Source organism: Camellia sinensis, chromosome 8, assembly GCF_055761805.1.
Source record: "Camellia sinensis isolate YWXY chromosome 8, ASM5576180v1, whole genome shotgun sequence".
Classification (NCBI taxonomy): domain Eukaryota; kingdom Viridiplantae; phylum Streptophyta; class Magnoliopsida; order Ericales; family Theaceae; genus Camellia; species Camellia sinensis.
In genome coordinates, this window is record NC_138968.1 from 131,911,315 (window position 1) to 131,983,403 (window position 72,089).

General features: G+C 37.4%; 3 protein-coding genes and 2 long non-coding RNA genes across 5 annotated transcripts; 2 read left to right on the top strand and 3 right to left on the bottom strand.

Annotated features, from left to right (window-relative positions):
• Positions 1 to 33,906: 33,906 nt before the first annotated feature.
• Positions 33,907 to 35,048, top strand: LOC145798055 (uncharacterized). The gene is made up of 5 exons (XM_082885511.1): positions 33,907 to 34,225; positions 34,325 to 34,420; positions 34,495 to 34,596; positions 34,714 to 34,851; positions 34,935 to 35,048. The coding sequence occupies exons 1-5, from the start codon at positions 34,142 to 34,144 to the stop codon at positions 35,046 to 35,048; spliced, it is 534 nt and encodes a 177-aa protein (XP_082741637.1). The 5' UTR covers positions 33,907 to 34,141.
• A 24-nt stretch (positions 35,049 to 35,072) lies between these two features.
• LOC145796675 (uncharacterized) lies at positions 35,073 to 35,845 on the top strand. Its single transcript, XR_014337166.1, has 3 exons — positions 35,073 to 35,211; positions 35,319 to 35,415; positions 35,554 to 35,845. It is a non-coding gene; the product is annotated as an uncharacterized LOC145796675 (long non-coding RNA).
• A 1,670-nt stretch (positions 35,846 to 37,515) lies between these two features.
• LOC145798056 (protein FAR1-RELATED SEQUENCE 5-like) lies at positions 37,516 to 39,820 on the bottom strand. The gene is made up of 4 exons (XM_082885512.1): positions 39,561 to 39,820; positions 38,243 to 39,460; positions 37,844 to 38,142; positions 37,516 to 37,538 (listed from the first exon to the last, which is right to left on the bottom strand). The coding sequence occupies exons 1-4, from the start codon at positions 39,818 to 39,820 to the stop codon at positions 37,516 to 37,518; spliced, it is 1,800 nt and encodes a 599-aa protein (XP_082741638.1).
• Positions 39,821 to 39,877: 57 nt separating this feature from the next.
• On the bottom strand, positions 39,878 to 58,016 carry LOC145796676 (uncharacterized). Its single transcript, XR_014337167.1, has 4 exons — positions 57,754 to 58,016; positions 53,447 to 53,546; positions 52,738 to 52,816; positions 39,878 to 40,359 (listed from the first exon to the last, which is right to left on the bottom strand). It is a non-coding gene; the product is annotated as an uncharacterized LOC145796676 (long non-coding RNA).
• A 9,837-nt stretch (positions 58,017 to 67,853) lies between these two features.
• On the bottom strand, positions 67,854 to 68,963 carry LOC114314230 (uncharacterized). The gene has a single exon (XM_082885513.1). It carries the CDS (start codon positions 68,961 to 68,963, stop codon positions 67,854 to 67,856), a length of 1,110 nt encoding a protein of 369 aa, XP_082741639.1.
• Positions 68,964 to 72,089: the final 3,126 nt, after the last annotated feature.

Sequence of the window (72,089 nt, forward strand, 5' to 3'; positions counted from 1 at the left end):
TCACGACCGTCACCCGCCCCCATGGGTTAAGGCCTTAACCGGCCAGTAATCACGAGATTACCTACGACCTCAAACCAAATAAGACAAAACTCATTAGAGTAAAGGGGCCAAATCGGAAGCAAATTTAAAACTTTGTCCATAGAGCTGTGCTTACATGCACATCATAACATTCCATACATACATATGTTAATAACTCACAACAGAAAGTATAGTAACATAAAGTTCTATACAGACAGGATCATTCAAATCTAAGTCAGCTAAAACAAAGCTATATACAGACGTACACCAAAAGTCCTCGCCAACATGACAAAATAACATAGAATGGCAGAAGGGCGAAGACGTGTCTCGTGCGTGAGACGCAAGGGCTGACTCTTCAAAACCTTAGTTGTTCAATACAGACTTCACTGGGGCTGGGTTTGGACTTCTCTTGGCTCATCTACAAACACATGAATGAGCGTGAGCGAAAGCCCAGTGAATAATATCAAATAAAGAATACATATTGGAACAATATACACCAAACGGCCTTGGGCTCAATTTATATTTCTACTAATACATATATACATAGACATATGTAAGTTAAGTAACTGCGGTTCCAAACACATCATACGGCCTTGGGCCCAATTCATTAGTGTCAAACTGTTATTTGTGTCAAGCTGGCCTTTGGCCTTTTCAAACTTCCATATCAAACTGGCCTTTAGGCCTTTCAAATTTTCACTTCAAACTGGCCTTTAGCCCTTTCAAACTTTCATATCAAACTGGCCTTTAAGCGTTTCAAACTTTCATTTCAAACTGGCCTTTAGGCCTTTCAAACTTTCATTCATGTCAATCTGGCCTTTGGCCCATTCATGCATGTCAAACTGGCCTCTGGCCCATCCATGCATGTCAAACTTTCATTTGTGTCAGAACGGCCTTTGGCCCAACCATTTATGTCAATCGGCCTTCGGCCCAATCATTTATGTCAATCGGCCTTCGGCCCAATCATTTATTCTTGTCAAAACGGCCTTTAGCCCATTCATTCATGTCAAAACGGCCTTCGGCCCATTCATCCATGTCAAAATAGCCTTTGGCCCATTCATTAATGTTAAAACGGCCTTTGGCCCATTCATCCATGTCAAAACGGCCTTTGGCCCATTCATTAATGTCAAAACGGCCTTCGGCCCATTTATCCATGTCAAAACGGCCTTTGGCCCAATCATTAATGTCAATCGGTTGTACATAATTCAAACTAGCAAACTTGTAAAGAAATAAGCAATTGGACAATTGACAAACTTCAAAATATCAATATTACTCACAGTGATCGGCTTGTGGATTTGCTTTGGAGTTTGACCCTACACATCATATAACACATATGGGTCACAAACAATTCAATCCGTTCTTTAATTCACATATTCCTCTTTAGGCTTCATTCTTATCTCTTTAACTCAATTACAATACTTAATGCATGCCTAAGAGTGCTTGCAAGTGAAAGAGAACGGAAAACGAAACACAGAACGATCACACAAAATTTTCAAAAATAGGGTCCCCGCTCGAGCGTGAACTTACCCGCTCGAGCGGACCCATGAGGTCTACAAAAGTACTGGTTATGTCATTTTTACGCTCGAGCGTGGAACTTGGACACTCGAGTGGAAGTCCATCGTACATAGCTCCCCGCTCGAGCATGGACTTCCCCGCTCGAGCGGACATCAAGGTCTGCAGAAAATACTGGGAGCACGAAATTCACGCTCAAGCGGCGGTTTCCCCGCTCGAGCGGACATCAAATTTCTAGATTTTCCAGAATGTGTTCTTGAGCTCAAATCCGACCTCCAGAGGTTCCAAACTCATAATCTCAGCTCAAACTTCACATATTTGTGTACTAACATGGTACAAACACTAAATTACAATATAATGGAGCTCAATTTCAAAAAATAATCACATGCATGGCTCACATTACACCAAACTCATTTTCATCATAATACATTCATGTATTCAAAGCTCCTATCCTCATAAATTGTACATGCATGTGATGTATTACTCTCATCTTCAACTTAGATGATACAAATGGTGATCATAACATGAGCTTTAACCAAAACTCTACATGAATCATGTATTTCAAGCTCAAACATGCAAGTTCAAAACAATTTCTTACATGCATGCACATATTGGCTCTCAATTCAACAAAACCATTTCAATTACACTTCAATCCTTACTCTTGATCATTAATTAACTTTGAATACACAAAATTACACATTAAACTCATGGATTTACTCACCTAGGAGCTTCAAACACCCAAGTTCTAGCTAATTCTTGAGTTCAATCTTCAAATTCCCAAGCTTGAGCCAAAAATTGCACAAGTCTCTCCCTCTCTCTCTATGGTCGGCCCTCTCTCTCTCACAATTGTGTAACTCAGATTATTTTTGAGTTCAATGGAACTAAGAGAGAGTGTATTAAGGCCCCCACTCAACACAATATAATAATAATAAATAATTGGGCACTAATTCACCAATTTAATCAATTTAATCTAGTCCGAATCAATTTTCGATTAAATTTCACCGTAGGCTCTAAAAATTATGCCAATCACAATGGCCCAATCAATTTTGGTTTCGGTGGCCGATAAGGCCTTCAATTTAAATTCTGAAACAGATAATCAAACAGATATTCCTACGGTGAACAGATAGAAATTCAAAACCACATATATTCATATAAATGGCACTCAAAATCATAACAAACACATAATCATATGCATAAGGAGGATAGATTAGCATAATACGGAACAGGGGTATCACAATTGAGGTGCCGGATTGAGAAAGCCTCGACGATGTTGGACGACTCCCAAGTGAAAAGGCCATGGAAGCCCTGGATTGAGTTGAAATTGATGGGAATCCTGACAAGTTCTTTATGGTCGGCACATCTTTGAATAAAATCAACAGGTAATAACTAATTACCTTCTTACTCGGCAACCTTGATGTATTTGTATAGACACTGTATGAGATGTCGGGGGTAGATCCGTCTGTTTCTCAGCACCGTTTAAATGTTGACCCCAAATGTAAACCGATTATACAGAAAAGTCGACGGTCAACAGCAGAACACACTGCTGCCATTGTCAAAGAAGTTGACCGACTGCTTGGTGCCGGGGCAATCCGGGAAGTGACCTATCTTACATGGCTGTCGAATACTGTGGTTGTAAAGAAAAAAAATGGGACTTGGCGTGTCTGTGTGGACTTCACGGACTTAAATAAAGCTTTCCCCAATGATTGTTTTCCTCTCCCCAAAATTGACCAACTCATAGACGCCATGGCTTGTCATCAATGCATGAGCTTCCTCGATGCCTACAGAGGCTACCATCAAATTGCCATGCATCCGGAGGACCAAGACAAAACTGCATTCCTCACCCCAAGAGGAACCTATTGCTATAAGGTTATGTCTTTTGGGTTGAAGAATGCAGGGGCAACTTACCAAAGACTAGTCACTGCCCTGTTCAAAGAGCAACTCGGCCGTACTATGGAAGTGTACATTGACGATATGGTGGTCAAATCCAAAGAAGAGAAAACTCATCTAGCCGATCTGGAAGAGACATTTGGCATTTTACGCAAGTACAAAATGAAGCTGAATGCTTCTAAATGTGCATTTTGGATCGGATCCGGCAAATTCCTTGGCTACATTGTTAACCACCGAGAAATCGAAGCCAACCCTAGAAAAATCATAGCAATCCTGGAACTTGGCTTCCTTCGATCGGTAAAGGAGGTTCAAAAGTTGATGGGGATGGCCGCCACACTTAACAGGTTCATCAGTCGTTCCACAGATTGCTGCTGACAATTCTTTCATACCCTACGATAGGGTAAAGCTTTTGAATGGACCTCTGAGTGCGAAGCCACTTTCAACGGTTTGAAGACTTACCTCCGATCAGTTCCACTCTTGACAACACCTTCGGCAGCTGACCCACTGATTTTATATCTAGCAGATTCTGACCGGGCCGTCAGTGCCGTACTGTTAAAGGAAAAGCTTGGGGAGCAACGGCCAGTGTATTATGTGAGCAAGGCAATGGTTGACGCCGAAACACGTTACTTTCCATTGGAAAAACTCATCCTAGCCCTCGTCATGGCATTAAGAAAACTGAAGCATTACTTTCAGGGGCATACCATCGGGGTACTAACGAACTACCCCCTCTGGTCAGTACTCCGTAGTGCAAAAGCATCAGGGCGCGTTTCAAAGTGGGCTCTTGAACTCGGCCAATACGATATTCAGTTTCTTCCTAGAACCTCAATCAAGGGGCAAGTTTTTGCCGACTTCGTGGCCGAATTCACTGGGGGTCTTGCCGACTTCAAGTCTGATCTAACTCGACTTAAGCCGAACTGGAGAATTTATGTTGGGGACATTTGGCAGTTGTACTGTAATGGATCGTCCAACCAACGGGGCAGTGGGGCGGAGTAGTAATCATGGCTCCCGACGGAGCAATAATCGAGCAGGCTGTCAAACTCGGCTTCGAAGCATCGAACAGTGAGGCCGAATACGAAGCCCTGTTATCTAGCTTACAGAATGCACATCTCCTGGGTGCTCGGAGTTTGCTTATATTTTGCGATTCAAAACTAGTGATCAATCAGCTAAAAGGGGAGTACGCGGCCAAAAACGACCGTATGGCAGCTTACATGAAAACGACAAATTCCTTGCTAGCAAAATTTGACCATCATGAATTGAACCAAATAACCCGTGATCAGAACACACATGCAGACGCCCTGGCTTGCCTAGCCTTCGCCATTAACTCAGAGATTAAACGGACAATTGAAGTGGGTTTCATCCTTATGCCGAGCATTGGCCCTTCAGAAGAAGTCTAGATCAATGTCATAGAGCCAGGTCCGAGTTGGATGGACTCCATTGCTGCATTTCTATCTTCCGAACAGCTCCCGTCAGATAAGAAAGAAGCGCACAAGTTGTGAAACAAAGCCCTGCAATACTACTTGGATCCGCAAGGAAAGCTTTATAAAAAATCCCTTTTTGTTCCATACCTAGAATGCATTCATCCGAATAAAGTTGAGGAACTCCTGACTGAAATACATGAAGGTAGCTGTAGTGCCCACTCTGGCGGGCGCTCTTTGGCTCATCGAGCTGTGACACAGGGGTATTATTGGCCGACAATGAGAGTTGATGCCGAGTGTTACGTGAAGAAATATGAATAGTGCCAGAAGTTTTCTCCTTTAACCTATCTGCTTGCTGAAGAGTTAAGCTCTATAACCAGTCCTTGGCCGTTCGCCCAATGGGGACTTGACATCATCGGACCATTGCCTCGCGCCCTGGGCAACAAGCGATTTTTGTTTGTCGCGACAGATTATTTCTCAAAATGGGTAGAAGCGGAGGCACTAACGCACATTCGAGATACTGATGTGAAGCGTTTTGTATGGAGAAATATCACAACGCGATTCGGCATTCCAAGAGCACTTATTTCAGACAATGGAACCCAGTTTGATTGTGGTGTTTACCGAGAATTGTGCATCAAGTATGGTATTCGGCCCTATTTTTCCACCCCGGCTTATCCACAGAGTAATGGCCAAGCTGAAGCTTCTAACAAAGCCATTTTGGATGGCATCAAGAAGTGGTTGGAGAAAGCTAAAGGCAGATGGGTCGAAGAATTACCGAGTGTGTTGTGGGCTCATCGTACTACTCCGAGGCGGTCCACTAGGGAAACACCTTTTACTTTATGCTTCGGAATGCAGGCAATCATCCCCTTGGAGATCGGCCTCCCAACCTTGAAATCAAAAGTTTTTGATATGGGCCGAAACGACATGATGCTGGCCTTGGATTTGACTTTGATTGAAGAACGAAGAGACCGTGCCTTTGCATCCATGGCACAGTACCAGCAGCAGCTGACTAAGTCATAAAATCAACGTGTTCAGTCACGCCGCTATGTACCAAGCGAATTGGTCCTGAAGAAAGTGCTCCTAGTTGATAGGAATCCGGTTGATAGAGAATTAGGTCCTAACTGGGACAGCCTCTACCAGATCGATTCAATCACGAGAACAGGGGCATATCGGCTCAAAGACATGTCTGGGAGGAGTCTGCCACACCCTTCGAATTCCACACATCTGCATAAATTCTATCATTAAACCCGACCTGTGGGGCATGATACTTGTTTTGAATGATTCACCATGTACAGATTTCACTTTTGTAATGCAAAGTCTCCTATTTTCTTATTATGCAATTTAGTTCAAAGGCCTTCTGTTTAAGCCTCCGGATTCAGAGCGCCCTTTGTGGATATCACGATTGGCCAAGATAAAAAAGCCTTCGAATTCGGAGCCCCATCTGTGTAGATCACGTTTGGGCCGAATAAGACTCCGAATTTGGAATGCCCTTTGTGGATATCACGATTGTCCAAGATAAAAAAAGCCTCTGAATTCGGAGCCCCATCCGTGTAGGTCATGTTTGGGCCGAATACGACTCCGGATTTGGAACGCCCTTCGTGGATATCACGATTGGCCAAGATAAAAAAAGCCTCCGAATTCGGAGCCCTATCCGTGCAGGTCACGTTTGGGCTGAATAAGACTCCGGATTCGGAGCGTCCTTCGTGGATATCACGATTGGCAAGATAAAAAAGCCTTTGAATTTGGAGCCCCATTCGTACAGATCACATTTGGACAGAATAAGACTCCGGATTCGGAGCGCCCTTAGTGGATATCACGTTTGGACCGAATAAGACTCTGGATTCGGAGCGCCTTTCGTGGATATCACGATTGGCCAAGATAAAAAAAGCCTCCAAATTCGGAGCCCCATCCGCTCAAGACGCGTTTGGGCCGAATAATAATCTGGATTCGACGTGCTTCTTATGAATGTTACGATTAAAAAGCACACGTTGTTGACAAAAATTGAAACATGCAAACATTTAGAACCGGGTGTTTTATTAAATTAACCAATAAATACATAATTTGAGCCCAATCTATGTTGAAGCGTTTACAATAAGTTCAATTTTATTCGGCATCACCCTCGTCGTCGCTCTTCTCGATTTCGAAAGCGCCAAAGGAAAAGTGATGACGTTGGTATAACAGCAACGCCGATTCAACGCCTGCTTCTCGGAGAGCCTCTGTGGCTTGGAGAGCCTTAATCCACCCGTGCCTGAAACCCCGATTCTCGTATCGACATACCTTCTCGGTGAGTTTCTCCTTGGTCTTGTCTATCCTGACTTTTCGGTCGTCGTGGAAGCCTTTCTCATAAGCCCTGGACCTTGCCGTCTCTACTGCAAACATGCTTGCTGTATCTTGATCGGCAATCGCGTGACTTATCAGTCGTTGGGTCACCCTTCCCTTCACGATCGGGTTAGATTGGCCGGCCGCACGTGGCTCGACAGTTTTGGCCTTTCTTAGCTCATGCTCGGCCTTCTTCGCGCGAGCTTCCAAGTTTCGAATTCGTTCGTTCTTCTGCTCTATCTCTTGCCGCGCGGCACGTAGATGCATGTCGATTTCATAAGTAGTATACAACCCTTTCACTACTCTGTGGATACCCTCTCGAAACACTTCGAAATCCTGTCGACTGACCATCGACTACTAGACTTCTGGTGGAAAACTTTATCGAGAGAACTCGACTGCCACACCTGGGTCGTGAACAATTGAATCCGCTTCCGTCATCGGTTTATTCCCCACAAAAATCGCAAAACTCAACGGTCGCGGTGTCGCATCAGATTCACTTCTCGGTTGCGGTAGAGGGGAACTGCCTCGTTACTATTTTTCCTTTCTGAGTGATCTACTTCAACGACGTGGGGACTGACGTTTTTCCCGTTCCCTCGACGTCCTACTTCCTGTGCGCATAGGCTTGCCACTACGATTCATCTCTGTATCCAGCTCAGCCAATGTCCTCCCTTCTCTTCTGCTGCTGAAGAATAGTCTACTCGACATTTGGACTTATCTAACCTGCCTCAACAGACTTGTTTAAATTGAGTCTAAACACACTAATGGCATTTACGGGCGCAAAGAACTCACCCCATTTATTTCTAACGGGTGCAGCGCCCCTAAGGCGATTTCATTAATGCCAAACTTCAAAAGCCCGGTGTCGATCTACGTAAGCCATAGCCACTCTATGAACTAATAGTATTCGGCATTTATAGTTCATACATTGGCTGGGATAGGGGAAAATTTATTAATCTGATCGGCCAAATATCTAAGCCCGGTGCCGATCTACGCGTGCCACAGCCACTCCATGAAATAATAGTATTCGACGTTTATAGTTCATACATTGGCTGGGGCAGAGACAGATTTATTGATCTGATCGGCCAAATATCTAAGCCCGGTGCCAATCTACGCGTGCCACAGTCACTCCATGAACTAATAATATTCGGCGCTTATAGTTCATACATTGGCTGGGGCAGGGACAGATTTATTAAACTGAACGGCCAAATATCTAAGCCCGGTGTCGATCTACGTGTGCCACAGCCACTCCATTAACTAATAGTAATCGGCGTTCCGATTCATTCAGTGGCCACTGTAAGGGCAGGTTCATGAAGCTAATCAGCCATACGACGAGGCTCTGAGCCGTTTCACTTGTTCGGATAAATTGAAAGACAGATAAATTACTAAATTGCCAAGATACAGTTATCTAATCGGCAGATGTTCACAGATGTTTAATTCACTCACCTTATAATCCTACATCCTATTAGATCGATGGCTAGCAAGCACAGTAGACAACCGTTATTTTATCCACAGTAGTAAAAAGCAACCTAATCATCAATAGCAAAAATTAAGCACAAATAATAGCAAAGAGCAAATGAAGTTTTCAAGCAAAGAGAATTTTCATTAGTAAATTGAGTACAACTAGTAGCCATTTTATACATGAAAACTACCTTAAACTAACAGAAATCTGTTAAACAAAAAGCTACAACCTTGCATGGAAGATGCCTAGCAAAAAATTAAGATGTCACCCTAGTCAATCCTCAAGGTCAGACGCTAGCGGTTCAACGTCCACTTGCTCGAATGGAATCGGCTGGGCCAATGCCACATTCGCGGCAGCAAGGGCTTTGAGCTAGCCATGTTTGAAGCCCCGGTTCTCGAATTTGGACACTTCATCCGCATAGCTGTCCAAGGCGGCTTCTTGTCGAGCCTGGAACGCTTTAGAAACCTTGGAGTTAGCTTTTTCCTTCGCCTTTTTCAATTCTTCCAAGTCGGCTTCCAACTTGGCAATCACCTCCTTGGCTAGCTGGAGTGCATCCTCACTCACTTTTGCCTTGTCCTCAGCAGACAGCCTTAACTAGTCGGAGTTCCTCGCGTTCTCGACCTCAGAGTCGGCCCTCGCACGTTCCTTCGCCGCTTTCGCCGCTTTAGAATTGGCTTTCTGAGAGGCTTCCACATCCTTGCTCTTTTCATTTGCAACTTCGATTTTCAGCAAGGCGATATGTTCTATAGCGCCATGTTGACGGCGGCCTATTTCGGTTATCCTGCCCACCGTCTGCCAAAATAAGGAAATAAAGTTAAATAATATTAAAAATATATGTATTTAGGTGGAAGACTGCATATAAAGCACGTACCAATAAAGCCAACTGAGTGGCTAATGCGATCGAAAGCAAATCTGGCTCGGCCCGAAATACGGCTCTGTCAACTGACAGGGAGATCGAAGAGGCCATGCTCAAGGCCACAACCGGGTTTTTTTAAAGCCGACGCGTCAGAGGAAATCGACATGTTCCTTATCTTTGGTTAAACAGTGAACGGAACAACCAAATTTGATTCCTCAATGCGTGGTCGTTTATCGACTTGCTCTTCAGCGGACTCGGCTTCTTTCTTGGTGGGGCATTTCTCCTCCCTTTGCTCAACCTCCTGATTCGCCTGCTCTACCTGCTCCAACTCAGCTGTTTGGGTTTGAGCCGTCTCTTCCTCGACAATAGGCTGGGAGGGCTCAACATCGGCAGCGGGTGGAATTACCGATCGAATGGCCTCGGCTCTCCGCCGGGCGGCCATTCTTTTGGCGTTTTTCTTCTTGGCAAGTTGTGTGAGTGACAACCCAACCATGTCCTTAGGGTACGCGCCGGGAAGGTCTTTTAAACCTGTAAAGATGTCGTCAAAGGAAACGTCCCCTCGGCCTGAGGTGGACGACGGGTTAGATGAATTAAGGCCGGCTTCCTTAAAGGCCAACTTCAAAGCCTCATCTACTTCGACTTCAGACTGGTTTGACTCCTTAGCAACCTCTTCAGCTACCTCTGCCTGCTCTGAATCGGATCCGTCCAAACCAACTTGCCTCAAGTTTTTGAAGTTGGTTAAGATAAGGGCCATAAGAAACTCTTTGTCCCTCGGAACTGGGATGCTTTTTGCAGCCGAAAACGTCGTATACGTCGCTTGTATCGAAGAAGAATGTGGGCCACCCTCCCTTGTTTTTGAAGGCTTGGACGACCAAAGTATTGGAGCACGACTTTAACTTCTGCAAGAACGGCGTCGTCGGTTGAAACCAAAACTTTCTTCAAATCGTTTCCTGCACAAGTAAAACCATAAGACCGCAAAAATAAAGTCGAGTAAATATAAGAAAGATAAACGCAAGGAGCTATATGGCCACCTGGTTTGCCTCTCCGTCTAGGAATAGGATCTAGGCGGTCCTCACCTTTGCCAAATTCCCAGTTACCTCGGACAATGACCATGACATCATCGACTCGCTTGCTAGAGCTGGAAAGTATAGTCACTAATTGATGGTCGGTGTCCTTGGCCCTATGGAAATAGCGCCCATGCCGGCTAGATGACTTGGCCAAGGCATAACAATGCCGAATAACAGGTATGCCGAAATTAATCCTAAGGTGACGGTTTAACTCTATGATTCCCATTATGATTCGAAAAAAATTTACATTAGGTTGGGAAGGGATTAGACCCCAATGGCGAAGGATGGCCCTAAGGAATGGGTGAAGGGGGAAACGGACTCCGCCCTCTACAACTGATAAGAGAGGGAAGACGATTGTGCTTTCATCAGCCCTCTCCATATCAAGGGTGCTGTCTGTCATGAGTGATAGACGAACGTCATCAACGATGGAAAAATAGCGTCGAAAGCCAGAGGCTCGATCTGTAGAAAGGAGGTCTTTCAGATGCTTTGCCATTTTCGTCAGTCTATGGAGTACGCTAAGCTAAAAACAAACCAGGAAAAGGGATTCGAAGTAGAGAGGAAGAGAACTTACAAGAGGCGGAGAAGACAATGAGGGATAAAAGGAGGTTGCAGAGGTGAATCGGAAGGCACACTAAGAGCTTCAAGTATTCAAAAATGTGTATGCATTCGAAAAGACAACAAAATTTTAAATCACAATAAATGGAAGAAGCGTATGAAGGGGTGGGAAGTTGTAATGATGACCGAAAGGCGTGTAAGCTCTGACATTCGCGTTGGAATGAGGTTAGCCGCCAAATTTCGGCTCTGACTTTTCGAGTTCGAAACCAAACACACCAGCTAACTGTTGTTAGTGGAATGTTTGGGGGGCAATTGTGGGGGTCAAGTATTAGGGGATGCAAAGAGGCCGAATAAGTGAACTTAGAGAGTCGAGATATATAGATTGTATTCAGCCCCATCTTATACAAATCCAGAAGTATCCTAATCAGCCACATAACCAGTTGTGCGAGGAGCCGAATGAAGAGCGATTTGCAACAAAAGGAGCCGAGTAAATAGTTACACGGTGGATTAAAGGTGGGCCCAACCCTGAGGCCCAAGAAAAGATATAAACAGAAGAACATCAACTAAAGAGAGGTACGTGAGAACTAGCAAGCTTAACTTAAGATAGAAGTAAACAAGAGAGCACACACTGACTTGTCCGTCGAAGTGCTAATTCTGGCACCCCCGATCGGAGTGTTCATTCCTTTTCAGGTTCTAGCTGAGGATCTCGAGCGTCCCATTGGATCCAAAGAGTATTTCTAAACCACTTCTCCACATCACTATAATTACAATTTATGAGTGGAAATAAAAAAGTAAGATTTTATGTTATTTATATATATAATTATATATATTCAATATGATTTAATAATCTAAATTACTTTAATATCATGTAATGACTAATAATTTATATGTATATTTAATATTTTTATATATCTATATATGTATAAGTCGGACTTCGGATTGCTCGAGTTGTTTGACGTCTTTGCCCAAACTTGTCCAAATTTAATTCGGGTTTCTGAATTTTTGCCCAAGCCCATACCAAATTTAAAAATATCTTGTCTAAGCCTTAAAAAAAATCGGGCTGGGTTCGGGTTGCTCGAGTTGAGCCCGCCCAAGTTGCACCCCTATTCAAAACTAACGACATTCATATATTAAACATATCGATTATACATTAAAAGCTTAATAACCATTCGTTACATGATAACCTTCTAAAAATATTTCTTAACAATAAATACAACCATCTATTACATGATAACCATAAAAAAATCAACAAAACATCCTCCATTACATGATCATCATCAAACTAGTTGATATTTTGTCAAATTGACGACTTTGCCATTGAAATAGAGCAACAATATCTTCAGTTGTCCTTATTTGAAACGAGATTCAAAATTAAGGTAAAATGTATCACAATTGAAAAGTCAGAGACCAAAATGACACAAGTCCCAAACTACGGGACAATTAGTGTAATTCACCCTTATGTTATTTTGATCTCTACAATTTTAATTAGTTTAATTTTAATTCTTAATTTTATATTTTATGTCCATTTAATTTAATTGATAATATGCTAGCAATGATGGACCTAGAGTGGCTGATCGCGCACTATGATTTCAAAAAAATCGTTTGTTATAATAGTATTAATTATAATTATTTTCAAATCATAGAGTCTCATTCCCTCTAAGTATTTGCTTTACAAATTTTAAACGGTCATCTTCTCTAGAATTTTTAAAAATTTTAAGTGGTTGCTCCCTTGTATCTATAAAACATTGGATCAAGGTATAAAATTAGACAAAATATAATAAAGATTTAGTTTTATATAACTACCATTGATTGCAAGTCCTATTTCCATATAATAAAATGAGTCAGTTAGTTATTGATCATATGAATTGACGAAGACATTATGCAAGATTTTAAAATCGATTCTACTATAGATATTTTTAATGATATGAAAAAGTGTCAAGTACAACTCAAGATAGCTCACTTAGTAATTGGATTGTTTTTTTTATAGTTGCCTTTTGTAACTCAATGTGCATAAAAAGAAGGGAAACACTATAAGGGTATGGACCATATATACCTTATAATTATAAAAAATAAAAATAAAAATAAAAATGGCATAATTTTAATTTTTTGAGTCATATCTAAATAATAAAAAAAATTATCATAATTAAACACAATAAAAGGTATAACTAAAGAAGAAACTTAATCATAACTAAAGAAAAAAGTGGCATAACTAAGGATGCATATGGTACATCTTTTTTAAGGAGATGTATATTAGAATTTTTCTAAAAAGAAATGTTTATTTATATATGTTTTCATCTTAGTTTTGTTTTTTATATATCAGTAAAAAATTGTTATTTGTAATTCATATATTTTCTATTTGAAATTTTTGTTAGTATTTATATGTTCCCCCCTGTATGAAAATTCTGGGTCTTTCCCTGTCCATTAGTGTTTTTGATGGAAAATGGTTATTGATTTGGTTAAGAGTAACTTACTAACTTGAACAAGTTTATGCTTTTGTCTCTAAGAGCATGATACTTGTTTTTTATGTGCACAGTTTCTATTAAAAAAATACTAACCGTTGTAATTAATTGAACTAAATTGAGATAAAATCATAAATTTATTGTCAAAATCGAGTTAATTGAACTTATAACGATTAAAATGACACAATAACTAAAATACATATATTTTGCCCATCTTTTTTTGGTAGCAGTAAGGAAAGAAAAATAGGAGCTTTTCGTTTTGGTTTTTTATTTTCACAAATTGTTAGGTGTGTATGGATCGATTTGATTCAAGTACACACTAAACTCATAACCAAACCAATTAGAATCAATTCAAAATTTTTGGATCTATGACTAAGCCAATCTCTCATTAAATTCAAACCAAACTAACAAACAAACTCAATATAACTTGAGTTAATTTGGATTGGAACACGATTCCACTTTACTAAAAATAAGTGAATAATTTAATTTTGAAAAAAGTAGCCTCCATTTCAATCTTCCTTCATTATAAGTCATATATTTTTGTAAGTAAATAAATAATCAACAATAAAAGTTTACAATAACCAAGTCTGGGTCATTTTAACATAATTCAAAAGAAAGCACAGCATTATTTCAAGTTTTAATACAAGCTAAATACCACGAACATTCACTATGATTCCAATACAAATATACGACGGTTATAAAAAAAAAAAAAAAAAGTCTGATTTGTTTTTTTTTTCCCTCTTATTACATGGCATGATTAGATATAGCAATATCTACCTTAGTATTTACTTCATACTAATTATATGAAAATAACTTAGCATAAATATACTCTTATTAATATATGTAAGTTTGGGACTTGGCTTGGGTCAATTTAAACATGTCCTAAATCAAGAACCAAAATCAATCCTATCGAATCCATAATTTTAAGACAGAACCAAACAAAAATATTGGAAAAAAAAAAAAAACCAACCAACAAATAGAGCTTAGTTTTTCGAGTTTTTTCGTATACTTCTAATTACTACTCAAATTCAAAATTCTACTGAATGTTAGTCCAAAACTTAGTTATCTTCAAACAAGATTTTTTACGAAAGAGAGACTTATAAATATTTTCTGTAAAAGGAATACTAGGTGGACAGAAATAAAGCACATAAATAAATGTTTACAGGCAAATTCAATATATGAACCCACCCCAGCAAAAATCCACACAGAGTTTGTGTACATTGTTTTTTTCGGCGGCTTATTTCTGCACATTGCTTTTTTCTGTTTCTATGATTTAACAGGCACCTAAACTGACGTTTAAAGGCCAAAAAATGTAAGGCTGCCAACACATTGTGTCTGGGGATTAGCCTCAAAGATTTTATTTTATTTTTTATCTTTTATATAGAAAGAAATACCTTAAACTATCTCCTCAGTTTTTTTTATTTATTTTTATTTTAAGATTAATGACTTCAGTTTGCTAACATAAACATAATTTGTTTGTCCAAAAAAAAAATGCAGATCCCTTGGAGATGATTCCCTGTAAGCACTCTTTAGTTCACTTCTTTTTTTTTTTTTTTAAACTGCCTTGGTCACTTCACTGAATCTTTGGTACATTTTTTCTTTCAGACTATGTCCTTCCTCCACTAATAATCACAGGTAACATTTCTTCTTTTTACTATCAAGTTCGAAAATCTGAAGTTAAGGTTGTCTTCCTTTCATGAATTTGGAGAGAGATTTTAATAGAGAAAAGAAAAAGGTAAGAAAAATGTAAATAAAATATTATTTTACCTACATTTCTTAATCTTGTTTCTTTCCAAATCTCTCTCAAAATTTATGAATCAAACACAACCTAAAAGACATGGAGAACCAAAATCCAATAACAAAAGATAAAAGAATTCAACATATGATTCTATTGGTATAGAAAAACGATTTCTTCTTCTTCTTATTTGTTCATGTTTTGATCTCCCTGGGCAGGAATTATACTTGGGGCCAGAGCTTCATGTGGGATGCTATGCTTATTTGCATTTTTAATCTATAAGTTTCGGACAAGGCATTTATCAATGTTTGATACCATTGAAGGTTTCTTACAAAGTTAGAATAACCTCATGCCTATTAGGTAATCTTATTGGAACATTAAGATGATGACCAAAGGTTTCAAGGACAAGTTGGGGGAAGGAGGCTATGGTTGTGTATACAAAGGAAAACTTCAAAGTGATCATATTGTGGCAATAAAGATATTAAATAAGCCCAAAGCTAATGGCCAAGATTTCATCAATGAAGTTGCTACCATTGGAAGAATTCATCATGTCAATGTGGTACAACTAATCGAATTTTGTGCTAAAGAATCTAAGCGTGCTACTGGGTCTCTTGAAAAGTACATTTTTTCCTAAGAAGGAAATATATCTTTGAGTTGCAAGCAAATGTATGAGATTTCTCTTGGCGTGGCCCATGGGATTGAATACTTGCATCGGGGTTGTGATATGCAAATTTTACATTTTGACATCAAGCCTCATAACATTCTTTTAGACGAGAATTTCACTCCAAAAGTTTCCGACTTTGGGCTTGCGAAATTGTATCCAACAGATAATAGCAATGTGTATGTATAGCGACCCCGGTCTTTTCCCATTTGATTATTGTATCCGGACTTAGGTTCCGTAGATTCTGTCATTATATAATTGTTGTTGTTGTCCTTTATTTTCTCTTTTGGAATTATAGGATGTGTTGGGCAGGTTTGTTTTAGGTTGGTTGAGCTTAGGAACCAAGTCTAGTTGCCCAGATTTTGGCTTGTCCGCTCGAGCGGGGGTTTGGACGCTCGAGCGGGGAATACACCCATCCAGTATGTCCTGTGTAGTGTTGGCCGCTCGAGCGGGGTATTGGACGCTCGAGCGGAAAGTCGTGAGTGACGCTCGAGCGGGGAGTTGGGCGCTCGAGCGGGGACCTGTCTGCAAAAACTTCTGGGAGTGTGCATTCGCCGCTCGAGCGGGAGTTGGGCCGCTCGAGCGGGAGTCTGTGAGTGGCGCTCGAGCGGGGCGACTGGTATAAAAATCCGAGATCCGACTTTCTGGATCATTTTTCATCTCCTTTTTTATTTTAAAACCCTAGAACCGTCTTCTCCCTCTCCCTACACACCTTCTCTCTTAGGTTTGATCTACTTAGAGTGTATTTCTACCCTAAGTCCTTTGTTAAAAAGATAGAGTGGGTCGAGGGCTTCCGTTTAATCTGAACAATCTTGGGTTTGGAGCACTTTGGTTTTCGTCATCTTCTCCATTCGGGTTATTTTCTTCGAGGTAGGGATTTCCTACTCCATTCTATAAGTTTTGTCCTAAGTTTTGGTATTTTGATATGTTGGGAGTACTTTGGTAATTTTGGGAAAAAACCCTAGTTGTATTAATAAATTAATTTGTATAATTAATTTAAGGAAATTGGGGAAATTGGTTAAATGCATGAAATTGAGGAATTCATTGATTAAATGGTGTAGTTGGATAATTAAAATCACTCGCCTATTGAATTGTTGATATATTTATTTCCAGTCTAGAAATAACTGTTTTGGGCTATCGGTGGAGGATAGTCGTGTTTGTTGTAGACATTGCATGTGGATTAGGAATAACTGAAACTAATCACATTGGTTAAGTCATTAATTTTGACTATTGCATTGATACAGAAAATACGGGTATTGATTGAGCATTGCATTTGCATATATTGTATTTGTGTGGGAGGAGATAGGGGATGTACTCCACGGTTTAGGGGAAGATAGGGGATGGACCTCTAAACCGGATTTTGTTTGGGAGGAGATAGGGGATGGACTCCATTAGCATCACTTTTATGTGTGCTTATTTATATTGAAGTGTTTTATTTGATACAGCACTAAAATGTGTATCAAACTGGAAGTATGAAGTGTTTGATTTGTGCCTGAGTCTCATCTGTTTGTTGACATTGGAAGAATGTGAATATAATATATATAGTTCACTGTTGTAAGTTTGGCCAGGTTCTGAGCCATATTGATAAAGTTGGAAAGTAAAACGTGTCTTAGACAATATTGTTATGAGACTGTAAAATGATGTAATTGATTATCTTGGTTAACCATCTATTGAATGCTAATGCTTTATTCAATGCTTATATTTGGTTTAGTGTTTTTCTACTGGGCTGTGGCTCACCCTTTGTGGGAACATCATTTTCAGGTTCAGGTGATAAGCTACCTCCAAGAACTTAGCTTGGAAGGATTTAGCTTTTGGATTCTGAAGACCATCTTTAGTTATTTGTTTTTATTTGATATATAATCAAGCCTAGGGCTTTATTTGTATTTGAGTTAGAACTCATATTTTGTGTCCAAGTGTTGGCTTGGAAAAATGTAAGCCCGTAGGGCATTTAATTTGGTATTACATGTAATGTTTTTTTTTTATTTAATAATACTCTGATGAATGGGATAATGATTTGTTTTCTTTTAATATTGCATGCCAATGATGCATATATAATGGGTTTATTTTGAGGGCGTGACAGTATGTGATTGCAGCAAGAGGAATAATGGGCTACATGGCTCTAGAATTGTTCTACAAAAACATTGGACATGTTTCCTACAAAGTTGATGTTTATAGTTTTGGAATGTTATTGATGAAAATGGCAGGTAAAAGGAGAAACTTGAATGCATTTGCTGATCATACAAGCCAAATTTACTTCCCTTCTTGGGTTTATGACCAATTTAAAGAAGGGAAGGACGTGGAAATGAGAGAAAGCACAGAGGAAGAAAGGCAGATGACAAGAAAAATGATAATAACAACATTATGGTGCACAAAAATGAAGCCTAATGATCGACCTGCGATGAATAAAGTTGTAGAAATGCTTGAAGGAAATATTGAACTAGTGCAAATGCCTCTGAAGCCTTTCCTAACTCCTCAAGAGATGCCAACTAAAGATAACTGAGTGAACCCCTTTTCTAACACCAATAATTTGGAATGATAAATGTTGTACTATTGCAATAGTATGTATGTACTATATTGTTGGGTATACCTCTGTATTGCAGTATGAGACCCAATTGGTTTATTAAAAGAATTTAATTTGATTTGGTGTTGGTTATAATATATTTTAATATATCATATCTAATTTTTTGGAAGCCCAATGGATTTTTTTATAATCAATTTGGTACAATTAGGGTTTTCATATAATACCCATAAATCAACAATATTGCTTCAGTATTGTTTTGTATTTTTTTAAAGAAGGCAGTGGCTTGTGTGTGTGCTAGGTGATTCATCTCGGTGACCGTGCAGGGTGCTTTTTAGTTTGGTGTTTGATCAATTCTATGGATTTGATTTATTGATGTTGTTGTTATCTTTGATTCAAAGTTGATTTGGGTTATTATTTTGGGTTTTCTACAACTCTATTTTGAAGATAATTTTGTTCATCTATTTGGTGAGATCTTTCCTCTTGTTTGTTTGTGATTATTTGGAATTCACCTAAGGATGGTTTGTGAGACCATTCGTGTCTCGTTTGTAATCGTTTGGAAACTTTTTGGTTGATAGTGAAATCGGATTTCAATCTCGTGGACGTACCTCACATTGAGGGAACCACATAGAAATTCTTGTATTGCTATTGATTTAATTTTTTCGCATTAGTTTTTATTCCCATTGATTGATTTACTTGTGAGAAATCATATATTTTCCCTAACAACTGGTATCAGAGCTTATGGTTTATTTTTGTTTATTTATTTGTATAAATCAATGGAGGGGAATGTGGGTCGTATGTTTAGCTTCAATGAAAGCAATTGGGTAACTTGAAAACTAAAATGGAGGACTTATTATTTTGTAAAGATTTGTATGGGCCTATTGAGGGTGACAATGGCAAGCTCGAGGGTATGCAAGATGATGAATAGAAGAGGCTTAATCGAAAAGTCATTGGTGTTATTCGTCAATGGATTGATGATAGTGTGTTTCATCATGTCGTTACTGAAACTTCAGTATGTGATTTTTGAAAAAAATTAGAAGGCCTTTATGACATAAAATCAGCCACAAATAAAGATTTTATGTTTCGTAAGTTGGTTAATTTAAAATATAAAGCGGGTAGCCCTATTTCCAAACATTTGAATGAAATAAAGAGTATTGTTAACCAACTTGCTTCTATGAAAAAAATTTTTGATGATGAGTTGTAGGCGTTGATGCTACTTAGTTCTTTGCCCAAAAGTTTGGAGACTTTGGTTGTGACGGTTAGTAATTCGGTGCCTGATGGAGTTGTCACAATGAACCAAGTCACTAGTAGTTTGTTGAATGAAGAAACTACAAGAAAATCAGCGGGTTCTTCTCATTCAAAAGCATTTGTTGTGAGAGGCCGAAACAAAACAAGAAGGAGGAGTAAGACTCCTCATGGTCGTGATCAAAGCCATGACAAATCAAGAGATGATTCTTTTTCAAAGAAAGACATTGAGTACTATTATTACCATGAGAAACGACACATGAAATGTGAATGCCGAATACTCAAGAACAAGGAGAAAATGCGTGACAAAAGTGTGGATAAGAAACAAGAAGACACAACGATGGTTACTACCAATGGTGATCTCATGGTCGTTTGTGAAGATGATTGTATCAATTTTGTGGGCCAAGAGAACAATTGAGTGATTGATTCCGATATTTCTTTTCATGTGACTTCTCAAGTTGATTTCTTCAGTACCTACACCAAAGAAAATTATGGTTCTGTTCGAATGGGTAATGAACGTTTGTCCAAGATTATTGGCATGGGTGATGTTTGCTTGTAAATAAATTTGGGTTGCAAGTTGTTGCTCAAAGATTTAAGGCATGTTCCTGAAATTCGCCTTAATTTGATCTCTACCGGGAAACTAGATGATGAAGGCTTCAACAAGAAATTTGGTGATGAAATATGGAAACTTACAAAGGGTTCTTTGATGGTGGCTAAGTGCATGAAGCCTCATACACTTTATTTGATGCAAGATAAAAAATTTTAAGGTGTTGTTAATGCACTTGAAGATGATACTTCTACCGAATTATGGCACAAACGGCTTGGGTACATGAGTGAAAAAGGGCTATAAGTTTTGTTCAAGAAAGAGCTTCTACCCGATTTGAAAGGCACACATCTTAAAACTTGTGTTCATTGTTTAGCGGGTAAACAATATAGAGTTTCTTTTCATAAAAATGTTGTTTCTAGAAAAGAAAATATTTTGAAGTTGATTCACTTAGATGTTTGTGGTCCTTTAACAGTTAGAACACATAGTGATGTACTTTATTTTGTTACTTTCATTGATGATTATTCAAAGAAAGTTTGGGCTTTTATACTAAAAACAAAAGATTAGATTCTAGATGTATTTAAGCATTTCAGGCTATGGTTGAAAGAGAAACAGGGCATAAATTGAAGTGCATCCGATCAAACAATGGTGGTGAATACATTGGACCATTTGATGAGTATTGTCACAACCAAGGTATTCGGTACCAAAAGATAGTTAAGAAGACTCCTCAACAAAATGACATTGCCGAGAGGATGAACTACACCATTGTGAAAAGAATAATGTGTCTACTTTCACATGCTAAATTGCCAAGATCCTTTTTAGGTGAGGCAATGAGGACAGCGGTTGACGTGATCAATTTGTCTCCTTCCTATCCTTTGAATGGTGATATTCCAGAAAGAGTTTGGACCTGCAAAGATATGTTTTATGAGCACTTGAGAGTGTTTGGTTACTGAGCTTTTGTTCACATTCCAAAGGATGAGAGGTCCAAGGTTGATAGTAAGTCAAGACAATATATTTTTCTTAGCTATGGGCGTGATGAATTCAGGTATAGATTGTGGGATCCGATTGACAAGAAAATTATTCGAAGCCGTGATGTTGTGTTTCTTGAAGACCAAACAATTAAAGACTTTGACAAAGGTGATCAACTGGAGCAAAAAACTAGTGATCTCATTAACATGGATTCATATCCTTCATCTTCGGCTGATGATGAAAATGAGGGAGATGTGCAGCCGCCTATTGAAGATGTAGAGGATGATGTTAATCCTAATGAAGTTGAGCCAGAAATTGACGAAGAGCATCCAACTCAAGAACCACATGTTGGACAATCTTCACTATATTACGAATAAATTATGTTTGTGTACTTAACAACAAACAGAAGAAATAAAGAAAATGAGAGAGATTGTTTGATTACAAAAATCAAACCAGTAAATAAAAATAAATAAATAAAAACATATTTTTATTTTGTTACAAAAACAAAATCAAAATTTGATATAAATATATAATAAAACAGAAAATAAATTAACAACTTACTTTATTAATTTCTCAAACAAAGTTTTGATCAAGTCCAATGTTTAACACTGTGTCCTTAAGACAGATTCGTCATCTCCATGGTGCTCTCAGATTGTGGACGTCTATCTCTCAGGATAAAATGATCAACAATGAATAGTAGCAGCATTACAAACTATTCACATAACGAACACACTTAGTGTTTACACTTTTTCTCACAAGAAAAATAATGCAGCAAAATGTAGAGAGCAAAATCAATTTTTTCGGACGAAAATTTAGTATTAAAATCAATTGAGGGACTGCCTATTTATAAATGAAAAAGTGGTTGTTCAGTATGAATTAAATAGGTGCAAAACCTATTTGAATAGATATAATACCTGTTCGGACAGATAAGAAACTGTTTGGTTTGAATCTGTTCGGTTTTTGAATTTTGAGCAGATTCAGATCTGTTTGGACATATATGGAGCCTGTGCAAAAATTCTGAAGATGTGCAAAAATTGAATTTTCTAATTGAAATTTAAATTCAAACGGTTAGAATTTATTTTTCAAAAATAAAAAATAAATTCAAATGTTTTTGCTCCAAAAAGAATTCGTATTGGGTCGAACAAGCCGAACCCAACCTCACACCCGCGCCCAGACCGGACGAACAGACGGCGGCGTGCGCTTGTTTATTTTTGGGTCCAATAGGTCTAGCCTAATTTGCCCATAACCTTTCCTTTCTACAAACTTGGGATGCCCCTTGGGGCCCTCCCAAAGTTACAAACCCATGTCTTATAAACCCACAAAAATTTGTTCACTAAACCAATGTGGGAAAAGCCTCAAACCAAACTTTAAGATATTTCCACCAAAAACTCCATTTTCATAGAGCTCACTTTAGCTTCAATTTCCCATTCACCCGATAATTGTTTTGAGCAACCAAATATACTACGTGAATCATGACGCGGCATAGAACGCGTTACAACTTAGACCTGCCAACTGTGGTGCATAGGTCTCACCTAAAAAATAGCCAAAAGTTGAGGAAAAATCTGTTTTTCCAAAACTTCCAAAACTCATTTCTAGCATTGCCACCACAACTTGAGTTGAGGAAATCTACAAGGGACAGACAACCTTGAAGAAACTACCCTTACAATGAATTTGTATTGATATCTGATCAAGGGGAGCCCCGATAGCTACCAAGAAGTAATTGAACATGCAAAGAAAGATGATTGGAAAAAGGCCATAGAAGAGGAGATGGATTCTTTACTTGAAAATCACACTTATGATTTAGTGAAGTTGCCTAAAGGGAGGAAAATTCTAAAAAATAAGTAGGTTTTCAAATTAAAGAATGATGGCAAGAATCTGAGGTACAAAGCATGTCTCGTTGTGAAAAGGCTTTGAGCAAAAGAAAGGTATTGACTTTGATGAGATTTTCTCACCGGTTGTGAAAATGTCTTCTATTTGGGTTGTACTTGGCATGATTACAAGTATGAATCTTGAAGTTGAACAATTTGATATAAAGACCGCATTTCTTCATGGTGATCTTGGAGCAACTGAAACGTTTTGTGGAGAAAGAGAGAAATTTTTTTGCAAATTGAAGAAAAGTTTGTATGGTCTCAAGTAAGCCACGCGGCAATGGTACAAAAAATTTGACTCTTTCATGATGATTAATGGTTTTTCTAAAACCACATCGGACCACTGTATGTTTATGAAAAAAATTTCGGATGGCAAGTTTATTATTCTTTTGGTTTATGTTGATGACATGTTAATTGTGGGTCAAGAGGGTCAAGATTATACTATGATTAACAAGTTGAAATTGGAGTTGAACAAGTCTTTTGCTATGAAAGATTTGGGACCGGCAAAGCAAATACTTGGTATGAAAATTGTTCGTGATCGTAAGAAAGGGTTGATTTGGTTGTCTCAAGAAAACTACATTGAAAAAGTTCTTGAGAGGTTCAACATGGATAAAGCAAAGTCGGTTGGTTGTTCACTTGTGGGTCACTTCAAGCATAGTTCGAATCAATGTCCTACAAGTAAGAAAGACAAGAAAGAGATGCTGAAAATTCCTTATACTTCAGCGGTTGGTTCTTTGATGTACGCCATGGTATAAAACCGGATATTGCTCGCGCCGTTGGTGTGGTGAGTCGATTTCTCTCTAATCCAGGTAAAGAATATTGGGCAACGGTAAAATAGATTCTAAGATATCTTCGAGGGACTTCAAAGGTGTGTTTGCGTTTTGGAGATGGTAAGCCGAAGCTTGATGGGTTCATAGATTTTGACATGGCCGATGATGTTGATTCTAGAAAATCTACTTTGGGATATTTGATGACTTTTGCAGAAGGAGTTATGGCATGACAATCTAAATTACAAAAATGTGTTGCTCTCTCAACTACCGAAGCTGAATTTATTGCCATTACGGAAGCTTGCAAAGAAGAGTTGGGTTTGAAGCAAGAAAGGTATGTGTTTTATTGTGATAGTCAAAGTGCTATTCACTTGAGTAAAAAATCTACTTTTCGTTCGAGATCGAAACACATTGATGTGAGATACCATTGGATTTGTGATGTGTTAGATTTGAAATTATTACAACTCGAAAAGGTTCACACAGATGATAATATTTTGGATATGTTGACAAAGACTTTGTCGAGAGACAAACATTTAAAGTGTTGAACTTTGGCGGGTATAGTTGATGTCTCAACCTAAGTCGGTAGGAGGAGAATTATTGGATATACCTCCTTATTGGAGTATGAGACCCAATTGCTTTATTAAAAGAATTTAATTTGGTTTAGTGTTGGTTTTAATATATTTTAATATGTTATATCTAATTTTTTGGAAGCCCAATAGGGTTTTTTTATAATCAATTTGGTACAATTAGAGTTTTGATATAATACCAAAGAATCAACAATATTGCTTCAGTATGGTTTTACATTTTTCCGAAGAAGGCAGTGGCTTGTGTATGTGCTGGGTGATTCATCTCGGTGACCGTGCAGGGTGCTTTTCAATTTGGTGTTTGATTAATGCTATGGGGTTGATTTGTTGATGTTGTTGCTATCTTTGATTCACAGTTGATTTGGGTTATTATTTTAAGTCTTTTATAACTCTGTTTCAAAGATAATTTTGTTCATTTATTTGGTGAGATATTTTCTCTGTTTATTTGAGATTATTTAGAATTCACTTAAGGGTAGTTTGTGAGACCATTTGTGTCTCGTTTGTAATCGTTTGGAAACTTTTTGGTTGATAGTGGAATCGGATTTCGATCCCGTGGACATACCTTACATTGAGCGAACCAAGTAAAAATTCTTGTGTTGCTGTTGATTTAATTTTTCCACATTAATTTTTATTCTCATGGATTGATTTACTTGTGGGAAATCATATATTTTCCCTAACATATATTAGGGGGGAATCCTCACAATAATAAATAAGGCAGTAAATCTTCTTCCAGCCATGATTGTTTCATAAATTTATATCCTCATAAAATAGTAAAATTTTAATAGATTTATTTTGCAGTGTAACGAAATCTAACTTGGTTTGACACTATTTAGCAGAAAAATGCTCAAACAATGCTCAGAAGAAATGCTCGAACAAAATATATAAATTTATAAATTTATTATGTATAATTTTATAATATAACATTTATTTCAAAAGTTTGATTTTAGATTAATGCTTGTAAATCTGTATTAGTTTTATTTTATTATTGATTAATTTGTCCAAACTTGTAAAGTGTATTGGAGTCTAAAAAAAATCTAAAAACAAATGACACGTTTGGACACGTGCCTGACAAATATTGGGAAGCACGAGTGTCGATGTTCACCTGTCTGACACACACTAGGCTTGGTTTGGGGTGCACTAAATAATACAAAAAATTAAAAAGTCACTATCCTATTTAAGTCACATCATCTTATTTAAATCACATCACCTCTCTAACACATCACATCAAACCCAACCCAAACCCAACCCAACCCATATAGGGTGATGCTATGGTACATTTTGGTGTACCATACATTTAGTTATGATCTTAAATGATTTTATATCATAACCTATACCATATTAGTCATAACTATCACCATATTAACTCATAACTTAGTTATATTCAATTATTTACTTATACCATATTACTTCATAACCAGGTCATAACTAAGTTATTAAATAATTTTTCTCTTAAGTTAGGCAACCGGTGTACCAGGTTACCAAACCCAACAGAGCAAAGTCAGAAGTCCAACAGTCCCGAAGCCAGTTGGCCTCCCTCTCTGGGTCGTGCTCTTGCTCTTGCTCTTCTCTTCTCCTCCCTCCTCTCTTCCACCATAGTTGGAGCTTCAGCCATTGCCGAAGACCACCAGCCCCGTTGGCGTCGGGACCACCACTCTCTCAGTCGTGTACCAGGTTACCAAACCCAACAGAGCAAAGTCAGAAGTCCAACAGTCCCGAAGCCAGTTGGCCTCCCTCTCTGGGTCGTGCTCTTGCTCTTGCTCTTGCTCTTCTCTTCTCCTCCCTCCTCTCTTCCACCATAGCTGGAGCATCAGCCATTGCCGAAGACCACCAGCCCCGTTGGCGTCGGGACCACCACTCTCTCAGTGTAACATCTGTCTTCCTTGCTCTGTTTTTGTGTTTTTGAGTTATATGGTTTGAGTTATACGGTTTGGATTTGGATTACCCGTGTGTGCAGATTTTATTGTGGTGTGCAGATTTTAGTGTGTGCAGATTTTATTTTTGAGTTATTATGGTGTGTGCAGATTTGAGTTATGATGGTTTGTGCAGATTTTATTGGATCTTGAATGCTTATTGAGTTATACGTTTGCAGATTTTTGCAGATTTTATGGTGTTTTATGGGTTGGGGTTTTCAATTTTCCTTTCTTTTGTATTTTCCTCTGCTTTCTCGTTAGCCACACACACACACACAGAAGATGTGCGTGAGTGTGTTGAAATCAAAGGTATGATGGAAGAGTCTGACAATAAATAAATAAATTAATTAAAAAATATTATTGTCAATTTTAAAATTTCAACAATATTGAAGTTTTTTTGGCAGTCATGGCAAATCTTTTGTGCATGCTTTAGTTATCTCTTTGGGGTCTTTGTGCATTTTGGACTATTTTTGGATTTTGAATTTGTGAAGCAATTTGTTGAGAGAAAATAATAAGGAAGAGATTTTTGTGAAAAAATTCATTCTCTATTTCATTCACAAATCCCTTTTTTTTTTCTTTTTTTTTTTTGTGAAGATTTTTTTTTTCTTTTCATTTACAAATCTTTGCACAAATCCTTTTATTTCTTGCAAATTCATGGTATGTTTATGTATGCCTCATATATATTTACATTTACATCACTGTTGCTTTTTTCTTGGTGCAACCCAATTGAATTTGTTGTAGAATCTGCAATGGTTTGTAATTAATGTCCATGAAAAACAAATCATAACATTTTAATATATAATAATAACATACATTTTCGTTCTAATTTTAAAAACGTTACTAATGCATGATGGATAGACACTCGCATGTTTGTGGCTCCCATTTTGTGTGAGATCCATAAACATGTGAGTATTTGTGTATCATTATGTGATTTATTTTATATCAGTAGTAATTTTTAGTCCTTAATCTTTTGAATAATTTCGTAAAAATCTCAAAACACAAGAATCTTGAAAATTGTTGTGTAGTGAAAAAATAAAAAGTGAAATGCCAATTAAATATAAGTTTTAAATTTCTTTTCTCTTTTCTATTCTCTTCTCAAATCTTTTCAAAATTTAAAATTCAAACACAACTTGAAAAAAATTAAATTCGCAACAAATGATAGAGAAGGCAGAGAAACAAGGACCTGTTTGGGTTGTGGTTGGGAGAGAGCAATTAATGCTTCCTTTCTAATCAGTGGGACAGTCACAGACATCATTCTCAACCAAACATGCACCTCCATGGAAACAGAAAATGTCACCACATGGTGCCCCTGCAAGCTCACAGTGCTCTCCACTATGCCCTGTTTGGCACTGGCATTTATAACTCTCACCCTGCACTATCTCCTCGCAAGTCCCTCCATTTCCACACCAAAATGAGTTAGTCCCATCACACATTGTCATTTCCTCATCACAAAACCTCCCCCTGTTAATCAAAACAATAGAACACAAGAAGTTCCATGATGTTTCAATTCCATGAATCTAATCAACTAAAAAACAATGAGCATCAAGTATAGAGACAAAATTCTTTCTTTAAAAAAAAAACTAATAAAATACAGTACTGACAACACTACATTTATTTTTGATAGAGTCACATTCTATCAAAATAAATGCAATATTAATACTGATAGTATGACATTTATTTTGAAAGGAGTCACACTCTATTAGAATGAATGTGATATAGGCCGCATTTTTTCAATATACTTTTGTATGACAAATTTATGTTTATAACATTATTAATTATATATCATACCAAAAAAGTGCTTGTTCAAGAATTTCAAGTTGGTATGAAAACTTCCATTGAAAATCATATGGTTATAAATTGAGAAACAGTTTCAAAAATTGCACAAAATATAGTGTTGGCAGCACTGCATTCATTCTAGATGAAATTATACTAGAATAAACGTAATGTTGGCAATTCTACATGTTGTACATTTTTCTATGAAAAAATTGTGTTCGTAACATTACTTGTTTCTTTTTCTTCTTCTTCCATTTATTTATTTATTTTTTAAATCTTGCTAAAGAATTTCAATATTTTCTTATAATGGTGTCTAGCACAAGAATGATTTAAGTGTTGTATGAAAACTTCCATTGAAAACCATATATATATATATATATATATATATGAGTTTGAATGAATCAGGCAAGTTAGATTTACCCTTGGAAAGGTCGATCACCATCTAAAATGGTGGAAGGGTCTGGAAGATTGCAAATACAGTAGCCAGTGCTGTTGCATGATCCAGGTTTGCATCTGTCGTCATCACACGGTAGAGCAGCAGCAGCTTTCACAATATTGGTTGATCCAAGAAACAGAGATAGTATAATTAGATACACAACTCCCATGCCAATTGACATTTCAAGAATATGAGAGAGAGAGAGAGAGAGAGAGAGAGAGAGAGAGAGAGAGAGAGAGAGAGATTGTGATTGGATTTAAGCAAGGTGTCAAGAGATAGAGGAAATGGGATTTTTATTTTTTTATTTTTTGGAACCTTACCAAGTAGTAAATCTTATATACCGGTAATTACCTACAAATTACACGTATCAATTAAGATGGATAGAACGCCAAAAGAAGTCAAACTTTAAATGTTTCAATTTTCCAGTTCGTCCTAAGATAAGCCTTTTATTATTTAGTAATACTACATGTTTATTATATTTATAAATATCAAAATGTTGTCTATATTCATTCTATGCAAGGACTCACAATACGGCAATTCAATCTCAACCCTTCCTTTATAATCCGAGCAACTCTCTTACCACAATTTCTGAGATAGGAAAATGACCTATTGTTTCAATGCAGAAACTGAGGCTGAGCTTCTAAGTACATGCACTTTGTTTCTTTTCTTTTCTTTTCTTTTCTTTTACTTGAATTCAAACATAAAATAAGCTAAACTTCTTCTTGAATTTTTTAACTTCTGCACAGACCAATCTATAGATATATGGAAAAGTATTATTAACTTCTTCTTGAATTTTTTTTTTCCTCTCTCAGCTTTTGCCTTCATCAGAGCTCCCGTGGATCACTCTGACCACTCTTACCGTTGTTCACTCCGGCTGCGACATCACTTCGGCTGCTCGACATCCTGCTCGGTTAGTTTAGAAAATATTCAACAGACTACTATACTTCCATAATTAGTTCTCTATACTGGTATAAGACAGTATATAATCCTTGAAGCTAAGCTTCTATATAATTCTTGAAGCATATTGATATTAACTACCCCTGTTTGGCTCCCATTTTTTTCTTCGGTTTTTAATTTTAGTAAATTTTATATGCAAACATATATATAGGTTGCTAATATAACAGGTATGGATCCAAATTCATTAAATCTACATTTCAAGCTCCTACTGTATCATCCCAAATAGATAGATAAAAGATGTATATTCTACATTTATATCTGGAGGGATTGTAAGCACTTTGTACAAACTTCATTTCCTTCCACCATCAATCTACTTAGTGACAAGTAACAAAGGATGTAATAGAGATTACATTTTCCCCTCCCCTTATCAGACTACATTTTCATGTCCTAAATACACTAGAAAATTGGCATTTCAAAAAAATCAAAATCAGTTCTCAATTCAATTTCCAATAAAACTGCAGAAAATTGGGTATCTTATATGATTTCACAATTCTTATTTTTCTTTTCAATCATCTTCTTAACAACAAACAAATCATTTTTTGTATTGTAAAACAAAATGGTAAATGAAGGACCAACCTCAAAATGAACCAGCCAATTGTTAATTCCTTCTCCAAACCCCTTATCAAGATGGTAAGCCGGGGGAGACCCATCCAAACAAACTGCACAATATCAGAATCCCAAACACATTATAGTCAAGATTGTAAAAAAAATTTAAATTGGCTTATTATGAAGAAGATTTTAACCTGCTCCTTTTGCAACAGCATTCTGAACATAAGTTATGCCAACATAGAAGCCTTCTGTTTTGAGCAATATTAGTACATATTTTTTCCTACAAGGTCCTTTATGCTTCAATATATTTAAATTATATGGTATGCGTGATGGCCAAATTAAAAAGCAAAATATTTATGATATAACTTGTACAGTCACACCCTCATTCATCACAGTTTTTGTATTAAAAAAAACTAAGACTAAAAGTATAAGGTCAAAGTTAAAAATTGTGACATTTAACCAATTTTGTAGTAGTGCTCATATATTAGTATTATTTATTATGAATCTAAAGTATCAATGACAGAATAAATATAAATAATAAAATCAAATAATAAGCATAGCATTAATACAAGAGAAGCTCTATTCACAACCCAAGATTCAATTGTGAGTGGCAGTGAGTATAGCAGTATGCAAGGGTCCTTAGTGCATCAAATCTTTAGTTAGTGTATGTATATTACTAAATACAACTGTATCAAATCATTCTCCCATTTTCTAATTTCTTGTATTTTGTATTCTAAAAAACAAATTGCTTTCCTAAACATTTATAATTTTCAAGTGCTTTATGTGGTTCAAGCCATCCCCAAACCCATGCAGAGAATTAAAAAAAAAAATTAGCAAGATAAAATATGGGAAAGTGAACCACAACATAGCTAAAACCAAAGCAAGTAAAACCAGTTAATAAAGATATTCAACCTTCTGACTGTATACCTAAAGTGAGACTTGAAGGAGCAAAGGAGCTATACATAACCATGACATCGTTTTTTATTTTTTTTCTACAATAGTCCCAAAAATAAAATAAAAAACAATGTCATTTTTATTATCAATTCGTATGGTGAATATTTGGCTCCTTTTTGCGACAAAAAAATTTCCTTACCAAATTACAAATTTTGTCCAAAAAAATTAACTTCTTTAATCTATTTTTTATGCTAATGTGACCTAAGCTACTGGGGTATCATTTTTTGTTTATGATTAGAATTTTTTTTAGTGTCTTTCCTTTTTACATTGGAAACATAGTCTTTGTTAACTACATTATTATAAAACAAATCCATTCATGTGTGCATGTCGTGCATTTGATGAATGTACTATAACCTTTAAGATTTTTGTTTGTTTGTTTTTTTTCCTAATCAAAGATATTATGAGTTTATTTTTCTTGTCTTTCTTTACAAGGAATTCTGATTGAAGCCTAATGGATAAGCCGACTGATCCTCCAAAGCGCCTGATCACTCCATTCATTTTCTTTTGGTATTTCGTTAATATCTATTTGTATGTAGTTATATATTTTCCATTATACGAATTCTTATATTCATTTTCATATGTTTATAGCCAAGAACAATCAATAGAGTTAAAAAAAACCCAAATGAAAGTAGACGTGAAGGTAAGTGCAACGTATTCTTGTTGTTTGTAGTATTCCTTTTGTACTTGTAAGCTTGTATGTAATTGTTCATATGATTTTATGCATGTAATGTAGGATATTGGGGACAAATGGAATCAACTTCCTGAAGAAGAAAAAAATAAGTATATACAAATGGGAAAGCTGCAATCTGAACAATATGCCCAATTAAAAACTGTGGTCCAACAAAAGCCTCCAAAAGTAAAAATTCAAACCCGAATTGAGCTTACATCAATTTGTAAGATTATTAGAAGGTTGGACAAAGCACAACAACAAGCAGTGAGTGATATGGGGTTTCATGGCATCCTAAGCCTTAGGTGCACGCACATAGATCATGACTTGTGTCATTGGTTAGTTCAGAACTTTGATCCTTCAACTCATTCATTGAATGTCCACGGTCTTCGAATGCTTCTCACCGTAGAAGATGTTCATGAGTTGATGGGATTACCTTCCAATGGTCTACCTGTGAAGTTAACAGAGTCCGTAGATGAAATTACAAACCTATGTGATGAAATTGCGATGAAGAATAAATTTGTTCCGCTCACATCTTTGAAATCTTATCTGCTTGAAACAAAAGATGCTGGAACTGAATTTAAAAGGAAATTTGTCTTATACATCATTGGAGCCCTCTTGTGCCCCACCACAAAGGCAGGCGTACACCAATCATTCATTAAAATGGTTAAAAATGTTGAGTCCATCAGTCAATTCAATTGGGCAAAGCACACCCTTGATTTTCTTGTCGACCGCATTGCTATTGCCAAGGTCAAAGAGCGGTCTGCTATGTGCGGCTGTTTGCTTCTTCTAATGGTACTTCCCCTTGATGTGTAATTATTTCATCTATTATTTTTTATTGTATATTGTCTAACACACATTAAAATGACTTCTTTTTTTTATTTTTTTTTCCGATGTAGTTATTTTACTTGGAACAATTTGCTCGCAAAAGGGAGTTGGTGGCTACTTCCAACTCCATTCCTCGCTTATCCTATTGGGGCAATTCAGAAATTAAGCAGGGTTTGAATCAAATTAAAGCTTTGGGAGGATATTTAAATGTTGAGGTAAATATTTACAACACATGACTTTTTATAATTATAGCTCAATTTACATTACACCTGTGACATTAACAAGTTATTGTATATCTGTGAATAGGTGGCTTTGCCTAACATTGGTGAAAAGTCCAATGCAGTAACTCTTAGCCAGGGAAGAATTGACAAGAATGATGACTCCCGATTGGCTAAAGTTGAGAAACAAGTCATTGAAATTCATGCCCTTTTGGTCCAAGGCCACAAGGACACAAGGCAAGATGAGGATGAGAAACGTCTAACCAAAGTGGAGAATCAAGTTTAAAAAATTCTTGAGTTGTTAGAAAAACACATGCCAGTTGATGGAGAACAAGTTAAAACACCACCAACCAAACTACTTGCGGAGCAGCGACTGGTCAAAATGGAGAACCAAGTTGGTCAAATTCTTGAGTTGTTAGAACGATGCATTCCAGTTGATGGTGGAAATGTTAAAACACCACCAAGCAAACTACATGAGGAGCATCGAATTGACATTGAAATGGTTGGTCTCGATGATAGTGGTATCAAAAAGGTTGCAGCCAATTCCCCGAAGTTTGTAGATGAGGATGAGATAAGGAATATGAATGACAAAAAACCAATGGAAACTTCGCATTTGAGAAAAACAAAACCAATCCTCACACCACCAAATGCAAAGGCAGTTGCAAAGAAACGAGCCAAATTAGTTGGTGGGAAAGCATTAAATAATGAACAACTTTCTATTCCACAAAAGGGGAGATTGCGCGCAAAAAAGAGCGATACAAAGGCAGCCGAAATGAATGCTGTAACAATGTCATCATCATGTAGTGTTGTTCGTGGTCCTCAGACTCGAGGGACCCAGAATTGCAAAGCCAGTCAGTGGTTGCGTACACCTTTTGTGAAATTTGATGTAAAGAAGAAAAGACCACAGTTGAAGCCATCGTCAACTGACAACAACATTGACAATAATATTCATGACAATCTCGATGAAGTAAACTAAATGATTGTGTCTCAAAACATATTTGATATATGTGTAACAAATAGTGTTTGTTTCTTACTTTTCTTTTACTTGTATCAGCTATTTGATAATTTACTTGATCAACTTGGGGGTAATGTTCCTGAAATCCCAAAGGTTTGGAACTAACTATTATAGTATCTTTTGTATATGTGGTTATTTTGCGCTAACATACACTAACCATCTTCATGAACATACACTAACCAAGCTTGATTTGTTTTATGCACTATTCTTCTCAATACCTTTACAAGTCATCCGTGCCTTTGCCAGACCCATTAAATGACTATGACAGTCTCGTTCTACGATATGCATTTGATGAATCTCTTTCAGAAGGGTACAATTTGACTACCTTTAACTTGTTATGTATGAAGTACTATACCTTCTAACTCACATAGTTATCCATGTGCTAGGGAATATCTTGTACGGATGAAACTGCACTACGTGGAAGTACAATCTGCCACGCGGAAGGAATTGTGGTCCTTGAAACCATATCAGTGGATATCCTCGTGTGTAAGACTTTTCTCCTTCTCCTATTTTATTTGCTACCATTCCATCATCCAAGTTACTTTACTTTGCCTATTCATAAATTTCATATATTTTGCACAGCAGATTATAAATCTCATTGTTGTGAAATTGACAAATAAACAAAGGAAAAAGTTTCCAAATAAGGATCACAAGGTTTGGTACTTTCCGACCCATGTATCGGTAAGTATTAGCCATACCTAAAGACTTTTTTTATTTAGGCACAAGTTATTTATATGTTAAAATTGAATATGCAGCAAAAGATTTTGTGTCAACCTTCTGATGACACAATGAAAGATATAGTAGAAGATTATTTTGGAATTTACAGATACACTGGCCCCCTTCATGCTTGTGAGGAGGTAACATGATAAAATACTACTATTACCCAATTTCCAAATTTACCATGCACAATAACATTTGATCCATGTTATGTATTTATTTATTTTTTGCATGTACATTCGACGTTATATTTTTAGATTTACATGCCCTTCAACCATAGAGAAAACCACTGGTTGTGCTTGAATGTAAACATGGAAAAACGGGTTGCCTATCTATTCGACTCCAGCAGATGTATTGGCACCGATGAGGATCGAAAAAATCAAGCTACATTATTGGTAATAGAATAACCATTATGATACCCCACTTGTATCCACTTTTTTGTTTCTTGATCATGTACCTTACTACCTACCACCAACAGGTACAATCATTGCATAAGCTGCTTCAATATGCGCATGGAGAAGATTACGTTCAAGATGTTAGTTCGTTTGCATTTCAATGGTTGGAAGACATGCCACGCAAAGACAACAAGTAATACACTACATTATCGTTCTTGATTTTTAAATAAGCATTAATGTTATAATCTCTAAGTTCGTTGACTCTATTGTTACAACTACACTCATTCCTATAGCTATGATTGTGGTCTTTTCGTCATCAAATATATGCAAGGGAAACCTTTGCCTTCGGGTGTAATCAAGGTACTTACATTTATACCCAACTGTCCACTTATCAGTATCTTATGTTTTATGAAGACTAATTTTATAATGTGTGATGTTTTTACGTACTCACTACTTTTGGCATGTAGTTTGACTATTTGCATAGGGCTCGCTTGTTACTTGATCTTGTGATATACAAGCATAATTCAGCTCCTATTGTTGGTGATATCGCGCAATATAAAGCTGGTGATGCTCTATTCTTTTTTATTTTTCATAAGTTCGTACAATCAATGACGTTATCGCATTTCTTAAACTCGTGAACTTTGAGTTTATAACTCAACCTTTGTTATAAAATTATATTCTCAAGTGTGCTACCTTGTGCAGAACTCAGAGCTAGGGGTGAATTGAAATGGAAGTAGAGGCTATACGACTTTTGTGATCCTGAAAGAAGGAAAGATAGTGGATAAGGTTGTGGGAGCGAACAAAGACGACTTTGATTTTAATTGATGTATTTAAAATTTGAACATGAATTGTTTCTATTCTTGGGTATGCAATGCATTGTTTTTTTTTTAATTTTTAATTTGAACATGAATTTTGCTTTCAAGCTTTAGTTTATTTATTAATTTAATATACATCAATTATTAGTTCTTAATAATCGTTTATGACAGGTATAAATATCTATCGCTATATTTAAATGTCAAGCTTAGCACAATTAAAAAGAAAAGAAAAGGCTATGGCAACGTTTTTTAAACGTCCCTATATCCCAACCCCAACGGTTGGATTTTTAAAATGTATAAATATCTATGACGGCGTTTCAAAAGCGTCGCTAAATATCATAGTGACGTCATAGTACCGTTAGGGTAGGACATTGGGCGGCGTTTATTTTTCATGATTTCAAAAATAAAACTAATCATTTTTACTATTATGCAAAAATAGTTTTGAAAATTTCAAATAACAACATTAAAGTTTCTTATAAAAAGTATACTTCAAAAAAAAAAAAATGTTGTTCGTTTTCGTTTTTTCTATTTTCAAGAATACAAAACATTAAAATAAAACAATACCAAAGTGTTTTAGCTTGTGTCTATTCATTTTTCTCTAGGAACCATGCAAGAAAAATAATGTTTTGAAAAATTCCTATGCATTCTTCCTTGAAACCCAACTAGGTTGCAAACGAACCGAATCAAAATTTTCAATGTTTAAGCTCGTTTATTAAGAATTAGTCGAACTGAAGCTTGAGCAAGTTTTAGTTGAGCTTCAAAAATCAAACTCAAGCTCAGCTCGTCAAATATTTGTTGAACTCGAGCTCGCTCAATTACATAAACGAGCCAAGTTCAAACTCGAACTTAAAAATGAATTAAATTTAAATTAATTTACTTATTAAAATTAAAAAAATACAAAATTATTATTAAAATATATAATAATACTTATATTAATAATAAATTTCAATTCGTTAGCAACCCTAAACCCAACCCAACCAAACCCCAGTAAGAAATTTTTGCTTCTCATTTTTTTTTTTAAAAATTAACTTTTTCCTTTCCTTAACAAATTCAAGAACCAAAAAAGATATCACAATTCAGGCTTCTCTAATTTTCCGTGGCTATATTATCTCAATCACTTCACAAAATAATTATATGTATCCCATACCTAAAATAAACGTAAAAGAGATAAAATATGGATAACAAAAACACATTTAAAAAATTCCCAATCAAGAGTAAATTCAGATACTTCGCAAAATCTGCTGTCAAGAATGGCAGAGGCAGCTACTTCTATAAATTAGAACAATACAGTGTGTGATACCAAATGACAGTTTGGCCATTTTCAAGAGAATATTTTATGGGAAAAAACGATCGAATAATGACCTTCAATTTTCTATATGCACTTGCTGTTGTGCATTTGCTTCGAAAATGAGCAAAAACACTAAACAAAATGGCTTTATAGCCTTTGCTAGTGCAACTGTGGTCTAAAATTTATATTAAAACCTTACACATATATACATCTTAAAGAATTCATCCATCAACGATATTAAAACCACACACATATATACATCTTGAAGTGTCTTTTGATGAACCTGGACGGAAGATCAACAATATTGAAAAGCAAGTTACTATTGCAAGGCAGTGTAGGATTTCTTACAACCTCGTTTGGTGAATGATAATTCCTTACAAAATTCTTTCTTCAAGGAAAAAAGGAAGTGTGCATACAAAATATGAACTTCCATACAGCAAAACAAATATCCATCAACCATTATTTAAGAGTATTTATACAAAATACTAACAGATTTAAGTCCTCAAAAAAAAATTAAAAAAAAATCTTAGTTTAGCTTCCAATATCACCCGCTCGATCATATCAACTATTACCCACAGCAACACCTGCAGAAACAAATTATATTGTCGTTAAGGTTTGTTCACTTGAAATCTATGATTCAAATCATAACAAATTGAATTTTGATATATTGGTCATTACACACTCTTTTGTCATTTTCTGTTCGTAAATTATTTATTTCCATAATCAAGTTGTAAACATCATAATCAGTTATGACATCTAAATGTTCTAGCTAAAATCTATCTTGGCATATCAACAAATTAGAATTAAGCAGCCACACATAAAATTTGCAAAGCAAATGTAAACAAAATGAACATAATTTGAACTGAAAAGATGCCATAAAAGTAATTACCTAGAGACGTATCCGCATCAGTGAACACTGAATTTTGGACAACTTGTGCATCGCAACTACGCAAGTCATTAACATCCTTGCTCAACTGCACTGCAGACGTATCCATATTAGTGACAAAAAGTCGTCTCTTCACAGGCTGGATCTTACATGGCCTCATATTATTCCTGGGACGCTTCGGTGTAAAAGGGGTGGGAGTACCAATTGGATCATAATCATCGTATTCCTCAAACAAATTTCTACCCACTTGTCCCGTTTTATGATTGTTTTGGGGGCAAGTTCTCCTCGTGTGGCTGACGACCCTACATTGTCAAGTAAATCACCAATCATTAAAGAGAACAAAAATGCCAAGACTACCTCACAACAAAAAAATTAAGACACAAAGCACAATATAATGTATACCTGCAACATTGGCATCGCCTTGGCTTTCGAGGTTTAGCCATGTAGGATCCCGCAGTATTCCCCTTCGTGTTCACTACTTTCGGATCCCCAACCCCAAATGGCGGTAGTGAACTTTTTCCTTCATCAACATTAGTTCCCTTGGCCATGCAAAGCTGCTTCATCCGACATGTCATAGTGAAAAATGCATTCCTAGCCTCTTCAAATCCTTCAGATGTTTGTGAGGCATAGTAACACATTTTAGTAAAAAAGGAGCAAAGAACCCCAAAGCGTGTCTCCTGTGTGAGAGTGCTAGAGAATTGGGCTTGGCAATGTTGTTCACCAACCTTTCTTGCTTGCTTTGTCCAACGATGCATCACACAACCTGGGGGAATTTCAGTCATGTGTTCACATTTCATCACAGAAATCATATGGCTGCAAGGAAGTCCAAAGAACTCAAACTTTTTGCAACTACATTTCATTATGCTAGTTGCGGGATGGTATGACACTTCCCATGTGGAACCAAATTCAGTGTACTTTGAAAATTTGTATATGCGATGATCGAACTCCTCTTTCCTTCCATCAAAAATCAACAATGCTTCCTCAATTATTTCATTACGGAACATTAAGAACAAACGTCTGGTAAAGATGGTTGCTGCATGTTTCTCTAGAGGCTGAAGTGCTGTGGTAAGACAAGGATCACTGTTGTCATTTTTTGCCTCGGCATCCGCTTCTTTGTTTCGTAACCGATAAAGGGCCATGTCAAAACATCTAACAAATTCGAATAGTTTCAGTTTTCGTTTGAGGCACTCATTGAAAAAAGCATGCATACCCTCACAACGCTGACTGCTCTTCATTCCAGCAAAAAAATGACCACGCAAATATGACTGAGCCCACATGCCTTTGTTGTTGTAGGTGTCTAATACCCACTTGTTATTTTGAAGGCCGTATTTTCTAACCATCTTACTCCAAGCTTCCTCAAATACAACCTCATTCGCATCAAGATCCATGAGATGCTTGAAATGTCCCTCGAATCCATCAACTCGAACATTTCGCTTGGCATTTCTGTGCATATGCCAATTACATAGACGATGCTTGGCACTCGGGAAGACTTTTTGTATTGCCTCACGCATGGCCATATCCCCATCTGTCAACACTGACACCGGTCTTTTGTTATCCATGGCCTCTAACAACTTCTGCAAAACCCATGTGTATGTTGCAATTGTCTCATCAACAAGCAAGCTGCATGCAAATATGGTGGTTTCAAAATGGTTATTGACCCCGGCGAAAATAACAAAAGGTTTGTTATATGCATTCGTTTTAAGTTGTATCGAAGACCAACACGTCACCAAATGCAGCATAGTCTAGGCGAGACCTTGAATCTGCCCAAAACAATTTGTCAAGCCGATTCTCTTGATCCTTGTCATACTTGTAAAAGAAGTAAGGGTCAGCATCAGCTTTTGCACATAAGTAAGCCAAAGCACACTCCGCATCACCATCCTTCATTTCTACTTTGCGCTCGGCTTGAATATAATTGTGCAAATCCTTGTGAATAAAGCCCACGTTCGCGAAAGACCCAGATTGTTGCACCAACAAATCCATTATCTGGCTTGTCTTGACACCAACATCGTGCAAAGTCTTTACTTGATCTTTGTCGGGGATCTTTACAAACCTATGCGACCGAAGAAATGGCACACATGGTGATGTTGCCAATGGATGGTTATGTTCCATGTTAAAGTGAGTGACAATGTATTTGCCTACATCCAGATTGTACTTTATGCGGAAATGAGCATCACAACCAACTCTAGTCAATGCCCTGGCAGCTCTTTTTCGATCAATACGGGCCAAGTGTTGCTTTGCTCTTTGGCCTTGCCTTGAGCATACCCATTTTCTACTAAGAACCTTTGTTGCCTGCATTGTTCGCGTGTCTTTCCTAATGCTAAATCCCACAACTTTAGCATATTGATTATAGAAATCATTGGCATCCTCTTCTGAATTGAATTGCATTTCAAGAACATCATTCTTGGTTAAACTTTGAATAGGGTCATTTGCATGGGAACCTAATTCTTCTTTATTCCCACAAACTTCGTCATGTTCAAGCTTGCGCTCAAATTTGGTACATCCAAAAGGATCCATGATAACTACATCAAAAACAATATGAAAAGAATAACATTATCTTATAAAATGAATGAAAATTCCTAAAATCACATAAGAGAATTTTGTAAAAGAGCAAATAACAGACAAAAACAATAGTAGAATAATGTACATAGATTTAATGACATAGTTATTGAAAACATTCAATAACTTGCCATTAATGACATAGTTATTGAAAATCAAAATAAATAGAGAATGATTCTGTAATCTATTCTTCAATATCACGGAACGTCTTTTTTTCTTAAGACTTCAATAAAAGATTATTTTGGAAAACAAGGAATAATTCATTATGAATTAAGACCCATTTTCTACTAAGAACCTTTGTTGCCTGCATTGTTCGCGTGTCTTTCCTAATGCTAAATCCCACAACTTTGACTTATGCTCCTTGTATAAGTTAAGATCTATTCTTCAATATCACGGAACGTCTTTTTGTCTTAAGACTTCAATAAAAGATTGTTTTGGAAAACAAGGAATAATTCTGTTAGGTCCCTATGTTGTCAAATCCGAAGACAAAACCTTGTGTTGATTCAAAAGTATTTTTTTGTGTTTTTGTACTGTCCGCTCGAGCGGAGACTTTTGAGCTCGAGCGTAGATTAGCAGGTCTCAGTATTTTGACAGGGCAAGCACAGATACTGGTGGGTGCGATTTTACGCTCGAGCGGATCATCATACGCTCGAGCGCATCTCAGCTTATTCATACGCCGTTTTTGGTCAGTCCGCTCGAGCGGGCTGTTGTGAGCTCGAGCGGAGATCGTGGATCCAGATTTCTATTTAAAGCTGTTAAAGGTGTTTTTGTGGGTGACGTTTTCCTAGATCTGATCAAAACAAACTAGGGTTGTGTTTAAAGTCTTCTTTGGAGATTTTTGATCGTTTTCCTTGATGTTCTTAAGAGAGTTCTGAACTTATGCATTGAAATTCATACATCAAGGAGGTTGCTTCTTAAGTTTCAAGTGAGTTCTCTTCGGTGGATTTCGAAGATCAAAGCGTAGGATCCAAAAGGAGTTTGAGTCTACGCAGTCGTTAATTTGACAAGTGAAGTTGTGGTGTGGAATCAACTTCAGAATCAATTCCGTGACGAAGGTGTGGTGAAAAGAGTTACAGAAGATTCAGAGACAAATTGACTAGGGTTAGGTAATTTGTATGATTTCTTTGTAATCTTTTCGTTCTTCAGTAGTGGATTGATAGTGGCGGTTCGCCCGTGGTTTTTGATTACAATTGAAGGTTCTTCAATTGTGGTTTTTTCCACGTAAAAAATCGTTTGTGTTGATTTATTGTTTATTCTCAAAAACAATCAAACTAAAATCACTCTCGTAAGTGTTTGATGATTTTAGGTTGAGTGTTTTGATTTTATTGGGTTTGGAATTAGTTAATCTTGATCTAATCACAAATCACGTAGGATTTTCAATTGGTATCAGAGCAGGTCACTCTTTGTTTTTTTTTTAAAAAACTATAGGAGTGTGATTTTGTGTGATTAGTATCATGGATTCGATTCGTGAAGGTAACTCCACTCATAGACCACCTTTACTTGACGGTACAAACTATTCTTATTGGAAAGCTCGTATGAGAGAATTTTTAAAATCCATCGATGAGAAAGTTTGGCACTCCGTAATCTTTGGGTGGAGTGAACCTACAATCACCGTTGATGGGATTGATATTCCTAAACCCCTTGATAAATGGGACACAATCGATTACCAGAATTCGAGTTGGAACAGCAAAGCTCTAAACTCCCTCTTCTGCTCTGTCACACCTGAAGAATTCCGTCGAATTTGCACGTGTGAAATAGCAAAAGAGGCGTGGGATATTCTTGAAACGATTCACGAAGGTACCACCTCTGTTAAAAGGGCAAAACTTCAACGTCTCACGTCTGCCTTTGAAACCCTTTTTATGCGCGACGATGAGACGTTCGATGAATTTTATGCAAAACTCAGTGATATCGTGAATTCCTGTTTCACTCTCGGTGAAAAAATCCCGGAAGCAAAAGTTGTTGGAAAAATTTTGAGGTCCCTTCCCGAGAGGTTCCAACCAAAGGTGACAGCCATTGAGGAGGCTCAGAATGTTGATACCCTCAAGCTCGATCAATTGGTTGGAAATTTGCAGACTTATGAAGCCCACCAAATTTCTAAGAAAAAGCAAAAAGAAAATATGGCTTTCACGAGTGCCCATGAGACTGCAAAACCTCCGGAGACTGAATTTGATTTAGAGTCTGAAATGACGGCTATGCTTACAAAACAGTTTAAAAAATTTTTGAAAAAGAAGCCGAATTTCAGAGCCCCTATTTCAAAAGATAAGAGTAGTGACAAACCCAAAACTGTTCCACCAAAATTTGCTCAAACTACTGAAAAAAAGATTGTAAGGGGACCAGGGGTCAAGTGTTATGAGTGTCAAGGGTTTGGTCACATTGCCCTTGAATGCCCTTCGAAAAAGAATCGAAAGAAAGTCTACACTGTAACTTGGGATGATGAAAGCGGGTCGGAGCAAGAACCCGAAGAACCTGAATCTGGAGAAGACGGGGATAGTGCTTTTATGGCTTTTTGGTCGACTTTCACTCAAACTCTTCCAAAGCCAGCGGAGTTAGCTCGTGGTCAGAACTTGCATCATGCTCCTACTTTTGATGGGAGTAACTACCTGTTTTGGAAAATCAGAATGAGGGCTTTTCTGAGAGCCTTTGATCCAGAAGGCTGGCAGGCCATTGAAGAAGATACAGAAAGTGTTGACAGGCCGAGCAATATGAGAGCCCTTAGCACTATTCGTAGAGCAATTTCTGCTGAAGAACAGCAACGGGTTGTTCGTTGCACAAAGGCCAAAGAGGCATGGGAAATTTTGAGCCAATTCCATGAAAGAGGAAACTCACATTCACCACCATCCAGTGACTTTTCAGTCTTAGTTGCAAGATTGGAGGAGGCAAAGGAGAATAAAGAGCAAAAAGAGGATGATGAAACATCTGAGGATAATGAGGAGATCAATGGCGATGAACTACAACAAGCCTACGAAAAGCTGTACGAGGAATCTTTGAATTTGTCCAAACTCAACGACAAACTCTCTCTCAAGCTCAAGACATGTGAGAGTGAGAATGTCAGGCTGAAAGGAGAACTTGTAGCAGCAAAGCAGGATATCGTCAAGATCTCGAGTGACAGGCAAGATTTATGTGGAAAATTATTATCCTGTGAAACTGAAAGGAATGAACTTCTGAAGGTGTATTCCACATATGAAGAAAAGCTTGAAAGTCTTGAGCTGTCACAAGCCAGATTGGAAGAGATAGTCTGTCAAAAGGATGAAGAGCTTCGGGTTGCTAGAGCCACTATTGCCATGTGGAACAAAGGTTCCAAATCTTTAGAAGACATCCTCGGGTCTCAACAAATGGGTTGCGACAAAAGCGGGTTAGGCTATGGTGCAACAGCTCACAAGGGTCAGGCCTCTACTTCACATGACAAGAAGACGCAAGCAAAGGGAAAATTGAAGGTAGACCAGGCTGATCTCTCTCTCCGTCTGCCTAAAGCTGGTAAAATCAACAAAAAGGAGGTAAAACCGGTTTTTATTTGTCATCACTGTGGTAAGTATGGCCACATTCGTCCTTACTGTTTTGAACTGTTTGGTAAGGTGTCTAAAAAGGGTAGAAATTCTAATACTTTTTGGGTTAGGAGACAACCTTACATGTCTAGGCTGAACACCAAGACTAAAAAGATTTGGATTAGAAAAGCGGATTTGACTTGTTTTGTTGCTCACACTGCTCTAAAAGCACGTGATTCACACATGTGGTATCTTGATAGTGGGTGTTCTCGACATATGTCCGGTAACAAATCCTACTTCACCTCCCTTGAAAAATATGAAGGAGGAATTGTTACCTTTGGAGATGGCGGCACTTCGAGAGTCATTGGTAAGGGCTCTATAAGTGTTGCTGGTCTTCCCAAGCTAGATAATGTTCTACTAGTTGATGGTCTTAAAGCAAATCTTTTAAGCATTAGTCAAATGTGTGATTCCCATCATGAAGTATTGTTTTCTAAAAATAAATGTCAAATTTTGGATAAAACGGGAAATACTGTCTTACATGGGGTTCGCACATCTGATAACTGCTATGGGATTGTTACTACTAATGATCTCACTTGTCACTCTGCCATCATTAGTAACATTGACCTGTGGCATCAAAGATTAGGTCACATGAATTTCAATGACTTAACTAAGATAGCCAACAAAGAGCTTGTGAGGGGAATACCTAAACTAGGTAAGAATTTGAGCCATGTGTGTGGACCATGTCAGCTTGGCAAACAAACCCGTGCTCCTCATAAAAAGGTGAACAACTTTACAACCAAACGTCCTCTTGAATTGATTCACATGGATTTAATGGGTCCTACTCGCACTGAAAGCATCGGAGGTAAAAGATACATTTTTTTAACTGTTGATGATTTTACTCGATTTTCGTGGGTAAATTTTTTAAGGGAAAAATCTGATACGTTTGATGCTTTCCAGTCCTTAGTCCCTAAAATCCAAAATGAACAGGGTGTTTCCATTGGACGTATCATAAGAATCCGAACTGATCATGGTCGTGAATTTGAAAATAGTTCGTTTTCGGATTTTTGTGATATGCATGGAATCAAGCATGAATTTTCTGCCCCTATTACTCCACAACAAAATGGAGTTGTTGAGAGGAAGAACAGGGTTGTTCAAGAAATGGCTAGGGTCATGCTCCTTAGTAAGAAACTTCCTCCTAAGTTTTGGGCTGAAGCCTTAAATACTGCTGTGTATGTCATAAATCGCGTGTATTTAAGGCCCGGCACTTTACAAACTCCATATGAATTGTGGAAGGGTGTGAAACCTAATGTAAAATACTTCAAAACTTTTGGGAGTAAGTGTTACATCTTCAAAGATAGAGAGCCTTTGGGCAAATTTGACTCCCGAAGTGATGAAGGTATTTTTCTAGGGTATTCAACCACTAGTAGGGCTTTTAGAGTCTATAACCTACGAACTTCATCTTTAATGGAATCTATCAATGTGGTTATAGATGACACAGGTGCACCTCCTCCAGCAACAAATGAGGATGATAATGATGAGTCTCCAATCTTGGATATCGAATCTCAAAAACAAGGAGAAGGTGCAGACCCATCACAAGAAATGGTTACCGAACCATCTTCACAGGTAAGGTCAAGTCCAAAGAGTGCTCCAAGGGACATCACTCCTGTTGCCCCTGTCACCGCAAGTCCTGAGCTTAAACCGTCAGCTAGGGTGAAACTAAATCATCCAGCTCAACAGGTGATTGGAAGTGTCTCGGATCGTATGAAAACCCGAAGACAGATTCGGGATGAGGTATCACATATGTGTTATGTTTCATTAATTGAACCTAAAAATTTTAAAGAGGCCTTGCTAGATGATAGTTGGGTCAATGCTATGCATGAAGAATTAGGTCAATTTGAACGTAACAAAGTTTGGACTCTAGTTCCCAGACCTAGAGACATGAATGTGATAGGTACCAAGTGGATCTTTAAAAATAAATCTGATGAGAATGGTACAGTTGTTAGAAACAAAGCTAGGTTGGTTGCTCAAGGCTACACACAAGTAGAGGGTGTTGACTATGATGAGACGTTTGCCCCAGTTGCACGTCTCGAATCTATTCGTATTTTACTTGGTGTTGCTTGTTTTCTTGGCTTTAAATTGTTTCAAATGGATGTGAAAAGTGCCTTTTTGAATGGGTACTTGAGAGAAGAGGCATATGTTGAGCAACCAAAAGGGTTTGAGGACCCTAAATGTCCTAATCATGTCTACAAGTTAGACAAGGCTTTGTACGGATTGAAACAAGCCCCTCGAGCTTGGTATGATAGACTTACTACATTTCTTCTTGACAATGATTTTCAAAGGGGTAGTGTGGATAAGACCTTATTTGTGAAACATACTAAGTCTCATATTCTTGTTGCTCAGATTTATGTTGATGATATTGTGTTTGGATCCACTGCTGAACATCTTGTGAAATATTTTTCGGATTGCATGACACATGAGTTTGAGATGAGCATGATGGGAGAGTTGTCTTATTTTTTGGGTCTTCAAATTAAACAGTCTCCTACAGGTATATTTGTATCTCAGTCTAAGTATGCGAAAAATCTTGTGTCTAAGTTTGGTCTTGAGTCTGCCAAACATGCACGCACTCCCATGAGCACCAGTCTTCACCTCTCCAAAGATTCCTCTGGTATTGATGTAGATCCTACCCTTTATAGGAGTATGATAGGGAGTCTTTTGTATCTCACAGCCAGTCGTCCTGATATTTCTTTCAGTGTCGGTGTTTGTGCTCGTTACCAAGCCAGTCCTAAAGAGTCTCACCTTCTTGCGGTAAAACGCATCATCAAGTATGTAAATGGGACCTTGGGGTATGGGGTTTGGTTTTCCACTGATACTACAGCTGAAATTACTGGTTTTTCTGATGCCGACTGGGCAGGGTGTGCTAATGATAGGAAAAGTACCTCCGGGGGGTGTTTTTACCTTGGGAATAATTTGGTTTCTTGGCATAGTAAAAAACAGAATGCCATCTCTCTTTCCACTACTGAGGCTGAGTACATTGCTGCAGGGAGTTGTTGTGCACAAATGTTGTGGATGAAGCAAATGCTTCATGATTATGGAATAGAACTGAATACCCTCACTCTTTTTTGTGATAACACAAGTGCCATAAACATTTCAAAAAATCCAGTCCAACACTCTCGCACCAAACATATTGACATCCGTCATCATTTTATTCGAGAGTTAGTGGATGAAGGCATTGTAGTTTTGGAACATATCCCTACTGAGCATCAAAAAGCTGATATTTTTACAAAACCCCTTGATCTTCTTCGATTTGAGTTTCTTAGAAAGACCTTAGGTGTAATGCTCAGTAACTAGATTGGTTCCTGTGGTCGTGAGGTGAGTGTGAGTGGCTGACTTACTATCCCTAGATGTGTTAATCTCATTGTGATTGAGTCCTGGTATCTTTTGCATCAAAATATTAAATGAACACTGCTCATGTTTCTCACAAGATTTGTTTCACATCTTAGTTCATAGCTCATGCTGAATGCCCATACTCATTTACTTCGTGATCTCATTCTGTACACATTCTTGAGCTAAACTGTTGCAGGGGTTTCCGCATAAGTGATCAAAGTTCTCTATGGACCACTGACAGTGTTTCTTGTACTTTTATGGAGAAATTGACCCATACTAGTACATCATGGGTGATGTTAAGTCTCTTAACCATCAACCGCCTTAGTTCACTTCCATGGTTTCTCCCTCAGTACATGATCTCCGGGCATTAGGAAAAGGCTACCTCAGAGGCACCAACCAGGCCTTCATTTTGACTTCATTCTTCTCTGGTTGGAATCCATACTCTTGAGTGTGCATGCCACCAGTGAGTGCCCACAAGAAAAAAAAAAAAAAAATTCTGAGGGGGAGCTTCCGCTTTTACTTAACAAATACCCCGTGATTCCTAGTGGTTTGACTTTTCTCTGTGATAGTCAGTTACTCGTGTCGGAGGTCCAGCCATCCGATCACTACTAGGATTAACTCTAGCTTTGTGGCTCTCAAGGATTGCACACACACACTTTTTACATGAGCTCTCATATGTGTTTTTGAGTAATGCATTCTCATGATGCGTGTGGCTTTGATTTCATACTATCTGTGTTGTTCATAAGCTGGTGTTTCATCTCTTTTCTCAAAATTTGCAGGACTTATAATTTGATGGATTTTCTTGTCTTTGTGATTTAGTCCACTCTTGCTCTTCTTACTTGTTACAGGACTTTCTAGGTGTGTTTTGTTTTTTATCCAAAAAAAAAAAAAAAATGTTTTTTTCCGCTCGAGCGGAATGTTTTACGCTCGAGCGTGTTTTTCACTCTTGCAGCAGTTTGTTCGTGATTTGGCAGTTCTGAGAGATGGTTTTTTGAGCTCGAGCGGCCCTTTGCACGCTCACGCGGGAGTCTGCTTGCATTGTTTTACGCTCGAGCGGTACTATGTACGCTCGAGCGGACCTGTTTCATACTTAACTCCCTCTCTCGACTCTTCGAGGTATTTTTTTTCTTCCTATTTCATTCTCTCGATCTAGGGTTTGTCTTGTGGCTGCATTGTGGTCGATTTTTCCTCACATCCATCCTCCTACCCACTGATTTGCTCTTTGGTAAGTTTTACCCTCTTTTATTTTCACTTTTTTTGTTCTATTTGGTTCTAATGGTTGTTGGGTTTGTCGTTTTGTGGGGTTTTGTGTGTCATGTTTGTGATTCTCTCTCTCACACACTTTTTCTTTGTCCGATTGTCTGTTTTTCATGTGTATTTTTCTGTGTTGTGTCTGTGGTATTCGGAGTTATCTGTGTTCCTACTATAATGGGCTGTTGAGGTCTCTTTGCGTGGGTATCAATTTGGGCTTGGTTACATTGCTTTGATTTTCTCATGATTCCTACTTATACTGTGCAATTTCTCTCATATTTGGTGTATTAGTTATGAGTTCTTCAATACCATGCTTTCATGCCCTGTTTTTTGTTATGCCCTGTTTTTAATTTGATTATTGCACTAATGTTTTGTTTTGGTTTTGTTTTGGTGTGGGTTGGGTTTTGGGTTTGTTGGTTTGTTGGGTGTCATAGTGTCTTCTTCGGTATGTCTGCTCCTGCTCCAAAACGCTGAAAGGCCACCGTTTCTCGCCCTACCTATAACCCTGAGAGGTTTCAGTCAGCCTCCCAATCCAAGTCTTTCCACAAATCTTTTGTGACTCGCACAGTTCATTTAGAACGGAATGTTCAACCTGATACTTTTGAGTCCATCCAAATTCGTCCATTGTTCGACCCTCTAGGTGGTGACCGTGTAATATGGAGGGTATTCGGGATTATGAGCCATCTTTCACTACTTGGGTTCGGTCAAAATCCATTTCTGTCACCCCTGCTTTGATTCGCCAACTTCTACAGATTGAGCAAGTTTTTCCCCAATACTATCCGTTTCCTGTACCTGATCGTCCTACTTGTGACTTTGATGATGTGTCTTTGGAACTTTGTGGTGTTGCCCGTCATTGGCCTAAAGGCGGTTTGATTAAACAGTTTGAACTTCTTCCGGAGTTCAGACTGCTTAATTTGATTGTCTGCGCCAACATCATTGTCACCACACACTCATCCGAGGTCAAACAAGACCAAGGATTCATTTTGTCCTGTATTGCCAATCACCGGTCTATTGATCTCGCATCTCTTATTATAAGAAAGATGATCGGTGCTCATGGGCATCAAAAGCTTGGCCTTCCCTACGGTTGCTTGATCAACCGCATTTTGTCTGACCTTGGGACCCCTATCCTAGATGATGATGAGTTTGCCTCTCCTTCTCGCCCTTTCACAAAGAAAACTGTCTCACAGAGTCGGGCTCATGTTAAGGGGGAGTCCTCTCAGGCTGATCCTTCTGCAGGTACCACTGCTGGCCTTGCTGAGGAGGCTGAATATGATGCTGCTGCCGCTGGGGGTGCGGAGGATCCTACTCCATCTGTTCCACCTAGCTCGTTTCCTGATCAGCTTCGGCATTTTGAGGCGGCTATGACCAGGCGGTTAGACTTTCTCGATGCGCGTTTTGATGCCTTTGATGGTCGTCTTGGTCAGCTAGAGCAGACTGCTGCGCACACTACTTCGCAGCTGGATCACATCATTTCCTTACTGACGCTTCAGCCGCCCCCTCCTCCATCTGGTGCTTGATTTCTTGCTTTCTTCATTCCCGGTCAAAAAGGGGGAGAGTTTGGTTCCTGCTCTGCTATTGATGGTACATGGATATTGATGGTATATTGTATTGATGGTACATGGATATTGATGGTATATTGTGTTTTGTTTTTTTCTTTTGGTTATGACACATGGATATTTTGATATTTTGTTCCTTTGTTTCTATTGAATGGATACATTTTGCTATATTCTTATATAGTTCCACAGTTTTGGTTTTTCTGGTATGTTGCTAGTCTTTTCACAGGTGAATGTTGGATGGTGAATTGGATTGATGGATCGATATATGGCAAGATTAGAAAGCTTGTTTGTTTATAGAGTTGTTTTGAGTGTTTGAGTATTTGTTTTTTAATTTTGTCTAGTGCGTGTGATTAAGGACATTTGTTTAGAAAAGTTTTGTCCGGGAATTGACAAAGGGGGAGATTGTTAGGTCCCTATGTTGTCAAATCCGAAGACAAAACCTTGTGTTGATTCAAAAGTATTTTTTTGTGTTTTTGTACTGTCCGCTCGAGCGGAGACTTTTGAGCTCGAGCGTAGATTAGCAGGTCTCAGTATTTTGACAGGGCAAGCACAGATACTGGTGGGTGCGATTTTACGCTCGAGCGGATCATCATACACTCGAGCGCATCTCAGCTTATTCATACGCCGTTTTTGGTCAGTCCACTCGAGCGGGCTGTTGTGAGCTCGAGCGGAGATCGCGGATCCAGATTTCTATTTAAAGCTGTTAAAGGTGTTTTTGTGGGTGACGTTTTCCTAGATCTGATCAAAACAAACTAGGGTTGTGTTTAAAGTCTTCTTTGGAGATTTTTGATCGTTTTCCTTGATGTTCTTAAGAGAGTTCTGAACTTATGCATTGAAATTCATACATCAAGGAGGTTGCTTCTTAAGTTTCAAGTGAGTTCTCTTCGGTGGATTCCGAAGATCAAAGCGTAGGATCCAAAAGGAGTTTGAGTCTACGCAGTCGTTAATTTGACAAGTGAAGTTGTGGTGTGGAATCAACTTCAGAATCAATTCCGTGACGAAGGTGTGGTGAAAAGAGTTACAGAAGATTCAGAGACAAATTGACTAGGGTTGGGTAATTTGTATGATTTCTTTGTAATCTTTTCGTTCTTCAGTAGTGGATTGATAGTGGCGGTTCGCCCGTGGTTTTTGATTACAATTGAAGGTTCTTCAATTGTGGTTTTTTCCACGTAAAAAATCGTTTGTGTTGATTTATTGTTTATTCTCAAAAACAATCAAACTAAAATCACTCTCGTAAGTGTTTGATGATTTTAGGTTGAGTGTTTTGATTTTATTGGGTTTGGAATTAGTTAATCTTGATCTAATCACAAATCACGTAGGATTTTCAAATTCATTGTGAATTAAGACCTAAGAAACTTCGGAATTCTGGACTAAATCAATGGAAAAACTGGTTAAAAGGTCATTATCAATACCATTTATCTCAAATTAGATGGTCTAGATTAATAGCAGGAAAATGGAAAAATAGAATCAATCAATGTCGTACAATTCAAAATCAATATTTAAACAAAGAGAATTCATAAGAAAAAGACCTATTAATTCATTACAAAAAACAAAACGACTACGAAGTATATTCATTACCAAATCAAAATGAGAATTTTCAAAAATACTATAGATATAATCTTTCATCTTATAGATCTATTAATTATGAAAATAAGAGGGACCCATATATTTATGGATCACCATTCCAAGTAAATAAGAATCAAGAGAGTTCTTATAATTACAACACACATAAACATAGGGGCAAATTTTTTGATCACCATTCCAAGTAAATAACAAATTTTAAAATTCGCTAAAGTTATCAAAGCAAGTTATAACAATCAACTGTTCAGCTTGTGATGTATTTGCCCTAGAGTTCTTTCTTTTCAAACATGTACATTTCTCTGCTCCCTCAAAATTATGTTTATTTTTGTCGTGGGTGGGAAGCAAAAGTATCAATTCAGAATTTCCAGACATTTACATGTCATTCAACAAATTTGAGTTCAACCAAAAATGAATTCAATCTCTCTCTTGTGACATCATCTCCCTCTAAAAAAAAGACAGTACACCCGCAAGTATCCTACTATCAATTAAAATAAACAAACAAAATAAAAGCACACCTGCCAGTGCCCTACTATCAATTAAAATAAACAAATAAATAAAAAAGACAGCACAAATAAATAAAATAGCACACCCGCCAGTGCCCTGCTATCAATTAAAATAAACAAATAAATAAAAAAAGACAACACAAATAAATAAAATAGCACACCCGCCAGTGCCCTGCTATCAATTAAAATAAACAAATAAATAAAAAAACACGGCACAAATAAATAAAATAGCACACCCGCCAGTGCCCTGCTATCAATTAAAAGAAACAAATAAATAAAAAAAGACGGCACAAATAAATAAAGTAGCACACCCGCCAGTGCCCTGCTATTAATTAAAAGAAACAAATAAATAAAAAAAGACAGCATAAATAAATAAAGTAGCACACCCGCCAGTGCCATGCTATCAATTAAAATAAACAAATAAATAAAAAAGACAGCACAAATAAATAAAATAGCACACCCGCCAGTGCCCTGCTATCAATTAAAATAAACAAATAAATAAAAAAAGACAGCATAAATAAATAAAATAGCACACCCGCTAGTGCCCTGCTATTAATTAAAAGCAAATAAATTAAAAAACACACCTGCTAATGCAACCGCTAGAGACGAAGGGATGGAGGAGGTATAGCTTTACTTCTACGTTAAGATGGAGAAATTGAGGACCTATAACAAACAAAAATAGAACATTGAAATAGAGTTAGTAAAAAAGACAAACTGCATAAACAATAACAAAGATGAAAGTCTACTACCTTTGTTCAAAGTCTCAATAACCATTACATAAATAAACACTTAAACAAATGTACCACAACCAACCGTTTGACCACTTCAACAAAAAATTAAATAAAAATATACACAAAAAAAAATTAAATAAACAAATGTTCTTATAATTAATGTGCACTTAATTCCTCAACCACCACCTATGTGCAATGCATACATGAACACTGCAGCTAGGTTGTTTATGTGTGCATGAGCAGGGCTCAACTATTGTAAGTTACATGTTAAATTGAGAGTAACCTGCTCATGCTCATTTGTAATAACCTAAGAAAAGAGACAAATTCAAAAGAACCTAACAAAATCATATAAAATAGGTGAGCAAAGGAGCACCTGGAAACAACACCTTACAAAAAAATAAAAATAAATAAAAAGGTAGAAACAACTGTATGCAGTTCTAAGAAATAAAAAATCAGCTGAAACTGTGAAGCTTCTAGCTGCACATTCCCTACCAATTAATCTGACACACAACAACACTAGCAGCACAAAAGTAAACATTACTTCAACTCTAAAGCCACAAACCTTAACTAGATGCATTCACATTTCTCTGATTTGTGCATTTGAGGAATGTTAAAAGCCAACCCGGCTGCACAGCATCACCGGAGGAAACAAACAGAGCTATCTGCATCACAGAGCAAAAACCAAAACCAATTAAAGCCTGAGCTAATGTCATAATGTGTAATGCAAAGTTGATTGCTCCAGCCCATTATACCAATCTGATGCACACACTTTCGAGACTAATAGCAAAAGAATTGCATGTTAAACTGCACAAGATTGTCGAACAGTGGTGGAGATGTTTTCATCACTCTCACTTTGCTTTAAACACCTCAAGCTCACATTATTGACTTCAAGGGAAATTAACAAATACTCATTTTTAAACTATGCAAAGCACATTAATATGCACATGAGTATGTTTAAAAAAGCAATATTGGACCAAGAGCCAACAATAAGTAAAAAGGTAATACAATACTGAGATGCTGTGCTGCCATGAACACACAATACACAGATTGGTTTGCTGCTGAAGCAGAATCAACAACTTGACATATGATAGCCTCAATACACGTAAGATTTCAAATCACTGACTGAAATCATTAGTGGAAAAAAAAAAATATCCCAAATGATTTACCAATAATAAACAATGAATTTGCTCAAGCTTAGTTATACTTTTGTGACTTAACCAAAACAAATACTACATTATAAATTTAATCAGAAAGTGGAAAAAAATAGAGGACAAAGTTGAAAAACAAGCAAGTTAAAAAAAAACCAATCACAAGACACCAATGAGGAGGTCCCTTATTAGAGGTAATAGGAATTATTTTTAATTGTTTGGATAAGAGGAGAAAATTTAAAAAGATTTCGATGAAAAATTGATGAAAGGATTGGAGTAGTTAATATCAAATCAAACTTTTTACTCAAATTTGGAACCAAATTAGATGAAAAAATTGGTGAAGGGCTGAAAATGATCTTAAGAAAACACTAATCTAAGAGCTAAATGGGTCTCAAGATAAGTAAAACAGAGTCCAAGTACAAACATTTGCATAACCAGATCACTTCAATATTACGCTACTATATATATAACATCACAAAAATAATTAAAACCTTTAATCAAAAAAAAAAATCTTTCAATAGATGAAATGAGAAGATTACCTTGGTTTACAAAACGTGAAATGAAAAAAAAAAGAGGCAACACAGGGGGGGAAAAGGGGGAAAATAAGAGGGCGGGCAGGTCAGGTGAACAGATAGAATTGGCGGATTATCCGTGACCCGACCCGAACCCGAGAAAATGAAAAAAAATGGACCCGCATCCGTCCACCACAAGTCATGCATCCACCCAAAGCTCGTCGGGTCGGGTCAGACCATCCGCTGCACACCCCTAATGGTTTCAACATTATAGAAAGCAAAGCACATTCACATAATTTTCTTCTTCTTTTGTGCTAGCTTATTATTTTCCAAAAAATTCAAAATATAATATAAATGTGGGAGTGGATTTTCCAAATGATTTGAGCCAACATCAATCAATATGTTATAGTTACATGAAGTTATATATCATAAAGTGAGTAATTATAAATGACAACAACTATGGCTTTGGTTATAATTCTTGCTTAACATAAATGCTATTAGGTTCCCATATGAGAAAGTGGGAGGGGACCATAGTTGGTCGTCTTGTAAAAATGAATTCAATTTGGAGTTGTGGCCTGCTGCTATGGTGTGGCCTGTTGCTATGTTGTGGCCTGCTGCTGAGGTTTTACTAATCATCTAAGACTGAAGATGGATGAAGCAACTGTAAAGAATGTTGGCAGTAATATGATCAGTAGCTATAATGTAATATATGATGTAGGTAGGTTTACAGATGGTCTTTTGATGTATATACAGTGGATACAGTTGGTCTTTTTGTTGCTTTGCTTCCTACCCTTGCGGGCTGTGCAAGGGAGGGGATATATTTCTAGGTGATTCATCATTGTAATTCTCCTACTTTTTGCGGGCTATGCAAACTTTTGTATTATGTGACTATTTTTGGGTGTCTAGGTTTGTGTTCAAAAATCCCATTTTTTTATTGGGAATATTGAACATTTTCTTAGGCCCTTTATAGTGCTGCTTTTATGTTTCTGGGACAGGGTTTTAAGTCTAACGGGTTTCGATGCTTGGCCTGCTAACCGTTGCTCTCTATGTATAGCTTGTGTTAGGTCTTGGGGTATTTCCCTTGTATTCTTGTATTTTCCTTTTTTTTTATGACTTATTCACCCAAAAAAAAAAAAAAACAAACAAACAAATTCCTAGACTAGGTGAGTCACATCGTCCCTCTTGCTCAAATGAAACGGGATGAAACAAATCATAAGTTTTTTTTTATTGATTCAAGGCAAAGAATAGCAAAATTCAAACAAGACAAAAAAAAACTTACCTTTCACTTTGTCTTTGCTTGGTGGCTGAATTTTTTTTTATAATTTTATAAATATTTATCATACACAACTTATCTCTAGTGAACATAGAGCTAAATTTCTTTTAGAATAATTTCTATCTTATTTTGTTGCGACAATATGACCAATCCAAAAGTGTCAAAGAGAAGCGATAAAAACCTCTATGATTCGGCTATTGAGTAGTCAGACGACTCTTCAATAACCCAATATGTCATTCACCAAATCTCATAACCCATACTCGTACGCTACGTGCAGTTAACTTGTTAATGCCATAATGGACTTCGACAAAAGACTTCCAATGCTCAACACAAAAGCACAAATACATCATCTATATGTGGATGAAATATTGCACAAATACATCATCTTGTAGGACAAATATCAGATAAATGAAAATCGAAAAAATAATTACATACTAATAGAGTAAAGATATGTATTCGGTGCAAATGAAAATTAAATTTTGAAATTTGCAATTACTTTATCTATTTCTTATTTATCTGATAGTCTCTCATTCTTGTAAGAGACATAAGGGATGTAGACCCTAAAATGAGGTTGCCTTTTCATGAAAAGCATTGGATTCCATTTTAAAGACCAAATCAGAGTCATCAATCCCCCTTTTCTATCTTTGCCTGTTCCTATCAAATGCCTGACAAAAGCTGTCCTATAGAATTCACCATCCTAGAAAAGACTTTTGTTTATCTGAAATTTTGTTAGAAATTAACCTAAACTGATATTACTATTGAAAAAGGTACCCTACATTACTTGCCATTCAATGGAAAGAAAATATGTATTGAACATTTTTTACATCTCAAAAAGAAGATAATCACACATGACAGTGCCAGATTAATGACATAGGTGAGCTCACAAATTGCCCAACATATTCATTACTTCAATTCTTGTATAGTTCTCTACAATTCCCTCAAAAACCAAAACAAATAGATAATTCTAACCAATCCCAAAAGAGAACATGCTAAAAATTTAAAGAAGGTCGAGATTATGAACACTACACCGAAGGTCCAACAAATTTATAGCCTGGATTATGGAGGCCTAACCATTTAGATGAACTATCTTAAATGGGTTTGGTTCTTAGTCAAATCAGGGTTGAGAAGGCAGAATTTAAACAATCAATCCAACAGAAAAGAGTCATAGACAACTCAAAATGCAAGGTGAGGGGGGAACAAAGAAAAGAAAGGAAAAGTAGCCCTAAACTAAAAGGTATATATCTCATGGACCTATTTTAGTAATCTCTGAACTGATTATAGCACAAACACTTCTTTTGTTTAACAAATTATTTGAATTAATAGTAATCTATGTTCCTAGTATGGTGCCTCAAATCATGATTCTTCAAAGTTGGGTTGCAGAACAAAAGTCCAATAAGCAAATAGGGTATGTTGAATGGGTTTATAAAGTAACATCAAAATATCCATTCATTTCTCAGTTTATACAATTCCCAGAAAATTGCTAAAGGTAATACATCCAAACCACTTTAATTTTGTTTCTCATAGGAAAATCAAGCAACCACAAGAGTAATTGTTAGAAAAATAAACAGATTTCAATAAGCAAATAAAAAATTAGTCTCATATCAGTTACATGGTTACAAAATTCAATTACCAACACATCAGATTTCACACAAGCCAAATTTCAAGTGTATATATATATATATGGAATCAACACAACTAACAACCATAAAAAACCTAAACCTATTCAAATCATATTTTTCTAATTTTATAAACCAACCCAGTGAGTTCACAAAGGTGAAAGGGGCAGTTTCGAAGAAGGGGATTTCGGTCTAGGGTTTTATAGAATGGAGATGGAGAAAGGGAGAGAAACAAGTAGCAGAGCGAGAAAGAGAGACATACATTGAGGCATGTAGCTAGCTAAAACGAGGAGGAAAAGAAAAGGGCAGAATAAACTCACTCTTCGGTGCTTGGCGAGAAGGAGCTCCGGCGAGATCCTATACAGATCTTTGTCAACAGCTTTGGGAGCTTTTCTCCGTGGTAGAGGATGCGGCGGCGCAGGTCCCGGCCGTGGCAAGGGCAGAGAGAGAGAGAGAGAGAGAGAGAGAGAGAGAGTAATTTTTGAAGACGTTTGGGATGAAGAAAGGGAGACGTTTGGGATGAAGAAAGGGTCTGAGGGTTTGTCACGAGAGGAGGGAATTTTGATTTTCAAAAAATTTGGAAATTTGGATGTTTGAAGAAAGGGTCTAAATTTTTGGGCGAAATTATTTGGGGGAATTATGTAATAATCATGATAAAAAAAATTAAAATAATTAGAGTCTTATAATAAAATAAATTATTAATTTATAATTTTATCAATTTATACTCAAACTTTTTTTATTTATTTTTAATATAAATTCTTATATATTTTATTAAGTAAAATTAATAAAAAAAATATTTTACTCATCAATTACAAAATGTATAATCACACCATAAATTGGCGTAAACATAATAGACAAAATTTTAGAAACTATAAGGTAGTGTTTGGTAACGTTTACGTTTTTAGTTTATGTTTACAAAAATTTTATAAATTTATTTTTGTTTATTTTTAGAAAAACATAAATTACAAACGCGTTTGGTTTGAACAAATGCTTATAAAATTTTAAAAATATAAATTAAAAAATATGTTTGTTTAGGCCTAAAATATTTATATTTATTTTTATTTTTATTATTTATAACAATGGGATCACACACATTATAATTGAAAAAAGTTAATTAAAAAAATAATTGAAAAAAAATTTAATTGGGAAAAAATATTAATTGAAAAAAAAGATTAATTGAAAAAAATAATTAATTGAAAAAATAATTGAAAAAAAATTATTTGAAAAAAAAGTTAATTGAAAAAAAAAATTATTTGAAAAAAAAATTATTTGAAAAATAATAATTTTAAAAATATTTATTTGGAAAAAAAAATATTTCCAAAAAAATCATTTGAAAAAAATAATTGAAAATAAATTAATTGAAAACTGAAAACGTAAACTCATTTTTTGAGTTTACATTTTTTCCTCAAATTTATAAACTGAGACAATCATTTTGTGTTTGGTAACGTTTACGTTTTCAGTTTATATTTACAAAAATTTTATAAACTGGTTTTTGTTTATTTTTAGAAAAACATAAACTACAAACGTGTTTGGTCATTGACAAAATGTTTTAAAAAATTTAAAAATATAAAAAAAGTGAGAAATGGCAAGTGGCGGCAGAAGACGGTGGTGGAAATTGGTGACGGTGGGTGGGTGGGTGACGGTGGCGGGTGATGGGTGGTAGCGAGTGGGTGGTCGTAGGTGGGTGGCAGGTGGTGGGTGGTAGCGGGTGGGTGATGGTGGCGGGTGGTGGGCGGTAGCGAGTGGGTGATGGTGGTGGTGGTGGTGGCAAGTGGCTGGCGGATGGCGGGTGATGGTGGATGGGTGGGTGACAGTGGCGGGTGGTGGGTGGTAGCGAGTGGGTGGTGGTGGTGGTGGCAAGTGGGTGGTGGATAGCGGGTAGGTGGCGGGTGGTGGTGGTGGTAGGTGGGTGGGTGGGTGGGTGGGTGACGGTAGCCGGTGATGGGTGGTAGCGAGTGGGTGGTCGTAGGTGGGTGGCAGGTGGTGGGTGGTAGCGGGTGGGTGATGGTGGAGGGTGGTGGGCGGTAGCGAGTGGGTGATGGTGGTGGTGGTGGTGGCAAGTGGCTGGCGGATGGCGGGTGATGGTGGATGGGTGGGTGACAGTGGCGGGTGGTGGGTGGTAGCGAGTGGGTGGTGGTGGTGGTGGCAAGTGGGTGGTGGATAGCGGGTAGGTGGCGGGTGGTGGTGGTGGTAGGTGGGTGGGTGGGTGGGTGGGTGACGGTAGCGGGTGGTAAGTGGTAGCGAGTGGGTGGTAGTGGTGGTGGTGGTGAGTGGTGGGTAGTGGTGGCAGGTGGGTGGCGGGTAGGGGGTGGTAATGGGTGGTGGTGGCGGGTGGGTGGGTGGCAGGTCGCTGGTAGTGGTGGGTAGTTGGTGGTGTCAGGTGGTGGATGGTGGTGGCCGGTGGGTGATAAGTGGTGGTGGTAAGTAGGTAGCGGGTGGTGGTAAAACTTGAAGCTTGGTGTTCTTTGCTCGAGCAAGCTTTCGTTCGCTCGAGCGTGCTTTTGCGTTGCAGACCTGAAGCTTTGCATTGGTCGCTCAAGCAAGCTTTCCTTCGCTCGAGCGAGGTGACCTTTTGTTTCTGACAGAAAAGAGACAGAGAGAGAAGAGAGATGGACGAGAAAGACAGAGAGAGATAGAGAGAAGAGAGATGAATGAGAGAGACAATGAGAAAGATAGAGAGACAGAGAGAAAGATGGTGAGATGAACGAGAAAGACAGAGAAAGATGAGAGAGATAGAGAAAAGAGAGATAAAGAGAAGAGAGATGAACGAAAGAGACAGATAGAGAAAAAAGATGAGAGAAGAGATAGATGAGTGAGAGACATATGAAGAGAGAGAGAGACAAATAGACAGACAAATAGAGAGAGAAGAGTGATGAGTAAGAGAGAGAAAGAAAGAGAAGAGAGAGATGGAGATGAAAAAATGGATGAAAAGATAGAGACAAAGAGAGAAAGAGAGAGAGAGAGAGAAAAGAGTGAAAAGAGATAAACGAGAGAGAGACAGAGAGAGATGAGCAAGAGAGATAAAGAGAAGAGAGAGAGAGATGAGAGATGAGAGAGATAAAGAGAAAAAAGATGGACGAGAGACACTGAAAGAAAAAGAGACAGACAGACAGACAGAGAAGAGTGATGAGTGAGAAAGAGAAAGAGAAGAGAGACAGAGACATAGAGAGACAAAGAAGAGTAATGAGTGAGAGAGAGAGAGAGAGAGAGAAGAGAGATAAAAAGATGAAAAAATGGGTGAAAAGAGAAATGTTCAAAAGAGTAAGACGACGTATGTGTGTCAAATTTAGTCAAATTATTAAAATGTATGTCTATGTGTATATAAATATTTTTAAATGTATATTTTTGTATTTACCCTTTTTATTGTATTTAGTAAATAAATCTAAAATAGAGATATGTGGTTAGTGGTTTTGAGTTGGTTATGATCAAAGTTAGGGCTTATGGATGAAAATGATGTTAGTTATAAGATGTGGTTATGAGATATGTGATGGTGGTTATGATCAAAATGGTATGGTTACGAGCCAAAAGGTATTGGTTATGAGATGTGGTTATGAGATATGTGATTAGTGGTTATGACTAAAGTGGTGTGATTATGAGGCAAAGAATGTTGGTTATGAGATATGTGATTAGTGGTTATAAGTAAAATGGTGTGGTTATAAGCCAAAGAATGTTGGTTATGAGATATGTGATTAGTGGTTATAAGTAAAGTGGTATGGTTATGAGCCAAAGAGTATTGATTATGAGATATATGACTACTGGTTATGAGATATGTGATGTTAATTATGATCAAAGTGGTGTGACTATGAGCCAAAGGGTGTTATGAGATATGTGATTAGTAGTTATGATATATGTGATGTTAGTTATGAGCCAAATAGTGTTGGTTATGAGATATGTGAGTAATGGTTATGAGATATATGATTGTTGATTATGAGATTTGTGATTTTGGTTATGAGCAAAGTGATGTAGTCATGAGTCAAAAGGGTGTTTGGTTATGAGATATGTGGTTATTAGTTATAAGATATGTGATATTGGTTATGATCAAAGTGATGTGGTTTTGAGCAAAAGGGTGTTGATTATGAGATATGTAATGTTGGTTATGAGATGTGGTTATGAGCTAAAGAGGTGGTTATAAGCTATATGAGTATGGTTATGAGCTAAAGGATATTGGTTATGAGCTAAAGGATATTGGTTATGAGATGTAGTTATGAGATATGTGATTGTAGTTATGAGATAAGTGATTGTAGTTATGAGCCAAAGAGTGTTGGTTATGAGATATGTGGGTAATGGTTATGAGATATATGATTGTTGATTATGAGATATGTGATTTTGGTTATAAGCAAAGTGATGTAGTTATGAGTCAAAAGGGTGTTTAGTTATGAGATATGTGGTTATTAGCTATAAGATATGTGATATTGGTTATGATCAAAGTGATGTGGTTATGAGCAAAAGGGTGTTGATTATGAGATATGTAATGTTGGTTATGAGTCAAAGGGGGATTGGTTATAAGATGTGGTTATGAGCTATGGGGATTGGTTATAAGATGTGGTTATGAGCTATATGAGTAGTAGTTATGACATATGTGATTAATAGTTATGAGATATGTGATAGTGGTTATGATCGAAGTGGTGTGATTATGAGCTAAAGGATATTGGTTATGAGATGTAGTTATGAGATATGTGATTGTAGTTATGAAATATGTGATATTGGTTATCAACAAAATGGTGCTGGTTATGAGACATGGTTATGAGATAAGTGATGAGAGCTTATAACTAAGTTATGATTAATTTGATTCTAGTTATGAACAAATATGATTTTGGCTCATAACTATAAAAAGTGACCTGCTTACCAGGTCACTTTTAATGATGTGGCTCAATCTGAGCCATTGATTTTCGATGTACCATACATTTTTTAAACACAATGTACTATAGACTTTCCCATCCATTTAAGCCAATAAGTCAAAAAGTGCACTTTTTTAGAACATCCAAAACCTACCAGTCCTGAGTTTTTTAGGTCCTAAGCAAAATCTTTAAAAGGTGCATAAAAAATGACTTGAACTTTCAGTGGGGGTGACCCCCGAGCACCCCCAGTATTTTTTAATTGGCTCGAATATTATTTTATTTTATTTATTTATTTATTTTTTTTCTGTCTTGTTCTCACAGCGCCCCACGTAGAGGTGAGGGTGCTGGGGGTCACCCCACTGGGGGTCCTCAGCATTGTTGAAGGTGCATATGGGTAATGAGAGAGTATGGTGTGGCTGGCCTTTTAGACTAAACAACTAGATATTGACAGTGAAGAAGAAGAAGAAGGAGAAATGCATAGCAAATAAGAAGCAGAGAACAGGCAATATATACTCTCTCTCTCTCTTCTCTTTTTTTTTTTTTTTTTTTTCTCTCCTTCTGGTGCAGCTTTTGTATCTGCTATTTTCAAATTTTGTCACTGTTAAAAGTATTGTATTGACATGAGGCTGCGTATGTTGTAGCCCTACTTGGCTTTGAAGCCTTCGTTACTGCTATTCTCAAATTTAATTTTTTCCGCAGATAAACAAAGTTAATCAAGGTTATGAGTTCAATTGTGGAGTAGATTTTAATGTGAGAGGGTTGTGGCTTTTCATGATCCCTAACATTATTGAGCAAAGAAAGTCTGACAAGGTTTGGAAGAAAAGATGTGACATGGTGAACCTCTTTATGCTTTAATCTACTGACAAAAAAAAAAAAAACTCTTGATTCTTTAATCTAGCTACTAGTTTAGTTAAGGTTTGTGTGTAGGATATACATGTTATTAACCCTTTCTTTAAGGGGATTTATGAAACTAAAATTTACTTTAAGGGGAATTTGATGCTCATATCTTCATCAATCATATAGACTTTGAGCATAATTTGCGTGGTTGTCCTATTTTATCACTGTTACACTGAAGACTGTAATCCTTTATTGCCTTTAATGGAATATATGCTGTGCCATGGTAATGACTTGGTGTTTTTCGAAATATTGTCTGTAACCATAGAGGCATAGTCACCCCTTTTTATTTCGAGACATTTGAAGGAAAATCAAGGAGAACAATATCTTCAATCTTGTGCAATTACCTGTTTTAATTTCTCAAAAAATTATATCGAAAATTTGAAGGTTTTTTTTATTTTTTTATATGGCTTGTTGAACTATAGAATACAAGAGTTTTATCTAATTATCATCCTAACAATCTCTGTTTACTTTTATAGGATATAATTTCTTAGTTTCTATGTAATTTAAAAAAAAAAATTGAGGCATGTTTCTTTGATGGCTTATGGATCTTTACAAAGACAGTGACTGTAAATCGGTTTCACTGTTTCATTCTATGTTTTTAGATGGCATAAGACTATTCTTGTTCAAAGATTATAATGGTTAGTTATGGTCTGAGATGAGCAGCTAAGAATGGTCAGCATATTTGGGAAACAAAAAGGTAACATCCAGTTTTTCCTGCTTGCTTCCAGTCAAGAAGAGAACTAGTCGTTGGACCACACACCACTCCTTTTATAATTTATTGAGTCTCCTCATCAAGTTGACTAGGAATTCCATTTAATAATAGGATTTTTTATTCTTTGGCACAACTCGATGAATTTAGTAAACCTTTTAAGATAACAATACGAGGAAAGTTCCCACTAGGTAACAACAACTCTACTTAATCCTACTTAAGCATATTCATATTATGTCACTGAGGACTTGGTGTGAAGCTATGAAGCGCTCTCATTGGTAAACCTCAGGTTCCTTGGGTTGTTGCAATTTTAAAATGTTTCACATTTTACTATTTCAATAGTTGAAAAAAAGTACCTAAAGCTGATGAGAACATTTATAATTTATAAATGTAATATATCTTGAATTACTAAGAGCATCTCTATTGGTGTAGTGTTTTTTGTGTTATTTTCAACAAAAGTGCATTTTATATAGATTGTTATAAGCTGCTCTACTGGTGTGTAATATTTACTGTGCTAAAATAGCACAGATACACCAACAATGTACATTTGTGTGCGCGCGCGTGTTTTTTTCCACTGCCTATCAATCACAAACTTTAGTCAAAGTTACAAAATAAATAAAAATTGCATTAAACAAAATAAAACACAATACATTTTTTTTTTTTTGATCAACACAAACTTTATTGATGAGGGAAAACATCAATAAAGATGGGAGGGGGAATGATGTAAAGGCCATCATAAGCCAGCACCAACCTAACAACTGTTGGTGAGAGACCAACATATACACCGACAAAAAGAGGATTTAACAATGACATGGCATGAATGCTAGACACTGATGCAGCAGAATCTTCTTGAATCAGGTAATGCACAGGCAGGAAATGCTAAATCAGGTATTGCACTGAACCACCTGAATCAGGTATTGCAAAGGCAGCGCCAAAACACATCCACCTCAACAGACACCAAACCAGCAGCAGCCTAAACACACCAAATAGTGGCAGACCAAACAGCAGCAGCCCAAACACACCAAATAGTGGCAGATCAAGGTACCAATCATCAAAACAAGTAAGACATCACTGATACAACTGCAACAAAAAAAATAGCAACCCAGATACAGAGTGAGCAGAGCTCGCAGGACAACCAAAATACTCTTCTTACAAACAGAACTCAACCTCCAGTAACAGGTTTGCCCAAACAATCCAACATGGCACCCACAACATCAGAAACAACCTACACAGATGGCAGCTGAACAGAAACGGAAACAGACATTGCAGCCCAAACAGGTATTGCAGCTGAATAGAAACAGATAACAGCATAATCAGATAGTACCAAAAGCAATAGAATCAGATAGCAGCATAACAGAAACAGACCAAACTATCAGCGAACCCTCAACTGCATTCCTTTATTTGATCCAGATTATTGATTAAATCCAATACAGAGTACAGAAGTCCCTTTGCAGAAGCTTTAACCCATAGAGCAAATCTCAACTTAATAAGCTCACATAACTCAGACCCACAAGGCTGCACTCCATTGAATAGACAATCATTTCTTAACTTCCAAATGGACCAGAGAGCAATAGAAGGTAAGGCCCTCCACAATCTCCTAACCAATTTCTTATGATTCCAACCTAACCACCAATGAAATAAACAGTTAATAGACCTTGGAACCACCCAAAAACACCCCCACCAAAGCAGCAAATCTGACCATACTTTCCATGAAAATGGACAATGTAAGAGGACATGAGAGGCAGATTCATTTTCAGTTTTGCAGAAGACACATAAGATACAATCACTGTTATGAAGGACACCCACATGTTTTAGGAGATCCCCTGTTTTAACTCTGTTCCTCCATGCCAACCAACCCAAGAATTGAACTTTGAGGGGAATGCTCTTATTCCAAACAAACTTACAAATTTTGAGATGAAGGCCCAAAAGAGAGTCAGTGAACCTATACATATCAGAAACCTTAAAGCTGTCATCAGTAGAACCCTTCCACATAGCACAATCTTCTACATCAAGACTTAGTGAAGGAGCCTCCCTCAACCCAGCAGCCAAACTGGTGACTTCAGCCTTCTCCCAATCATATAAATCCCTTCTGAAAGAGAAGTTCCACTCCTCTAAACTGGATTTCCTTGTATAAAAAACAGACAGTGTGGCCTCCCTGTCATTAGACAAACTATAGAGTCTAGGGTACTCATCTTTAAGGCACCTAACACCAGCCCACTTATCATGCCAAAACTTTATTCTACACCCATTCCCAACCTTTATCTGAAACTGCACCAAATAGAACTCCTTAAGAGGTTGATTTTGACCTGCAATGGCAAAAACATCACTCCAAATTCTTGAGTATCTAGATGAAGAGTTCACAGTTGGGATCCAATTATTTTCTTCAAACATTTACTTGCTGCATAACAATCTTCTCCATAGAGCATTTACTTCACATCCAAATTTCCACCACCATTTAAACAATAAGCTTGCATTGATATCCTTAATTCTCTTAATCCCCAAACCACCTTGATCCATATTTTTGGTTACTTCAGCCCATTTCACCAGATGAACCTTCCTCTTTAAACCATTCCCACCCCACAGGAAAGAAGCTTCAAGCCTTTCAATCTCTCTAACCACTCTAGTAGGCATTTTGAACATAGAGAGATAGTAAATTGGAAGGCTAGATAATACAGACTTAATTAAAGTTAATCTACCTGCAAAGGATAGGAGCCTTCTCTTCCACCCAGCCAACCTAGATCTTACTTTATCCAAAACTGGCTTCCAAGTTGATTTCCTTCCTGGATTAGCACCTAAGGGAAGATCCAAAAATTTGAGTGGTAGGCCATGAACCTTGCAATTCAGAGTATCTGTGAAAGAAGCCAAGGTTTCCTCATCTACACCAACTCCACACACAACACTCTTGTGGAAGTTAATTCTCATTCCAGACAGAATTTCAAAGCATCTCAGGATCCTCTTGGTGTGCACTATTTGATCCATTTCAGCCTCACAAAATATTATAGAGTCATCTGCAAATTGGAGATGAGAAATTACTACCTCGTTTACCCCCACTTTTACCCCGTTGATGATGCCTTGCTCATAGGCTCTGCTCATTAAGATATTCAGACCTTCTGCCACTAAATTGAAGAGGAAAGGAGATAGGGAATCACCTTGTCCGAGACCTTTCTGTAGTGAAAACTCCTCTGTGGGTGAGCCATTAACTAAAACAGACAATCTTGTTGTGGAGATGCATTCCCTCATCCAAGAAATCCACTTTAATCCAAAGCCAAAATTATACAACATAGAGAATAGGAATTTCCAATTAATTGAATCATAAGCCTTCTCAAAGTCAAGTTTGATAATCACACATTTCCTTCTAGTTTTTATCCAGCCATCAACTATTTCATTAGCAATAAACACCCCATCCAATATACTTCTCCCCCCTTCCCCCCTGCAAAAAAAAAAAAAAAAAAAGCAGATTGTGTTTCTCCAATAACTAAAGGAAGTACTCTCTTGAGTCTATGGGCCAACACTTTAGAGAGAATCTTGTACAAACTACCCACCAAACTAATGGGCCTATAATCAGACAAACCAAGGGGATTATCAGTCTTAGAGATAAGAGTGATAAAGGAGCCGTTGATCCCATAGGGGAGTTTGCTAGTGGCATGAAAATCCCTCAAAAAATGCATGACCTCAGGTTGAACCGACTTCCAGAATTTCTGAAAAAAGAGGAGATTAAACCTATCAGGGCCAGGAGCCTTATCACCATTGCACTTCTTAACTGCTACCCATATTTCATCTTTAGAGAACATAGCTTCAAGATCATGAAATACATAGCTTGATTGGACTGATTTAAATAACCCTCCCAACACTGGTCTTCCTACCCAGCTTTCAAAAAACTGCCTTTTGAAGTGTTGTAAAACCTCATACTTTACCTTATCAGGATCCTCTACAACCTCCCCTTCAACTATGATGGAATTAATAGCATTTCTACTCCTCATACTGCTGGCCATAACACGAAAAAACTTAGTGTTTTTTCTCCATTAGTTGTCCAGTTTACTCTAGACTTCTGTTGCCATAGCCATTCCACCATTCTACTAAGCTTCCATACTTCACCCCTCACTGCTCTTCTTCCAATTTTCTCAGTCTCAACCAAAGATTTACTTTCAGCTAGAATGTCCAAAGCAACTAATTCGTTCTCTGCCTTTTTGAGTTTTGTTGATAGATTTCCAAAAACTTCATAATTCCATTTCTTCAGTTCCACCTTTAAAAGTTTCAACTTGTGGAACAAGACATATCCTGCTCTCCCATTAATCCTAGCCTCGTGCCATATCTTTTCCAGTAATGAGGAAAAACTTGGATGGATAGTCCAAGCATTAATGAACGTAAAAGGTTTAGGCCCCCAATCCCTCTCATCATCCATAAGCAAAAGAGGACAATGATCTGAAAAAAGCCTAGGAAGACCCCATAATTTAAAATTGAACTTTAGCAGCCACTCTGGATTAAGCAAAATTCTGTCAATCCTACTCCATCTCTCCCCATCTTGAGCATTCCTCCATGTGAACTTCCTACCTAGCAATGGTAAATCACTCAACTCATAGTTCTCAACGAAGGAATTCAGATCCATCATCCCCTTATCTGTTCTGGAACAACCCACCCTCTCACCAATATTTCTAATCTCATTCAGTTCACCTCCCAAACACCATGGATTTGGGAATGCAGATTTTAGCTTCATCAAGGAGTCCCAGAATTTACATCTAATACGCACCTCATTTGGTGCATACACATTCAAAATAGTACAGTTAAATGTGTGTAGCAAAGTACCTGATAGGAGAATAAATCTTCTATTGCAGCAACAATCCACCAACTGGAAACAATCTGGATCCCAAATGCAAAGCAAACCCCCGGCAGTCCCATCAAAACCCACAACCATAAAATCCATATTTCTCCTGCCCCACAATGCTCTTACTTCCCTCTCAGCAATAGAAACTTTCTTTGTCTCCTGAAGAAGCACAACATCAGTCTTTCTTTCATAGATGAGCTTCCTAATCCTTCCCTTCTTCTCTAACTTCCCCAATCCTCTAACATTCCAAGACACTAACTTCATAAGTAAACCATGATACCACCCAATTCTCCATAATGGGACTCAAAGCCCCTAATCTTTCCTCTTCTCCATCCTCCTTTCTCTATCTGCTAATTCCAAATCCAACATCTTATCCAAAGTTTCAGATTCTCTGCCTTTGTAGTTGATGCCCGGGATTTTTCCCAATTGTAAGTTTGCTTGAGCCTCACTGAGAAGATGACTTCTATTACAAGTGCTACCCTCATTTGAAGCAGAAACAGACAAAGCTGTCGTAGCAGCCCTAAAGACAACACATTTAGGGATGGACTTGCTTGATAATGCCCCTTTGTGACCATACAAACGAGCTAAATATGGATACCCTTTGACCCCAATGATGGATTTTGTTACACCAGAAAATTTGACCTTGCCTTTACCTTTCTTGTTTAACTTCTTATCACCAGGTATGCTAACTATTAACCTGTTTGGATTTGATTGCCCCTTGTCCATGTGTGATCTTGTAGATACCCACTCCGAAGTAGAAGGTGATTGTGTATTTGGGCCCCTCACTATAAGACCCAAACTGCTATTCCCCACAGGTTTGTGGGTATGGTCCAATCTACTATGCTCCACTGGATCCTGAATAAGGCCCAGATTCACTTCCAGACTAATACCAGGCCCATGATCTGCAGACCCACTTAAGCCTCTAATAAAATCAGGTGTACTAAGCTACTCAGCAACCCTTAGATTATCATCATTAGCTTCTGCTCTCTGCCACTGCCATCTCCATATGCATCTCAACCACCAAGTTGTTCCTCACGCCACCTTGGGTTTCTTCAACTACTGTATCCACCTGATGACTTATACCTGTCATATCCAACCTTTTTCCGAGTGCCATATCACTGGCATTTGCCAACTGAACTTCACCATCTTTAACCTCCACAGCTTTATTATCAACAATCAGATCACCATAGCCCACCTCTTTCTTATTAGACTTCTCTACCTCATTGGAACTGCGGTCTTCCTCAACCTCACTGAACAATATGCTTCCATTATCAACTAAATCATGCTGTTGTTCTTCACAAACCAACACTGGATGGAGTCTACCTTTGCATTCTAGATTCACGGTGTTGTTGATGAACTCCATACAACCAGTGGCAATTCTAACTCTTCCATAACTAAAGGACTTTGGTTGGCCAATGTTTTCATCTAAACTAATAACACTACCCCACCTGCTACCAATCTTATTGAAAGTGCCTCTATTCCACATATTCAGAGGGACCCCATAACATTGAAGCCATGGACACCTTTCTTGCTCAGCACATACTCCTGGTTCCCAAACTTTGACAAATTCACAACAATCTTGGAACCATGCTTTGATCGACGCTAGATTTGACATCATATCATCGATTGATAAGAAGGACATCACTACAACCCGACCCCCTCCATTTCTGACCAAAACATGCCCTGGTCCTTTCTCTTTTAGCACCGACTTAACACACTGCACAAAAAACTCTGCTTTGAACATCGATAGTATACTATCATACAGCCAGCTGTGCCCTTCTTCATCTGCCTGAATGGCATGGACTGCTTTTCCCACCAGAATATTGACGCCTGTTTTCAAAACATCAGCAAAAGACCTCTGCAAACCGTATTGATTTGGTTCATTCCTTCCCCTATCTGCATTTCCTTCGATAATCCTTCCAGGCTGATTTCGTCGATTTGCTCTAACTTCAAGTCTGCTATATGCTGCCATTTTAACTTTTTTTTTTTTTTTTTAGGTCTCCTCCCACGGTATCCTCAGGTTTTTTGAACTCAGGACTAATCTGTCGAGGAAACTGTGGGACGCATATGCGGGGTCCTCTCCCAAGGGGGTTTGCTGCATCCACAAAGGCTCGAACTCGAAACCTTTGCTTAAGCGACCCAAGTCCCTTTCCACTTGGACCAACCCCCATTGGTGCCATTTTAACTTTAAGCTCTCTATTCTCCACCCATAAACCATCGGCTTGTTGGAACAATCTTCCATGTAAATAAAATAACTTGAAATAAATTCAAACAAAATAAATAAATAACATACCGGATTTATTTATCGAACCGAATTAAAATTAAGACCAAGTCGAGTGTGTGACACTCTGTCCTTAAGACAGATTCGCCCCGCTACGGTGCTTACGGATATGTGGCGTCTATCTCACAGGATACAATGATCTTCACAAATTGTAGTAGCACTCCAAAAAATTTATTCGGCGAACCAAACCTGTGTTCTAACTCTCTGAAAATTACCCTAAAATAATATGAAGAATAAATGACGCAATGGAGCAAAATGAAAGCAAGGAAAATGAATTTTCGGAATCAATCAAAATTGGAATGGGGCTGCCTTTATATAGACTTTGTTGGCACCTATTCAATTTGAATAGAAAAGGTATGAAGAAGGGACATACCCCTTCCTTTAAAATAAAAAGACACCATGAAAGGTTTGCACCCTTTCATTCAAATGGAGGTTTGACCCTTCCTTTAAAACAAAAAGACACCATGAAAGGTTACACCCTTTTATTCAAAATGGAGTCTATTTCAATTCACAACTACCTCTTTATAAATTTTCCAACAATCCCCCACATGAATGAAATTGACAGAGAGAAAATGCAACAACATGATGTAAATACAGAGAGTACAGAAATTGGAAATATTCTGCAAAGGATAGGTAGATTTTGGCTTTGAACCTTCCCTTGTGAGATACTATCGGATTTACTAGCTAACCAGTGAACATGATGTCTTGAACTGTTCAGCCGTTTGTGTAAACCAAGACAATAGAACTCACACAGTATATCTCCAGACACAGTTTAGTTCTCACTATTGTGTTCATTTTGGCCCTGAACGACTTGGTTTTTTATGATTGCTCTAAAGACTTGTAGCCCTTCACAAATCTTGTAGAACCGGCCCGGTTCACACTCACATAGATGATTCTTATGAAAATTATCCTGCCATACTCCGCTAGGTTTACCTAGATATAAGAATCATTAAAAGTATTACTTAACCTAAACCGCTGCAGACATCACTATTTCATCAAAGAAATGGGTAGGAGATAGACTCCCCAGTGATTCTTCTGAGTCATTCACAACTCGGTTGTCCCTTTGAACCTAGATCTTGGGATCTCCAGTCAACTAGGTTGGGTTGCCG

What these genes read in the sequence shown, in the direction of transcription:
- LOC114314230 (XM_082885513.1), bottom strand. Translation starts at nt 68,963, where the DNA reads ATGAAGTTAGTGTCTTGGAATGTTAGAGGATTGGGGAAGTTAGAGAAG.
- LOC145798056 (XM_082885512.1), bottom strand. Translation starts at nt 39,820, where the DNA reads ATGGATTTGTTGGTGCAACAATCTGGGTCTTTCGCGAACGTGGGCTTT. An exon ending in TATGCTGCATTTGGTGACGT is followed by an intron (nt 39,461 to 39,560) that starts GTTGGTCTTCGA and finishes ATTTGCATGCAG; the next exon opens with CTTGCTTGTTGATGAGACAA. An exon ending in TGATGCGGATACGTCTCTAG is followed by an intron (nt 37,539 to 37,843) that starts GTAATTACTTTT and finishes TTGTTTCTGCAG; the next exon opens with GTGTTGCTGTGGGTAATAGT.
- LOC145798055 (XM_082885511.1), top strand. Translation starts at nt 34,142, where the DNA reads ATGAAACTGCACTACGTGGAAGTACAATCTGCCACGCGGAAGGAATTG. An exon ending in ATCAGTGGATATCCTCGTGT is followed by an intron (nt 34,226 to 34,324) that starts GTAAGACTTTTC and finishes TTTGCACAGCAG; the next exon opens with ATTATAAATCTCATTGTTGT. An exon ending in ACTTTCCGACCCATGTATCG is followed by an intron (nt 34,421 to 34,494) that starts GTAAGTATTAGC and finishes TTGAATATGCAG; the next exon opens with CAAAAGATTTTGTGTCAACC.